At 42.8% G+C, this 72089-nt stretch overlaps 2 protein-coding genes across 2 annotated transcripts; one reads left to right on the forward strand and one right to left on the reverse strand.

Annotated features, from left to right (window-relative positions):
* Positions 1-19840: 19840 nt before the first annotated feature.
* lyrm7 (LYR motif containing 7) lies at positions 19841-27461 on the reverse strand. Its single transcript, XM_084326482.1, has 5 exons — positions 27421-27461; positions 26872-26944; positions 26046-26116; positions 23005-23086; positions 19841-20746 (listed from the first exon to the last, which is right to left on the reverse strand). The coding sequence occupies exons 1-5, from the start codon at positions 27436-27438 to the stop codon at positions 20637-20639; spliced, it is 354 nt and encodes a 117-aa protein (XP_084182608.1). The 5' UTR covers positions 27439-27461; the 3' UTR covers positions 19841-20636.
* Positions 27462-31540: 4079 nt separating this feature from the next.
* Positions 31541-52245, forward strand: hint1 (histidine triad nucleotide binding protein 1). Its single transcript, XM_084326280.1, has 3 exons — positions 31541-31672; positions 37565-37669; positions 51899-52245. The coding sequence occupies exons 1-3, from the start codon at positions 31559-31561 to the stop codon at positions 52061-52063; spliced, it is 384 nt and encodes a 127-aa protein (XP_084182406.1). The 5' UTR covers positions 31541-31558; the 3' UTR covers positions 52064-52245.
* The last annotated feature ends 19844 nt before the right edge of the window (positions 52246-72089 follow it).

Genomic DNA, 72089 nt, shown 5'->3' on the forward strand with positions numbered 1-72089 from the left:
GTGGTTTTTGTCGCACCATGTGACAAAGTCCACTACCAGTTCCCGGTATTCTCTCTCGTCACCGTCCTTTATACATCCCACTATCGCAGAGTCATCAGAAAACTTCTGAAGGTGGCAGGACTCTGACCGATAGTGGAAGTCGTTGGTGTAGACAGTGAAGAGGAAGGGAGAGAGGACTGTCCCCTGCGGGGCCCCGGTGTTGCTGACCAGTCTGTCTGACACACAGCTCCGTAGGCGCACGTACTGTGGTCTTCCCGACAGATAGTCCACAACCCAGGACACCAGGGGGGCCTCTACTTGCATCGCCTCCAACTTCTCACCCAGTAGCCCAGGCCTTATGGTATCGAAAGCACTGGAGAAGTCAAAGAACATGATTCTCACAGTGCTCCCCGGCTTGTCTAGGTGAGTGTAGGCTCGGTTCAGCAGGTAGATGACAGCATCCTCTACCCCCAGTCGGGGCTGGTAGGCGAACTGGAGTGGGTCTAGGTGGGGTTTGGTCACCGGGCGGAGTTGCTCCAGGACTAACCTCTCCATGGTCTTCATTGTATGAGAGGTTAGAGCCACCGGCCTGTAGTCCTTGGACGTGCTGGGACGCGGGCACTTGGGTACAGGGACCACACAGGAGGTTTTCCACAGTGTCGGGACTCTCTGCAGCCTCAGGCTCATATTGAATATGAACTGGAGCACATCACACAGCTGAGAGGCACAGGTTTTGAGTACCTTTGGGCTCACCCCATCAGGACCCGCAGCCTTGCCTGCGTGTAACTTGCTCAGCTGTGTACTCACCTGGTCTGCAGAGAGCCATACTGTGGGGGTTTCGGGTGTTGGGGGGGGGGGGGGAGGAGCGGGTCTTCAAGCCGCAGGGGGCAGACAGGCTGCACCAGAGGTGGGGGGGCGTGGGCAGTTGGGGGGATGGAGGGGGGGGGGGGGGTTGCTCGTGTTGAAGGGCTGAGAGGTGTGGGGGTGGGCAGGGCAACTGAAGTGTCGGGGGGGGGGGGGGGGGGGGGCAGACTCACCGGGGCCGCTGTGTCAAACCTGTTGTATTGCCTTGCTTTTCCCATATAGGGAATCTTATAGGTCGTTTTCCAGTCAAGAGTGCATTGTTATTGAATAAGGGAGTATGATTGTGCCATTTATGTGGGTTAGGATATTTTTTTTGTGTTTCACGCCATATCCGGATCGCATGAGTAATTATGGGGCCAAATTTCCGTTCGCAATGCTTGATTGATAGTTTAGTGTATGCTATGTCCTTCAGTCTATGTGGGGCTACTATGTTTTCTTCTAATTTTCTCCAGGATACTAATGCTTGGGGATCAAACCATGTTGTCAATGGTCTTAATGTGTACGCCTTAAAGTAGTGGAAAAAATCTGGAAATGCCATGCCACCGTCTGCTTTATTTCTCTGTGCGGTGGATCTTTTTATGCGTGGTGGTTTGTTATTCCAAATAAATTTGTATGTGGAGGAGTGTAATTTTTTCCAGTAACCCTCTGGAGGGGGTAACGGTAGCATTGAGCTGAAGAAGTTGATTCTAGGTAGTACGTCCATCTTAACTATTGATATCCGTGCCTGTACTGAGTTTTTAAGTTTTGCCCACCTATCAAGGTCGTCTTTGATTTTGTTTTGGATTTTTGTGTAATTGTGCTTCACCGTTTGTCTTATGGTGGGGAATATTTCCACTCCCAAACATCTAAAATGTTTTACCATAGGTATCTCTCCTGGGAGGGTTATATCTTTTTTTGCAGGGCGTTAAGTGGAAGGAAAGCCGACTTCGGCCAATTTATCTTGAATCCCGATAAATCTCCAAAGTTCTCAATCAACTTGAGCAGATGAGGCAGTGTGGTGTTGGGGTTTTGCATGAACAGTATTACGTCGTCCGCATATAAACAAATTGTATGTTGTGTGCCCTTGATTACGATTGGTTCTGTGAGGTTTTGCCCGCTGCTCACTACCTTTTCTCTGTTTCTTTAAGCCTATACTGTTTATTTCCCTTCTATACTGTTTATTTTCCCTTCTCACTCACTCTCTCTAGCCCCCACCCTCTCGTTCCTTACCCTTAGTGGCCACACCTGTTCGATATTCTATTATCTCTCGCACCTGTGGTGGCAGGCTAATTAGTCCCCCTGTGGGCTTTAAATACCAGGGCGCTTCCCCTCGTTTTGGCGTGGGGTCGTGTTGTATACTTGCCGAGTCATATTCTCTAAACATCTAGACTCTTTCGGGAGTTCCTCTGTCTGCCTATGCTGTTCCATTCTCCGGCGTCGAGATGTTTGCTCCAGCCTTCGCCAGCTGTCGCCGTTGCCTGTGGGGGAGACTGGTCTGCGCTCCCTGTACTTCCACGGGAGGCACCCCAGCGTTCCACTGCAGACCCCCGCGCAGCTGTTCGTCCTGACGCACATCCAGACCAGCGCAGACGCTCTCCAGTCCTCAGCGCGCAACGCGCATCTTCCAAGGACGCTCGAGCTTGGCACGCTCTCCAGACCAGCGCGCAACGCGCATCTTCCAAGAACCCTCGAGCTTGGCACGCTCTCCAGACCAGCGCGCAACGCGCATCTTCCAAGGACGCTCGAGCTTGGCGCGCTCTCCAGACCAGCGCGCAACGCGCATCTTCCAAGAACCCTCGAGCTTGGCACGCTCTCCAGACCAGCGCGCAACGCGCATCTTCCAAGGACACCTTCGCCACCGCCGCCTGTTCCAGCACCACTTCTGTCCTCGGCTCCGACAGTCGGCTACCCGGTGACGACACCTTCGCCACCGCCGCCTGTTCCAGCACCACTCTGTCCTCGGCTCGGACTGCCGGCTCCCCGGTGGCGATACCCTCGCCACCGCCATCGCCACCGCCGCCTGTTCCAGCACCACTCTGTCCTCGGCTCGGACTGCCAGCCACCCGGTGGCGATGCCCTCGCCCCGTTGCTGTCCCCTTACCATTACGCATACGCTGGGTGAGTTTGATTGTGATGTCACTCTCCCAGCGTATTGCCTCTGTTTTTGGTTCTCACTTAGAGTAGTATTTTTGGACTTTACATCTCCCCCTGTGTGTTTGTCACACGAAGATATTATTACTTTGTTCACCTTGTTATTTGGACTGTTCTGCACCTGCTCTGTTTTTTCCCCTTGTGCATTAACTATCTCCTCTGTCCTGCAGAGCGGCCCAGATGATTTCCACCAGTCCTCCCAGTTCCTCCCTGTTTCCCCAGCCCGCCTCCGCGGGCCTCAGTCCCCTCAGTCCCTAGTCCTCTTTCCCTAGTTCTCCTAGTCCCTAGTCCTCTATCCCTAGCTCTCCTAGTCCCTAGTCCTCTTTCCCTAGTTCTCCTAGTCCCTAGTCCTCTATCCCTAGCTCTCCTAGTCCCAAGTCCTCTCTCCCTAGTTCTCCTTGTCCCTTGTGTACCTAGTCTCTAGTTCCTCTGTCCCAAGGCGTTCCCTTAACCTTCCCTTAGTGTTCCCTTTTCTGCCCGCCTCTTAAAGGCACCCTTCCTTCCCCTCATATTATATTCCTGTATTTGTGATTCTCCCTTAAAGGGACAGTGCCCTTTTCCCTGTTTTTCCCTGTGTTTCAATAAATATCTGTTTCTTGGCAAACCACCATACCTGTCTTGTGTTGTGCGATTGGGGTCGGTTACAAACCATAACAGGTTCTATGGATTGGGATTGTCTTATATATTGTGCTAAAGGTTCTAATGATAGATCGAATAGTCCGGGACTAAGAGGGCAACCCTGTCTAGCTGAGCGTGATACCGGAAAGATTCCGGAGGTGATTAAACCTGTTGTAATCATGGCCGATGGGTCTTTGTATACTACTTTAATCATATCAATGAAACCTTTACCTAACCCCATCTTCTCTAATACTGCCCATAGATACGACCATTCCAGCCTGTCAAAAGCTTTCATTGCATCCAGGGACAGCATCGCCTTAGGTATGGTGTCGTCCTTGTCGGCATCTAGTACGTGCAGTATTCGTCTTATGTTATCAGTGATCAGGCGGCCTCTTATGAAGCCAGTTTGGTCCGGATGAACTAAAGACGTCATATGCTTTTGTAATCTGATGGCTAATACCTTAGAGTACAGTTTGATATCGGTTCCGAGGAGGCTTAAGGGTCTGTAACTACCGCACTCGGTGGGGTCTTTGTCTTTTTTGAGAAGGACTGTTATGAGTGCAATATTGTCGTTCTTATGGAAGTTCCCCTCCTTGACTGAGTATAAGATCATATTTAGTAATAAGGGTCCAATTATGTCCCAACAAGAGAGGTACATTTCTGGTGGGATACCGTCTCTTCCAGGAGCCTTACCACTTTGCATTTCGGATATGGCCTTCTTGAGTTCCTCTAGTGTGATCGGTGTTTCTAACTGTTTATCGTCATCCTCTGAAAGTTTAGGTAGAATAATTTGATTAAGATATGTGTCCATTTTGTTTTGATCGAAGGTCGTTTCTGATTTATATAAGTTGGAGTAGAATTCTTTGAATGTCACGTTTATTTTTTCAGGGTCTGTTTCAAGTACTTGTTGTGCTCTAATGGTAGTTATATCTGCAAATTTTGCATTCATTCTTAATCGCATGGCTAATAGGTGACTAGGTTTAGAACCTTGGGAGTACTGCTGTTGTCTTGTGCTACGTATTTGTATTTCCGATTGTTGTCTGTATGGCATTGATCTCTTTTTTTAGTACCTTAACTTGATTTTCTAGTCGAGTTGAGTTGTTGTATTGTAAAGAATTAAATAACGTTGAGTAAAGCATTTCCAGTTCAGCCAGTTTTGTGCATCGATTCTTGCGCATTTTGGAGGAAAAGCTATCAGTGAAATCCTTGATCATTCCCTTTACCGACATCCATATTATTCTGGGGTCTTGCACCGAGTTTGCATTCTCCCGTAGGAATACTGTAAGAGCTTCTTTGAGTTGTGTAATGAATTCCTTGTTATTAAGCAGCATCGAGTTAAATCGCCATCTTGGGGCTCGGGAAGATAGTATACCAAATGTTCCTTTTAGGAGTAAATAACAGTGATCTGATAGTGCATTGGGTATCATTTCCACTTCATAGTTATCAAATAGTCTCGGGGATGCAAAGACATAATCTATTCTGGATAATGTGTTATGTCTCGCAGATCGACAAGAGTACTTTCGGGTCATGGGATTAAGTGATCGCCATAAGTCATTTACACCTGTAATCTTCGACCAATCCTTTAATGCATTAGATTAATTCTTTTGTTTGCTGGAAAAGGCGAGGTAAGATTTGTCCATTCTTGGATTCCAAATGGCATTAAAATCCGCACCTATTATTAATGAGTAATCGGGAAGGTCTAACATTGCTTTGGTTAGTGTAGTGAAGAAACCCACTTCGTACAAATTTGGGGCGTATACCGCTACCAATGCTATTTTCCTATTCTTGTGTACAATCTTAGCTATAGTTATCCGACCATCTACATCAGACCATACTCCCTTTAATTCAATATTCAACTTACGTCTAACGACTATGGCTACACCCCGAGTTCTCGTACCAAAAGAAGAGTGACTAATATTATGATATGTGTTGTCCGCTAACGTATCTATGTCTTTCTCTAGAATGTGCGTTTCGCTTAGCAGAGCAACGTCCACCTGTTCTTTTTTCATCAGTGTGAGCACGCTTTTGCGTTTTTGTTGGTTATTTATTCCCCCAGTGTTCCAGATCATTATTTTCAAACTAGCCATAATCTATACATGTTGTTGTGTAGTTGTTGGTAATGCTTCTGGAGTGCGAGGCAACAATAGATATACATCCAACTAGTGAGGTCCCGTTGAGAGCCGAGCTTAAAAACATACATAATATACAAATAAAAATCCCCTTTCCCCCCCTCCCACCGAGAGTCGTACAGTATTGTGTCCCATAGACACATCCTACACGTATGACTCCCTCCCTTAGGCCACCGGATTACCCAAATTGAGCTTTGTAATCCTACTCTTCCTATGCTAATTGCCATAGGATCTAAAACTTTCATTCTAATTCAATAGAATGTCGCTTTTGGTCTTGCGCCTTCCCATTAATGTACTAACAATAGTGTGAAAAATGAAAAATATACCTTCATTCATATATTCATTTGAACCTTCTACTAACTTATGTAGGAAACATCAGAAAAAAGGAAAAGAGTGGAGATAAACACTAACACCGGTTCCTGACAGGCAGCGAGCGAGCGAACTGGAGATTAAATCGCGCGCGACACTGTCCTGATATGACGCAGCGCGTATCCGAGTCCGAGTGTGTCTGTGTGTGTGTTTACCTGGAAGCACACGGGGGGAAAGCAGCCTGCTATTCTTGACCAATAAAAAGTGTTTAGGGGCGGGACTCGGCCGCGTAATCGCTCAACTAGAGACACAGCGAGCGAATATTTGAGGGGGGGACGACATCGCCGCTCAGTTCGCTGTCGCTCGCGGCAGGTCAGGATAGCCTGATTGAAACAAATACATTTTAATCATTTTCGCAATCACGCTCGCTCGCGTCGCTGCCTGTCAGGAAGGGGTGTAACACCTTAAAATGAAAAAAAATAACAATGAAAGATAAAAAATTAAAAAAGGAGTGAGAACTAAAATAAAACTCATCAGAGAAAAACAGATAAAATAAAAGTGAGTAAAGAGAAAAAAGAGAAAAACAGAGACTTTTAGAGCTACATTGTGCAAATCTCTAAATCAGTGGAGTAATTATTTAAAATATTAGAATAACCTTGTCGTGCTTATACATTTAGATGTGGCTAACGTCTTTTTTTTTTTTTTTTTTTTTAGCCTTATTAAAGCCTAATTAAACTCCAGTCCTTGGATCCTATGCTTATTCACACCGGATGTTAGTGTTACATTTACAGGCCTTCGTTGAAGGGGTGCATTATATTCTAGAAGGTTGTAGAATACTAGTAAATATGTAAACACTGCTGTTATGTTCCAGAATGATCTTCCTACCCAGGGGTCATGACCTTCTAGTATTTTCCGGGATATTCCTTTGTGTCCCTGAGCAGTCGAGAGAGGAGCCCAGAATGTTCCAGAATGTTCATAATGTCAATGTTGGATTATTGTCTCCACAGAGACCAGAAGACTGTAAATATAATGCCTTACGAGCCATATTAAACATCTTGTGCCTTATTGTTGCTAGCGTGCATATCATCTGTTACTTTTGTTGAGCCGTGGTAAAGTCATTCTAATAAAATTACTAAAATACAAAGAGAAAGAGAGAGATGAATAGGCTTATCTGTTCTGAGCCAGTGTTGCGTCCTTCCCGGGGGGACCAGATCCATGTTGCTTCATGTAATCTTCGGCGGCTTTAGGCGTGCGTATTCCCTGCCTAATACCGTCTTTTCCCAAGATCGATAATAGTGCCAGGTAGTTAAGGATTGGCCTGAGACCAGTCTTAAACATTCTCTGCATCACATCCTTGTAGGGGAAACGCTGAGCGATGGCCTCCTTACATAGAGTAAGGGGTAACCTTCTATAGTGTTGTAGTTAAAGGGGAAGTCCACAATTTTGGACCCCTATAGCCTTATTTCCTACTTAGCTGACCAATGATGTTGTCAATTGGTAGAGGCTCAGCACATGTTGTTCTACATACTGGATACCTCTGGTATAAACACTGATCCATGTTGTTCTACATACTGGATACCTCTGGTATAAACACTGATCCATGTTCTACATACTGGATACCTCTGGTATAAACTCTCATCCATGTTGTTCTACATACTGGATACCTCTGGTATAAACACTCATCCATGTTGTTCTACATACTGGATACCTCTGGTATAAACACTGATCCATGTTGTTCTACATACTGGATACCTCTGGTATAAACACTGATCCATGTTCTACATACTGGATACCTCTGGTATAAACACTCATCCATGTTGTTCTACATACTGGATACCTCTGGTATAAACACTGATCCATGTTCTACATACTGGATACCTCTGGTATAAACACTGATCCATGTTCTACATACTGGATACCTCTGGTATAAACTGGATACCTCTGGTATAAACACTGAAAACCTTTGGTTGCACTGTGGACGTTTCAACGTTTGTTGTGTGGCCCTATGGACTTTGCTTTACTTTGTGACTAACTAGCAGGGGTGTAAAAAGTACCCAGAAATTATACTTAAGTGAAAGTATGGGTACTGTCTCAAAATCATACTCAAGTAAAAGTCAGAGTATCTGGCTAAAAACACACTTGAGTAAAAGTCAAGAAGTTTCTACTTTTAAATGTACTTAAGTACTATAAAGCTAAAGTAAAACTTTTTTTCTGGCTGTCTATTCTTCTGATAGCAGGTGTTTAATCAAAGATCCCCGCTTTCTAGTCTTGCACAAGGACCAATCAGCATGGGTATGGGCGGGTTCATTTTCCATTGATGGGGATTTGATTGGCTGTTTTTACATAAAGTGCGGCCGCAGGATTAATAACGTTAACGTTAGTCCGACCAGAGAAACAAATACACAAATTAAAATAGTTGGACCTGCAAGATTTGTACTTTGTACTTTGTAGCTCTGCATTTGAAATGTAAGGAGTCAAAAGTATGTTTTTTCTCTGAAATGTAATTGAGTAAGAGTACAAGTACATACAAACCTAATAATACTCGAGTAAAGTACAAATCCCCCAAAAGAGTACTTAAGTATTGTAACAAAGTACAACGTCAGAAGGATCCGCCCCTTCCTGACAAAAGAAGCCACCCAACTCCTCGTCCAATCAACAGTCATCTCCCGCCTCGACTACTGCAACGCACTGCTTGCTGGCCTCCCGGCCACTGCCACCAAGCCTCTTCAACTAATTCAGAACGCAGCAGCCCGCCTGATCTCAAACCTACCGAAGTCGGCCCATGTCACCCCACTTCTTAGGGACCTGCACTGGCTCACCATTGCTGCACGTATCCGCTTCAAGGCCCTCGACCTGGCATACCGTGCGGCAAAGGGAACCGCTCCCGCCTACCTCCGGTCAATGGTCTCTAACTACACACCCTCAAAACCCCTACGCTCTGCATCTTCTGGCCGCCTCAGACCTACTCCTATCCAAGCCCCGGGAGGGTCATCAAAGAGAAGTCGCCTATTCTCAGTCCTTGCCCCACAATGGTGGAATGAACTACCCACCCCAGTTAGGACAGCCGAAACCCGTCCAATCTTTCGCCGTCGACTAAAGACGCACTTCTTCAACCATTATCTGAAATAATAAAAGAAATTAAATAAAAAAAATCTAACCCTAACTAACCTTACTGTCATGCACTTGTCCTAATAAACTAACCTACACTGTAGCACTCAACACTTTGATGAACATTGTTACTCAGCTGATAGAGTTGTGCCCTTCCTGATGACTTGTCGTACAGAACTTGTAAGTCGCTTTGGATAAAAGCGTTCAGCTAAATGACTAAATGTAAATGTAAATGTAAGTACTTTACACCCCTGCTAACTAGCTGGGGCTACGGTTGTCCAGTACGAAGAACAGGATGGATTGTGAAGAGAGGACTAGGAGATAGGCGAAGGGTCCAAAATTCTGAACTTAAAGCTGAAGTAGGCAACTTTGGCAGGAATGAGTTTACCTGCTCAGCAGAAATAGAGCAAGCTCTGCGTCACTCTTCAAGGACCATGCAGCAACACAGGTTTTCCAGAGGCTTAAATAAATGAATAAATATAAATCCCAGCCTCTGATTCGCTCCGGGCTTGAGCGAGGTTAAGAGGTTAATACACATCACTGTGACCTTTACAAACTGGTCGACTGGCCCTGCCTCCACACCCGCCGACTCCAACATTGGTTCCATTCTATTTACAAGACAATCCTCTGGCAAGACCCCACCTTATCTGTTCTCCCTGCTCCACCTTATCTGTCCTCCCTGCTCCACCTTATCTGTCCTCCCTGCTCCACCTTATCTGTCCTCCCTGCTCCACCTTATCTGTCCTCCCTGCTCCACCTTATCTGTCCTCCCTGCTCCACCTTATCTGTCCTCCCTGCTCCACCTTTCTCACAGCACTTACGGCACAAGATCAAGCGAGCTCATCAAATTAAACATCTCAAGCTCCAAGACCACCTTCGGCCTCAACTCCTTTCACTTTGCAGCAGCTTATGACTGGAACGTTTTTCAAGACGCCCTTAAACTTACAGCTCTTACTTCACCGACTGCCTTCTAGAATAAACTCAACACGCTCTCAGTAGATCCCTCCTGCTCTTGCTGATACCTCAGTTTCACACTTGCATACACCCTCTCACACACAACATACAAGCACTCATTCATCTTCATACTCGCACCTAGACACGCATCTGTTTGCATACACATGCGTGCACACACACACACACTCCCCCCCCCCCCCCCCCCCCTACTCCTCCCGTTTATTTTTTTTTTACATATGCTGTGCATGTGTTTATTTGTTTATGTGTATGGTGTATTCCTGTTGGGGCCTCTTGGACCAGATCGACATTGTAAATAAGAAACCTGTTCTTGGGGCGCTCCAGTAGCACACCATGTACCGCGCTGCGTCGCGGATCGGCTGACCCGAGTTCGATTCCCGGACCCTCCGTCATTTGCCAAATGTCTTCCCCTGCTCTCTCTCCCGTTTCACCCTCACTGTATCTGTCGGTCATGTTTGACCAGGAAAAGCGATAAACGCTAAAAAAAAAAAGAAAAAAAAAAAAAGAAAAACTGTTCTTAATGTTTTATCTGGCAAAATAAAGGTAATAATATTTAGTTGATCACTAATTGATATAAACGGTAACACAATAGTTATTCCACCTATATACCCATTTCATGAATGATTTTACGTTTGCTGTTGTTGGCAGTGGCGTCTGGTAGGACATTCCCGGGAGAGTCTTCGGACACACAGGAAGTGGTATGTTTTATGTCACCAGCAGCAGTTTGTTTGAAATGAAGAGAAGACTAATGATGGATTCAGATAGATGGGTTGTCAGTAACGTCACTTTTAGGACGGCACAGGAAAGAGAAAAAAGAAGGCATGTTGCTATGGTGATGGTATTGTCAGGGGTGTAAAAAGTACCCAGAAATTATATACTTAAGTGAAAGTATGGGTAGGCCTACTGTCTCAAAATCTTACTCAAGTAAAAGTCAGAGTATCTGGCTAAAAACACACTTGAGTAAAAGTTAAAAAGTTTAAAAACTTTTTTTTTATTGCAAGGGATAGACCAGGGGTCTCAAACTCATTCCATCGTGGGCCAAGTTTTAATTGTAACTACACATTGCACCAGGTGTGTAACTGAGGGGTACAATTCCCTGACTGTATTGAATAAGTATGGTATCATTAAACCACTACTGTCTTATGTACATTACTACTGGCCATACAGTACACAGGTATATGAGATGAACACCTCCACAATGACACGGTTCCACAACAAATATGGGTTAGAATAATATTTATTAGCAGCACGAAGATTATCTTACATTACTTGAGAATTAGAGTCGCGCTTGTAAGGCGAAGAATGTGCATGAATAGGTCAAGAGCGTAAGTCCATTAGAATATTACGCAGGAGATAATGAATACCACCTGGATCATAGGAATTATATCTATGGTACACTAGTAGGGCAGCGGGAGATACTAGTAGGGTCCCTCCGGTTGTAGGCCAGCAGGGGGGAGGATTTGTCGGTAATGAAAGTCTGGGTCAACGAAGAATAGGGAGACTCCAGGTACAGGAGACAGTGCAATAATCTCTTGATCCGCAGACGAACAACAGCTATTCTCCGGTATGCAGTGCAGCATGGAGGAAAGCTAGCCAGCCTCAGGCGTCCTAGAGGCGGGCTCGACGATGCTCCTCACAGGGTAAATCCCACACAGTTGTGGGTGTAGACGATTCTCCGCTCCATCAGATACAGGACCAAAGCAAATATAATCCAGCCGAAAAGGGCTCTGTAGTCGTCGGGTAGGTTATCCAGTGTACATATCCACACGGTCCTCGTCTAGGGCTCCTCGGATGACGGCACCAGGTTAAGCCGCCCAGCCTGGATAAGCACACTAGCTAGGTACGAGGAAGCGTTGGTAATGCTGGTCACTGTAGAACGGTAGCCGCACGATACACTATACATAAATAGACTATTACTGAATAATAGAATAGGTCGAACTCGACGGTACAGCGTTAAACTCTGACAACTTCAGCTATCAATTCGCACGCGGTCTCAAGGCTCTATTTTGGGGCAAAACGGGCCCACTTCACAGCACGTTGTATCGTGGTGTGAGGCTTCAACTTATTGGGTAACAGTACTTCTGTATTCACCTGCGCCGTATTTATACGTTAGGTGAACAAACTAGTACCAGCCTTATTTCTGTCTCGTATTCTTGCGCAGAGCCGGTCATGTCCAGGCATGTCTTTGGCGGTGACTTTGAACTAGACCTTGGGGGTATGGCCGTGGCGCCTAGGGGATCGCTGTCCAATAGGAGAACGAAATATTATGGTCTGTACTAGGTAAAAGGGATATTCCGTGTATATGTACAAAGAATACACAAGGGATATCAGACGATATACAAATACTATGCAATATATATCAAGCAATAAATATATATATTCGGTTTAATCTGATCCTTCGTAACAAGGTGAGTTAGTTGAAGAGGTGAGCCAATTAGTGAAATCATCATCAGCTGGTGTTTAGGCAAGGCTGGAATGAAACCAAGCATGCACTCGGCAGACACAGAACAGAACAGACACTTTTTTTTGCATTAAAATGATTTAATGCGCCTCTCCATCGAATTTGAAAAAAAATATGTCAAGGTAAACTAACATTCACATCACAGCATCCAGTTGGCCAAACAACTACCCAGGTGGCCAGCATATTCGGGCCAAATCCGGCTATTGGTCGGCACACTCGGCTCAGTCCCGGCATGGCACGCCAAAGATGAGCCGGCTCTGGCCCGGTAATGGTTGCCGGGCCAGAGCCGACTCCGGCTCGCCAAAGGTGACACTGGCTTCGGGCAGCCGGAACTGGCCCAGTGTGTTTCGGCTGCATCTGGGCAGTCAGTCATTCCGTATCTGGGCCACATCTTCTGGCAACCGGAACTGGCCCAGTGTGTTTTGGCCGCATCCGGGCAGTCAGTCATTCTGGATCTGGGCCACTTACGGCAACCCACAATTGGGCCGATAAATTTCTTCCGGCCTGCCGGATACGGGCCATTATTGGGCTATAACTTTTTGGCCACCTATACAGCCTTGGAAAAAATTAAGGGTTTAGTTATTTTTTTTCTTTTTTGTATACGTGGGTTCGACGTTGCAGGATTAATAACATTAACGTTAATTCGGCCAGAGAAACAAATATACTAATTAAAATGGTTGGACACTTTCGATCTAAACGTCAGTCTGCTTTCACAGTCTTTTTGAGTGAGATATTGCGTCAGCATATCCCCGACGCTCTGGCCTGGGCCGATTCCATCACTTTCTCAGCTCCACTGCCAAGGGAAACTTGGAGGCAAGTTATTCATTTGAGGTCCTGGAACTCAATCAAATAATCAACCATAGACATAACATCTTCAAACACATTTCTTTAAATGCAACGTGACCTAATCGTTGGCTCTGGATGCTCGAGTGCTGATTTGGGGGGAAAGTCGATGTACATGGGAGAGAGAGAGGATGGGAAGGAAGGATGAGGTCAGCAGCAGAGAAGCAGAGAAGCAGGCTGACGGTTTGCCAAGAGATGTTAGACCAGAGTCTGTCTGAAGAGAAGTCTGTTCACTCTGCCGCCATCTTGGTAATGGGTACTTAACCCTTTCACTGCCACGTGACAAAGGGTTAACCATTTCACCGCCACACTACCAAAGGGTTAACCCTTTCACTACCACACTACAGAAGGTTAACCCTTTCACTGCAACAATACAGAAGGTTAACCCTTTCATTACCACGTGACAAAGGGTTAACCCTTTCACTGGGACAATACAGAAGGTTAACCCTTTCACTGCCACGTGACAAAGGGTTAACCCTTTCACTACCACACTACAGCAGGTTAACCTAACCTAATGACAAAACCGAGGAAAACAAAAATAAACCACGTGAACTTTGGAAATTACTCAACAATCAACTAGGCTGCAGTAAAAAACTCAAAACCAGGTTCTCAAACATAAACATAAAGACGGACAACACGCTCATCACAGACAAGCTGGATGTAGCCAATTACTTAAACACTTTCTTCACAAACATAGCCACAACACTGGTAAACAAACTACCCTCCCACTCAGGGCAGTATGGGGTAGAACACATAGTAGCATACTACATGAACCTAGGCGTCCACAAAGACGACTTCAAACTGGAAATAGTAACTACAGATGAGGTACTCAAAAAACTGAGCGCCCTCCAACCAAACAAGGCCACTGGCCATGACAACATCCCCTCCAAATTCCTCAGAGACTCAGCAGCAGCCATCACCCCAGTCATCACACACATAATAAACCTCTCCATAAAACAGGGACACGTCCCCAAGGACTTCAAAATTGCGAGAGTAACACCCCTGCACAAAAAGGGCAGCAAATTAGACCCGGGTAACTACCGCCCTGTTTCTATCCTTACATCCATCTCGAAAGTCATGGAAAAAATAGTATACGAACAGATCGAAAAGTACCTCGCGGAAAAAAATCTAATCTACGAATTCCAATCTGGCTTCAGAACATCCCACTCCACTGACACATGCCTTCTCTACTTGAACGACCACATCAAACAAGAGGTGGACGCGGGCAAATACTGCGGCATGGTCATGCTGGACCTACAAAAGGCCTTCGACAATGTCAATCACACCATTCTGATTGACAAGCTAAAAGCAATTGGTTTTGATAGTTTATCAGTGAGCTGGATACAATCCTACCTGGAGGGGAGGGAACAGATGGTGGAAGTAAACGGTACCCTATCCCCCCCCCTCACAGTGAGCTGTGGTGTTCCACAAGGAAGCATACTAGGACCGCTACTATTCCTAATTTATGCAAATGACATGTTGTCAGCTTGTGACTGCAACTTGTTCCTGTTTGCGGACGACTCAGCCCTGCTGGTCTCTGACAAGAACAAGTTACAGGTTGAAAAAGCCCTCAGCTCGGAACTAGGCAAAATCTGCATATGGCTCGCCGACAACAAACTATCATTACACATGGGCAAAACAGAGTCCATTCTCTTCGGTTCAAATAACAAACTCAGCAAGACCGACGGCTTCTCGGTTACAGTGGGTGACAATATTATCACAAGGAAAGATGAAATTACCTACCTGGGTTCCATCCTAGAGGCTAATCTTTCCTGTGACAAAATGGCATCCAATGTAATAAAAAAGGTCAACCAACGAACGCGATTCTTGTACCGGATCTCCTCTCTGGTAAACAAGAATACCCTGAAGACTCTAGCAGGAGCACTCATTCAAGGGTACTACGACTATGCTTGCACCTCATGGTACCAAAGCACCTCAAAGGCACTAAAAAACAAATTACAAACATCTCAAAACAAGCTAGTCAGACTACTACTTGACCTGACTCCTAGAACCCACCTCACCCCTGCCCACTTTGACAACCTAGGATGGCTTAGAGTAGACGACAGAGTACAGCAACTTGCAATGGGCCTGGTCTACAAGATACACTACGCGACCAAGGTACCCATGTACATGTCAAAATACTTCCCAAAGGTCAGTGAATACCACGATCACAACACCAGAGGGAGCTCCACAAATCATGTAAAACCCAGATTCGGCTCAAACAAGGGACTAAACACGTTTCGCAATTATGCCACATCAATGTGGAACGCCCTGCCTAAAGCTGTAAAGGAATGTGAATCACTACCCACCTTCAAAAACACTCTCAAAAAACACCTACGTGAGACTGCAATTCGAAACTGGCCCCTACAAATGTCCTAACCTAGTTGTACAGTAAATGACCAAGTAAGGCTTTGTCAATATTCCAATGTACAGTGTAAAATGTGTGTGTCCCCTACCCAACCCCCCCACCCCCCCACCTCCAATGTACAGCCCTCACCCAACCCCACCCCACCAACCTCCTCCAATGTACAGTTTCTACGCCAAATGTATATACACTCCTTTTCTGGACACTTTTGTATCACAAACAGTACTGTATTTGCAAATCTGATATGTCATAAATGTATAGATGTAGCAGTACTGTCTATCTGTATGTCATGTATGTCATATATGTTATGATTAATTGAAAATGGGGGACCCTGATGTAAACAAGACGAAAGTCTTTCTCTGGTCTGCATCCCCTTAACAATTGTATGTATTGAGATGTACTGTACTGTACCCATTCTGCAATCTGTTAATAAACTTTTCAATCAATTCAATCAATCAATCAAACCCTTTCACTGGGACAATACAGAAGGTTAACCCTTTCACTACCACACTACCAAAGGGTTAACCCTTTCACTGTGACAATACAGAAGGTTAACCCGTTCACTGCCACACTACAGAAGGTTAACCCTTTCACTGGGCCAATACAGAAGGTTAACCCTTTCATTACTATGTGACAAAGGGTTAACCCTTTCACTGGGACAATACAGAAGGTTAACCCTTTCACTGCCACGTGACAAAGGGTTAACCCTTTCACTACCACACTACAGAAGGTTAACCCTTTCACTGGGACAATACAGAAGGTTAACCCTTTCACTACCACACTACCAAAGGGTTAACCCTTTCACTGCGACAATACAGAAGGTTAACCCTTTCACTGCCAGACGACAAATGGTTAACCCGTTCACTACCACAATACAGAAGGTTAATCTTTCACTACCACACTACAGAAGGTTAACCCTTTCACTGTGGTAGTGAAAGGTTAACCTTCTGTAGTGTGGTAGTGAAAGGGTAGTGAAAGGTTAACCTTCTGTAGTGTGGTAGTGAAAGGGTTAACAATACCTGACCCCTATCTCTTTGAATGGAGCGTCATCTGTATCTAAGAATCATACTTATCAAGAGTTACATTACATATAATTTTTCGTTTTCCTTTCATATTTGAAATCACTGGTAAATGACTGACGACACAGAATGGTTAATTTGGTCAAAAAGGACCAATGAGAGGCCTTGCAAGTTGCATGGAATGTTTGTGTCGTTCTCTTTCTTCCAACATGGCTGCCTGTAACCATGGTAACCACTTTGAAAATAAAATACCAAATGTATGTGCAGTGTTAACCCTTTCACTGCCACACGACAGCCGGTTAACCCTTTCACTGTGACAATACAGAAGGTTAGCCCTTTACTATCACACAACCGACGGCGATGCTCCATCATTAGCATCATTAGCTCCGCATTGCGACGGCGATGCTCCATCATTAGCATCATTAGCATCGCGGGGCTAATGATGCTAGTGATGGAGCATCGCCGTCGGTTGTGTGATAGTAAAGGGTTAACCGGCTGTCGTGTGGCAGTGAACGTAGGTAAAAACACTGGAAAAGCATGGTATTACTGTTCTAATGCTTTGAGATACTATATGTAAGGCGCTAAATAAAATAATATGTATTATTACTGTGACTTGTTTACAAGATCCGGTAATAATAATAAGACACATTATTATGCTGTTGTTGCACATCCGCAACCGTCATCTCTTCCATTGCTGTGTACAAAACAATGGTTGCTATGTTACAAGCAGCCATATTGGAAGACTACACAAACATTCCATGCAAGGACTCTTATCAGTGATATGATTGTTTTTTCCCCCACTCCCCCGTCGAGACCAGCCTCTACGACGTGTGTGCCATACAGGGGAGTCCCTTGTTACCATGGTGACCACTCACCGCACGATTCCCAGCCTTTTGCGGCAAAGTTCGTTATTGATATTTAATAAAAACATCTTTGTTGTGGATTGTTGAGAAAATAGATTACATTTACACTGAATCGGATTGAGTGCTCAACAACAACAAAAAAACACTCATATTTCATCTCAAGATGCAGTAAATTATAATTTTACTCTGGTAATAATTTCACAAGATAAAATCACATCAGGAAGGGAGTCCATGCCCTTCAGCCTGTTTATGGAGACGAGGGCCTGGTGCCTCTAAGAACAGGACTGGAGTATCGAAGAGGACTGACTGGTTGTCTTGAGTATAGGTACAAATAGGACCGCTAGAGGAAAGGTCAGAGGGTAACCGGGATGGCTACCGGCCTGTGAACTGAGGGAAACAATTTAATTTCTGTCCCTGCTACTGACATCACTGCCAGTGACTGTGTAGTACGACTGACAGGTCAGGAGATGAATCTGCACAACTAATTGTATGGCAATAATACAGCCATTACTTTTCAAGATATTTTGTTCCGTTTGGCCTGATGGTGGCGCTAGAGGAAATGTCCTGGGGTGGCTTCTTCCTCTTGGAGTCATGAATGTGCACAGCATGTGAGATATGTCGCAGACAGACACCCAGACAGACACACACATAGGGGCGGGAACATAGTCTCTCCATTACTTGTTGAGACACGCAGACAGACAGGCACATAGGGGAGGGAACATAACCTCCATTACTTGTAGAGACATGTCGCAGACAGACAGGCTCAAAGGGGCGGGAACATAATCTCTATTACTTGTAGAGACACGCAGACAGACAGACACGCAGACAGACAGGCACATAGGGGCAGGAACATAATTTCCTTGGCGGAAGTAACTACACAGCGATCTGTCTCTGGTTAGAAAATGGGGGACCCTGATGTAAACGAGACGAAAGTCTTTCTCTGGTCTGCAAGCCCTTAACAATTGTGTGTATTGAGCCGTACTGTATTGTACCCATTCTGCAATCTGTTAATAAAATTTTCAATCAATCAATCAATCAAGAATAGAATGGAAAGTATCATACAATATCAAACCAATAATATAAAATGTTCAATTGACATTTGCATACATTTCAGAAATCACTGAGAAATATGCTTCTCAGTGCTACATACATACATGCTACATTAATGCTACATCATTAATGTAGACAATAAAAGTGTGCATCATGATTCACAATGTAAAAAAAATATCCACAATATGATAAACGGACATCTTTCTATTGTCTGGCCTAATGTTATAAATATACAAAGTCATAGTATAGGTATAGGCATGGACTGGGAAGGCCACCAGTCCACTTCCAATCAAGAGATAGTGTATGTTGTTCTAAAGCCCTGAGGAATGTGACTGCACCCTGTATCCATACATACACCCCAAAATACATTACGGTCATTCAAGAGATTCCAGCCTCCCGTTCGGGCCATGGGATCTAGACACACCCTTATTGCCTCTGCAGCGCACTATGACGCAGGGGTGTTACGTCATCCTGTTATGTCACCTGTGGGCTCGAAATATACTGCAAATATTGAATAAAGCTGGGTAATCGCGCAAAAGGTTAATTTATATAAATTGTGCCCTTGTCCCAAAAGGAGATGACAAGTGACCATGGAATTCTAAGAGGAAATCAATTAAAAAAAAATATTCATGGTTACGACTGAAGAAAAATGTGTAGCTGAACGCACGCGTCAGTTATCAATCGTGATCAAATCCTAACAATATCAATTGTCAATATGACACATTTAGACCACTACTGCCATACCGTCTTTACACCTGTACCACTGTACATATTATACTACAACTCTGTACATACACCTGATAGCACTACTTCAGTAGTACTAATTTATATATTTTATACCCAGTTTAATCACATGTACTGTACATTACTGTTGCACTTTACTGTTACATTTGCACTCTGGTTGGATGCCAAACGTTTTTGTTGTACTGTACTAGTGTTTAGTGACAATACATTTGATATACATCTAATCTAATTTAGCAAACAGACACTGATAACATTTCAGAGGAAGAACAATACTGCCACCTGGTGTCAGTAAGATGTACCAACAGTTATATTGTGTCGTCACAGTTGTATTGTGTCAGTGTCCTCTCTAGGGACCATCAGAAAACACAGGACTGCAGGAGCGGTTTTCAAATGAGACTTCATTCTGCAATAACATCTCAGACATACAGCACTGTGGGCTCGTACTCGTTCATTTGAGAGGAGGAAGTAAGACAGCAGACTATTCAATATGAGAACAATTCATTCAATGACACCTGCATTTCATCAAGGGGATCAATAAAGGAATATCTTTTCTTATCTTAATTCAACACGTATAGCAGCAGCAAAAACAACCATTCACACTAAAGTTTCCCTTACAAATTCATAGTGAAATCATGGGCTAGCATGCCAAGCAGATGTGGACAACTTGGCAACGTAGAGATTAGTGGAGAGGCAAATCATTGTTACGCTGCTGGCCAGTCTGACTACTACCATAGTGTCTTTATACCTGCATCACTGTACATATTTTATACTACAACTCTGTACATACATCTGATTAACACTATTATTCAGGAGTACTAATTTGTATATTTTATACTCAGTTGAATCACCTGTACATTGTATATTACTATTGCACTTTGCTGTTACATTTGCACTCTGGTTGGATGGCAAACTTATTTTCGTTGTACTGTACTCGTGCTGTATGATGACACTAAATTTGAATCGAATCTAATATCTCTACATTAAATAATAAGTATATGAAGATATGACTCTATTTGTGCCAGGAAACACTAGAATAAGAATGGTTGCAATCCTGAATGAAATACAGTATATCCGGGAATTAGTCCAAGTCGCGATGACCTTCTTCACGTCATCAGTGTCCATCGCGTGAAGGTTGCTTCGAGGTGAATCGTTTGCACTATAGATTCACGGATGAAGCCCCGGCTATTGGCAGGTCTGTGTTGGTTTGGCACGGGGCTGTTTCTGCGTCCTCTTCCTGGGTTCGTCACAATATGGTACGTTCTCCAACAGCAGGCTTTCTCTCGGTCGCAGTACTGTTAGAGAAACCAAAAGACCCACCGCCTGTTCGTTACTAGTTCATACGGTCTGTATAATGAGGAGACGAGAGTTCTTTAGTCAACACTAAAGATGGCGGCAACAGCGAAACTACTTGCTACAAAACAAACATTAAACTCTCACCTAACTTGCAGTGTGGCATCTGGGTACCTACTACCAACATCTTTAATGTCATTTTTACCATAATCAATAACTGTGTGACCACCAGAGCCAATCAAATGGAGTAAAAATGCACGGTAAAGAGGAGGTTGCTTGTGAACGCATCGTCTGATTTGCACCAAATGTGACAAATATGTCTGCCTTACAATACCAAGGAGGCCTGTGACATATTAAGTCATTGTACCAGATGGTGGTGCTATTCTCACAAAACGAAACACATGAACTACTCCTCAACGGTTTGCCCAATCGTGATATTGGAAATGTGTTGTTACTTTGTGATATTATTGTGAGATGTAAAAATATATGACCCCCTCCCCCAGACAGTTCGTAGGTCAACCCATTCGATCAGATTAGGGGCGTGGTCAAGAGGTGTCATTGAGGATCTGTTTCGGGGATATAGAGATGGCTAGTGTGATGTCACAAATTACTTCCGTGTGTGCACTAGCATGTTTAGTCTAATGCGGCCAATGTAAACAGCAATGGCTACAGCCCAAGAACAGGTCACCCTTTTTTTACTGTGACATCCTACTTCGCTGACTTCTCAAACTCAAACCAATTTTTTTTTAATAAACGGTCACGGAGGAAAGCGGTAGTAAGAGACTGTTTTGTTGATATCATTTCTTCTTTATTATCTTTTCCCCCCCTCCTTTTTTCCGATTTTTCTCCCATCCCACTGTTAGTCTTTATGCCAATTCCCAACCCCCTTCCTGGTTTGTTGCGCACCCACCCTAGTGTTGGTCCGGGAGGCCGGAGACTGTCACATGCTTTCCTCCGACACATGTGCAGCCAGCCGGCAGCCAGCCTGGCAGCGCAGACTCTCACTGGGAGAGTGTAACGTGTGGAAGGTCACACTACCTCCCTCCAGATCCTTCCCTTGCTGAGCAGGCGCCCCGACCGAACTGTAGGAGTCACTGTCCACAACGCCCAGGACCCACCCACCAGCTTTCCCACCCCTAACACTGCCAATTGTGTTAGTATGAGCGACCAGCCAAGTTGGTAGCAACGCCAAGAGCTGGGCTCGAACCCAGCGTCTCCAGCGTTGGTGGCGAGCGCCTTGCCCACTACACCACCTAGCCGCCCTGTTGACATCATTTCTATTGCTGCAACACGGGACACAGCACTGCACTATTTTACTGCCTTTGAATATCCCGTCTGGAAGCAACAGGACACGGAAGTGGTCGTTTTGGAATATGATGACGTAGCGCCTAGCCATCCCTATCCCCACAGTCGGCCACTGGGGGCAAAAGAAGTTGATACAACCACTAGGCTACAGTACTTCAATATAAATGGTACTGAATCAGAACACGAGTCAGACCTTATGATGTTCTGGACCTTTGTCTGAGGACATTTTCTCTGACTGGACCTCTTTGAAATGTATACATTTGCTAGATAAATGCTAGATTTGCATCTTATTCTATCTTTTAATTTGGTGTGTTACTACTAGTCAGGTTGTGGAAGTGCCGTTTTGTTTGTCTGTGCATTACGCACTTTGATTATATGCACTTTTACTGTAAATTGCTCCTATATGCATTATGCACTTTACTATGATAATGATATGCACTTTAGAGGATGTTGATCTTAATTCTTAACCTTAGCATTTGTCCTTTTTATACTGTCTGTGTGTTTTTCTTACTGTCCATGTTTTTTTTGTACTGTGACAAAGACGCCCATTATCATCTTTTTGTACCGTTTCTGCTCCGTTCCTGTATTGGTTTAGCTGTAGACACACAGTATTGCTCTGTTCCTGTCTTGGTTTAGCTGTAGACACACAGTATTGCTCTGTTCCTGTATTGGTTTAGCTGTAGACACACAGTATTGCTCTGTTCCTGTATTGGTTTAGCTGTAGACACACAGTATTGCTCTGTTCCTGTATTGGTTTAGCTGTAGACACACAGTATTGCTCTGTTCCTGTCTTGGTTTAGCTGTAGACACACAGTATTGCTCTGTACCTGTGTATTCCAATGTGGATTCGTCCATACATGGCAAATAAAACCTCTGATCTGATCTCTGATTTAATTGAAGAGCCCTGTCATAGTTCACAGCACCAGAAATGAAGGAGAGGAGGATGATGACGTACACAGTGTGTCTTCTCCTACGTGCTCGCCCTGTATCACAGCTTCTCTGAGGATGGCCTCAACAGACGAGCCCATTTTGATCATCTGAAAATAGAAAATAACAGGATAAGATCAAAAAATATATATAAAAAACAAATAAATAAATGCGTATACGTTTTGTATATAAAACTATGAAACTTTTGTAACCTTTCGTTTTTGCAAAATAATGTACTGAATTATGTTTTGTTACGTTTTTTGTGTGTAAATAATTAATGTAAAAAAGGGTAGGCAATTATAAGCCTCGGCTTCTGAGCCTACACCTTTTCGGTAATTTTCTTTCTTTTATAAATGTTCTACTACTGTACATTGCTTTGTAAAAGAAGACCGAAATAAAATCATTCATAAGACGCTTATCCCCCATGGGGAAGATTGTGTCATTGTCGACAGCATCACATGCCAATGATAGGGCAAGCAATAGAAAAGGGTGAATAGGATACAAAAAAAGATAAAACATAAATAATAAGCAATAGCACAACATTACATACATGTACAGAACCAAATCTAACGAGTCATCTACTACTATAGCTCCCTCAGAGCTCATTTTTAAAAGGCAGCTAAAAACCTATTTCTACATGCAGGCTTTTTAAACACTCACAGCCGTTTTCTCTCTGTTCATGTTTTTATTTTTGTTTGCGTTTTAGATCATTTTAGTGCCGTCAGGCGATTAAAAAAAATAATCTAATTACAGGATTTGTAATTAATTAATCTAATTAATCGCATAACCATTTTATGCCTGATATTCTATATTCTATAATATTATTTCAAATTGCATGTGTCCGGATGGCAGAATTCAGTACTGTATCTACAAAACCTTCTGTTTAATCATCTTCCATCTAGTAATTTGCTTCGATTTTTCAGGTCTGGTCAATTTGAGCATAGTGTTATTTACAGTCAAAGATAAACAAATTTATTGATATTCTCATTTGGTTCATTACAATTTACTCAAGCCTAGTAACAGACACAGTATTTCTGACACTGGGAATACATTACCTGACATCCATAGATGTCCCTAGAATCAGATACCAAGAACATGCAAATGGACCATATAAAAAAAGTCTGTAAATGTGAATTCTACATTCTTATGGAATGAAGAGATAAAAAAGAAATTTGTAATTAATTTTGAGTTAATTTTCATAACGCGATAATTTTCTGTGTAATTCATTAATCTAATTAACGCGATAAACTGACAGCATTTTCTTCTCTTCACAAGTTTTATTTCTTGTATTTGTACTGATGTTTTAAAATGCTGAGAAGGGAGCTATACAAATTTAGTTTTACTTACTTACTTACTTACTTACTTACTTACTTACTTACTTACTTACTTACTTACTTACTTACTTACTTACTTACTTAATACTGGTTTATTGAAGGTTCCCAACCACAGCCAAAATAAAATCGGTGACGCAGCCTTTGAGAATTATGGGAATTATATTAGGGAGGCTAGATCACTACATCTTTTCTACAGTAAGCTAAAAAAAACGACCTCTTCACCTTAGCTTTTTAATACACTCTGCTGCTTGGACTCATCCCACCCAGTGCTTGTTGTACTGTAGATGGGAACTATTTTATTGCACTGCACTATTGCACTATTTTATGCAAATCTGTGTAAATGAGAGCTATTTTATTGCACTATTTTTATTCTGTCTATTTCTATACTCATTCATGTCTGCAATCTTTTAATATATGTTAATGACAGAAATCTATTACTTTCGCCGGGGGTTTTAATATCAACTTTCTGCTCATTCTATGCCCAGTCTATAATTATGCCAATTCTATGCTAATTTTATGCCTGTCTAATTACTGCTGTGATGTAATTCTTGTATGAAAGGTGCTATACAAATAAAGTGTATTATTATTATTACTACTACTTACTTACTTACTTACTTACTTACTTACTTACTTACTTACTTACTTACTTACTTACTTACTACTACTACTACAGGTGACTACTGAAATTAACAGTAGCGTAGGAGATCATATTATTGATATCTATGTTCATATTATATTATACATATTATACAGAGTCCAGACAGACAGTGTATATATACTAGGGGTGGGAATCACCAGTTTCATCATGATACGATACGATATCGATTCTTTGGACAACGATACGATATTTGCCGATATCACAAAGTCGCTCACGATACAATACGATACGATTAGATTCAGGTGCCTGCGATCGATATGAGATGATATCATATGCCCATTTAACACAATCAGTAACATTTAGATCAACAAAAAAAAGGTAATGAAAATATCATTTGACATTTGTATTTTTGAGCTCTTCCAGACATTTAAAGGAAAATCAATCTATTGTTTTTAATACAAATAGACCTCCTGTTCACTGTAAAGTGCCACGTTTTTATATATTGAGCTTTAAACTTTAAGCTACATTTTTTGGAACTCAAAACTCACAACCTCCCTCTCCCAAACCGTTCCTACAACAATTTGTTGATGTTGCATGATCATAGGCCTACATTTATTATGTATTATATTGTTTATGTTTAAATAACATTTAAACATCAAACTCCTCTGACCTCATCTGGTCTTTCCAAAGACGCACGCACACACACACACACAGAAAGGGAGAATGCTATGCTGTAACATCTACACACACGGAGCTACTGCTGTTGTTCTTGGGCGGATATGAGACTCGCCACAGGATTTTCAAAATAAGAGTATCGATATGAATCGATCTTATTACATCGCATCGATCCGATTCGATTGTTGATAATTACATCGATGTATCGATCTGGATCGATGTATCGTCCCACCCCTAATATATACCAGACTATAATACAGGACAGGTTACTGCTATTGTTCCCAATCATACTACCAATATTCTATAAACATTATTTTTGTGTTAATTCTTCAGGATGGACTGCAGATCAATATATCATATCAATATAGCTTCTATAATTGGCAAATACATTTGCTATTGATTCATTTCCATGCAAACCAGAGCTGACCATTAGATCCCTCCAAATCCACGGAACGACTGTACCTTACTAATGTTTTCTTCCGATGCTTCATTCTTGTTTTTCCGGAACGCCTCGTTGATCTTTAACCTTGCAGCTGCGTTGAGATAAACAGAAGAAGAAGAAGAAGAAGAAGAAGAAGAAGAAGAAGAAGAAGAAGAAGAAGAAGAAGAAGAAGAAGAAGAAGAAGAAGAAGAAGAAGAAGAAGAAGAACAGATTCGATTCAGAGGTTAATGTAAAGATTGACAAGCTGCAGAAGCTCCAGGTGGCTTTTTGTTGACACCAGTTTGGCCATTATTATTATTATTATTATTATTATTATTATTATTATTATTATTATTATTATTATTATTATTATTATTATTATTATTATTCACAGTATTCCATCAACAGCAGACATCTTGGTCGGCAAACAGGTCAAGTCAAGTCAAGTCAAGAGTTTTAATTGTCACGGCATACAGGTATACAATGAAATGCGGCTGGTCTTGCCCGCGACGATGTGCAATACAGTGGTACAACATATAATAGAATCCAATAAAAATACAGTGGTACAACATATAATAGAATCCAATGAAAACAACAGTGCAATAAACAGGTAACATGGTGTGACATCTCGGTATCTGTACATAGTATTTACAGAGCATATAGGACATGCTAGGTAGCTTTAGTAGTGCAATACACTGTTCCTGTTGTTATACTAATTTAAAGTGGCCTTTCCTCTTGGCCATAAGTGTACGTGTGTGCGACAGGTGACTGCAATGAACTACTAGCGAGTGATTCTCATTAATAAATACATGACAACCGTGTCTATGAATAATCATGATCAGGGTCCTTTCTGCTGCCCCCACTTACCTGTCAGTGCTCTGTCGTCGTCTTGGAACACAGCCATCCTGGTTCTGTGCAGTGATTTAAACACGCCCAGAACCTGCAAAGAAATAGACAAAGTATTTTTTGTTTTGTTTTAAATCATTTCAGCATTAATAATAACAACCCACACTATTCCATGCCATTCCTGTCTATCTGTAAGTCATGTATGTCATATGTTATGATGAATTGAAAATGGGGGACCCTGATGTAAACAAGACAAACGTCTTTCTCTGGTCTGCATCCCCTTAACAATTGTGTGTATTGAGCCGTACTGTATTGTACCCATTCTGCAATCTGTTAAATAAAGTTTTCAATCAATCAATGCTTTGAAATGATTAGGCGAAACACTGCCAAGCACTTGTTCCTTATAGGTTTCGTTTGTCATCCAAATGAGAGCAAGCAGTTATTATTTCTCCATATTTTACGTTACTGTAATACTATTCAGCTATATTAACGTAACAACGTCCTCTCTGAATAACATTGCCATGTTTTGAAATATGAAGATTTTCTGGACGTCTCCCCAATCCTCCTCACCTTCAAACGGGTCCCCATGTTGACTTGTTTTGCTTCCGCTTCCGCTCTTCTTCCTGTGAGGGAGTGCGAGCCGAGCCAATCACAGAAGAGCCCGCCTTCTTCAATCTATACCAACCACTGTGCACTTGTAAGAAGACGTTCATTTCATCAACCAATGAATCTTCAGAATAATATATCCGAGGCAAACGCGTGGCCGTATAGGGTAAATCTGCAGTGCCGCCGGAACAGAGCGGGGCGCGTGTATATTTTACCTAACGGACTTTCACTTCCGCGTTCGGGTTCCGCGATCTGATTGGCCACTGACGTTTCTCTCAGCGCCAATCGCGTGACGCCTAGTTATGCCTCTAACAGCATGCAAACTAGTAACGCCTAGTTTATCACTGGTTAAGCTTAGGGCTTGGATCCACCTGCCGCATATTTCTGGGCGCAAGCGTCTTTTGTCAATTGTTCCCAATGAGGACAGAGCGTATGCGGCCGCATGCTGCCGTCTATAGGAAATGCGCTGCAGTCGGCTTCTTTTTTCAGCGCCTTTCAGTTTTTTTGTGCGGCAGCACCCAGCGTTTAAAGTTGAAACTTTCTGAACTTTTCAGAGCGATGCGCTGAGCGCATTTCAGACAACCAATCGCAGCCTATCATATCTACCACTCTGTTTGTAACCTGACACCGGAGTTGCCTGCCTGCCTGCCCACAAGAGACGGCACAAATACACTAATAACTACACGAATACACTAATAAAAAGGTAATAAAAAGCAAAGGGGCGAACTGTGGTGTCAGGCAATATATATAATTAATATACAATAAAGTGTATTAAAATATGCTATGTGCAAAACCGCTGCAGTAAAATACGATAAAAAGATGGCTGTCGCTAGATTTCTTTCTCTCTGTCATCTGCTACAAGATGCGCTTCATCCCAAAACTACCGGCGCACTGCCAGCGTTTTTCAGCTGGAAATGTGAGCTAGGTGGACGCATGCCCTTAGGCGACTCTTTCGAAGTTGGTTTTGATTGATTGATTGATTGATTGAAAACTTTATTAACAGATTGCAGAATGGGTACAATACAGTACAAGGTTAGAGTTTGGAATCAGGGCTGGTGTTCTATCACCCTGCTCTAAGACAAACTCTAACCTTAACCAACTTCGAAAGAGTCGCCAGGCTTAACCAGTGATAGAACTAGGCGTCACGCGATTGGCGCTGAGAGAAACGTCAGTGGCCAATCAGATCGCGGAACCCGAACGCGGAAGTGAAAGTCCGTTAGGGAAAATATACACACGCCCGGCGCCTGTACTGTGCGGTGCACTACTGCGCATGCGAGAAACAAAGTAACAATTTATAATATTCTCCACTTGGAAGTCCTACCGGAAGTGCCTACTTCACGTTGTGCAAGTGGTCAATAGGACACTAGAAACATAACATAACATAACATACCCAACCTCCTCCAATGTACAGTTTCTTCCCCCTCAAATGTATATACTCTCTTTTTAGACTAATTTTTGTCTCTTAAACAGTACTGTATATTTGTAGATCTGGTGAATGAATGAAAACTTTATTAACCGATTGCAGAATGGGTACAATACAGTACTGCTCAATACACACAATTGTTAAGGGGATGCAGACCAGAGAAAGACGTTTGTCTTGTTTACATCAGGGTCCCCCATTTTCAATTCATAGTGACAATTATGACATACACAACATACATGACATCATGATATTTATGGCATAGGGACATACATGACATACAGGTATATAGTACTGTTACATTTGTGACATATATGATATGCAAATATACAGTACTGTTACCCATAGATCCTGACAGAGAGTATATACATATGATGGGGAGGAGACTGTACATTAGGAGGGGGTGGGTGGGTGGGAGAGAAATATACATACGGTGGGGAGAGAATATATACATACGGTGAATGAATGAATGAATGAAAACTTTATTTAACAGATTGCAGAATGGGTACAATACAGTACGGCTCAATACACACAATTGTTAAGGGGATGCAGACCAGAGAAAGACTTTGTCTTGTTTACATCAGGGTCCCCCATTTTCAATTCATATTGACATTTATGACATACTCAACATACATGACATTTATGGCATAGGGACATACAGGTATTTAGTACTGTTACATTTGTGACATATCCGATATTCAAATATACAGTACTGTTACCCATAGATCCTGACAGAGAGTATATACATATGATGGGGAGGGGACTGTACATTAGGAGGGGGTGGGTGGGTGGGAGAGAAATATACATACGGCGGGGAGAGAATATATACATGCGGTGGGGAGGAGACTGTCTATTAGGAGGGGGTGGGGGTGGGGGGTTTGGACATTTACGGTGGCCAGTTTCGAATTGCAGCCTCCCGTAGGTGCTCTTTAAGAGCGGTTTTGAATGTGGGTAGGGATTCACATTCCTTTACAGCTTTGGGTAGGCCGTTCCACATTGATGTGGCATAATTGCGAAACGTGTTTAGTCCCTTGTTTGAGCCGAATCTGGGTTTAACATGATTTGTTGAGCTTCCTCTGGTGTTGTGGTCGTGGTATTCACTGACCTTTGGGAAGTATTTTGACATATAGTGGTCGTATAGTGTATCTTGTAGACCAGGCCCATTGCAAGTTGCTGTACTCTGTCGTCTACTCTAAGCCATCCTAGGTAGGTAGTCAAAGTGGGCAGGGGTGAGGTGGGTTCTAGGAGTAAGGTCAAGTGGTACATATGGTATGTCATAAATGTCTAGATGTAACAGTAGGCCTACTGTCTATCATTTGAGGGGGAAGAAACTGTACATTTGAGGAGGTTGGGTGGGGGGGGGGACTACATTGGAGGCAGGTGAGAGTATAAGAGTCAGTTTTTTTTCTAGCTCTGGTTTAATTAACCCATATAGTATTACTTAATTAACCTATATAGTATTACTTTAAGCATTCATTATTCTTCGTTGAAAAGGAACCAAAGATGTCTTTCAGTGAAAATGTAAGTACCTATTTCGCTATTTTGGACATTAGGTCCTATTTTCCGTATGTTACTTTATGTTTCTAGTGTCCTATATTATAATGTTACTTTGTTTCTCGCATGCGCAGTAGTGCACCGCACCGTACAAGGCCGGGCACCTGTAGCTGTTCCGCAACCGTTCCTACTTCCGGGTAGGCCTGATTGGCCCCGACAGGCACGTGACCCGCCGCGGCCACGCCCCGCGTCAGCCCCAGGAGCAAGCGCGCTACTGCTGGAGTTCGCTTCGCCTTTCACATCGCTGCCGTTGGCGAAAGCAGACAAATGAATGACTAATTCGGTCAGAAATAACGTAACTAATAATGTTAGTAAGCACTGCTTATATGCTTATTATGTCTGCAGGGTACAGTAAACGTTTCTCCCGGTACATTCTGAAGAGCACACCGCTGCCTGTATGTTGGAGAACCAGCGGTCTTCCTCACTCGAGTGAGACTAAAGCCATGCACTGCACAGTCTCTAACAGTGTAACAGTAAGAAGCATTTTGGATAAAAGTATTCTGTACTTCTGTATGACAACAATGTATGCCTTTCAAATGTTAAATGATTAAATGATACACAGCGAAATCTACGCTCTCGCCTCTCATCCTGCTTGCGAAGCGAACTCGCTTATGTCTGCGGGGTACAGTAAACGTTTCTCCCGGTACATTCTGAAGAGCACACCGCTGCCTGTATGTTGGAGAACCAGCGGTCTTCCTCACTCGAGTGAGACTAAAGCTGTGCACTGCACAGTCTCTAACAGTGTAACAGTAAGAAGCATTTTGGATAAAAATATTCTGTACTTCTGTATGACAACAATGTATGCCTTTCAAATGTTAAATGATTAAATGATACACAGCGAAATCTACGCTCTCGCCTCTCATCCTGCTCTCATCCTGCTTTCGCCAACGGCAGCGATGTGAAAGGCGAAGCGAACTCCAGCAGTAGCGCGCTTGCTCCTGGGGCTGCCGCGGGGCGTGGCCGCGGCGGGTCACGTGCCTGTCGGGGCCAATCAGGCCTACCCCGGAAGTAGGAACGGTTGCGGAACAGCTACAGGCGCCCCGGGCTGCGGCACTGCAGATTTACCCTACTCGTGGAGAGACCCCACCAGTCTCTCTCTCTCTCTCTCTCTCTCTCCAAACCACCACCATGGCTGACGATGAAACAGCAAGAGCGCAGACTGCCAAGCCGGGCGGAGATACCATTTTCGGCAAGATTATACGCAAGGAGATTCCTTCAAACATATTCTATGAAGATGATCAGGTATGGATTAGAAATATGCGCATTTTTATAAACGCAAGAAATTATGCTGCATGTTCAGCTGTTGTACTGTACTGGCTGCACCGCGTTGCTAACCCCGTGTCAGCTAACTAACTAAAGAACTCATCGGTGCAAAGTCTCTATCTCTACTGTCCCGAGAGTGATTTAGCATAAATCACAAACCAAACCCTTCAGGTAACTGTTGATTGAATTGCTACGGTCTGTTGCAGAATGACATGCACATGGGACTGCAGTGCTGAGCCAGCAGCTATAGCTGTCAAAAAGCTGAGGAGCACAAGGCCTGGCTGTGCTGCTTTGTTGTTGCCTTTATTAATGAGATATGCAATAATTAGACACGCAGAGCTAATGTGCACAGATCCAAAGAGGAATACCACCTGTCAAGTACTGTCCAACCAGGAGCTAAGAGACCAGAGAACCATGGACTCGAACTTACAATATCAATTGAAAATGGGGGACCCTGGTGTAAACAAGACTTTATGATGAATTGAAAATGGGGGACCCTGATGTAAACAAGACGAAAGTCTTTCTCTGGTCTGCATCCCCTTAACAATTGTATGTATTGAGCTGTACTGTACTGTACCCATTCTGCAATCTGTTAATAAACTTTTCAATCAATCAATCAATCAAAGTCTTTCTCTGGTCTGCATCCCCTTAACAATTGTGTGTATTGAGCTGTACTGTATTAATTTGTATTTTGTACCCATTCTGCAATCTGTTAATAAAGTTTTCAATCAATCATCAATCAATCAATCAATCAATACAGAAACAAGCATCTCATCATAAAGTATTCTGTATTTTGTTGTGACAAATAATAAACAAACTTGAAACTACACGTTTGAGCTGCTCTGCAGATAACGAATTTGGAAATAATGGTGAATGTGAGAACAACAGAGCTGTGGATTTTTGTGTGTGTGTGTTTTCTTTGCCTAATCAGCAAGGCCTCCCCACCAATAAGAACCAAATAAACCTACTCCACACAGTGCACCCAAAGTAGGTTTCAGTGTTTTTATTTCAGCTTGACTTTACATTCGTTGTAAATGTAAACGGTACATAATAGAAAGCAATATTCACAGTATATTCTCTCTCTTTTTTTTTTAAATCAGCTAAAACAGTTACAGGTACACTACATACATACATGGTGCCACTACATACATGGTGCCACTACATACATGGTGGCACTACTGCCAGTGAAACATTAACAGTCTCACCAGGACAAGACAAGATACAAGATTTCTTTATTGCCACACAACCAGGTTGATGGTATTCGTGATCGGTACAGAGTGTAATAAGCTCTACAGTACATAAAACTGGAACATAGATACATTTACCCCCCCCCCCCTTCCCTGAAATGGATACATAATACAGCACAACATGACACAATAAATACATAAATACAGCACAGCACGACACAGCACAACATAACACACGGTAGAGTCTAGTCCATCAGGTCAGGAGCTTGGATGTCCGCAACTTCAGTCTTGTCAACTATTCTATAGTTGTTACTGCTGAATAAACGATTATTTGGGCTCCATCTGCATTAAGCTGTGTAACGGGTGTTATTGGGCATCATGCATGAACACAGCATTGCCCATCATTTGATTGTAATCATCATCATCATCATCATTTATTTATTCGTACATGGAATTACCACAGTCCAACAGTACATATTCATATAATTCACCAAAAATACCATGGCCGAAAGGAACAGGAAGAAGAAAAAATCTTATATATACCTGCCCCTACACACACACAACACACCGATAGACATATTGTGTAAAACCAAACAGAATATACCCATTTTGCAAACAAAATTTAACATCAACACAACCAAATTAAATCAACATAAATAAACCCATTTTGTCTATCTATCAGTCAAACTACATATTTAGGTTCATTCATTTACACACGCACACACACACCCCCACACACACACTTATATAATGTATTATACTTCTATATACTATCTAATTTCTATTTTATTATAATATATCTAAATCATACTATTTATTCTACACCATATTGGTACAGTATTATACAATATTTTAATATATTATTATTCTATGTTACGCTGCTATATACTATATTACTATACTCATACTGGCCTACACTACAACTCTATGCTACGTCATCCTGACACGCTAAACTGCAATATTATACTAAACTCAAGTTTCAAGTTTCAAGTTTCTTTAATAGTTGTCATACAGAAGTACAGAATACTTTCATACAAAATGCTTCTTACTGTTACGCTCCAGAGACTGAGGTGCAGTTGCCTGCTCTCACCACCTGGGGTCTGCCAGTCAGGAAGTCCAAGACCCACTGGCAGAGGTCATAGTTCAAGCCCAGGTCCCTGAGCTTGGCTATGAGTATGGAGGGGACTATGGTATTGAATGCCGAGCTGTAGTCGATGAATAGCATTCTCACATAGTTCCCCTGCCTCTTGTCCAGGTGTGATGCTGCTGTGTGCAGCACATGGGCTATGGCGTCCTCCGTGGACCTGTTGGGGCGGTATGCAAATTGCAGGGGGTCCATGTTGATGGGGAGGGAGGAGCAGATGTAGCCCTTTACTAGCTTCTCAAAGCACTTCATGGCTATGGAGGTGAGAGCTACAGGGCGGTAGTCGTTGAGGCAAGCAGGCTTGGATTTTTTGGGTACAGGGATAATAGTGGACTTCTTCAGGCAGGTGGGGATGACAGCCTGTTCTAAGGACAGGTTAAATATGTCAGTGAATACTGGGGCCAGTTGGTCGGCACAGACTTTTAGGACGCGGCCGGGGATGCCGTCCGGACCTGCTGCCTTCCTGATATTCACTTTTTTAAAGGTCCGCCTCACCTCATGCTCTGTTACCCTGAACACTAAACTGTGCTATACTGTCTATGTATCTTTTCTTTGCACAACCTTTTGAAGTGAAATATATTATTGGAACTCTTTTCATCGTTCTGCAAAGAGTTCCATAGTTTGATACCTATAACTGAGGTGCACCTTTGTTTTAAGGTTGTTCGTGCAAATTGGTGTTTAAAATTTAATTTCCTTCTGCTGTCATCTGGACAGGGAACGAACAACCTCTGTATATTTGCTGGTAATACTCTGCATTTTGCTCTAAACAAAACTAATAAAGTCTGTATTTCAGCTAACTCTTTAAGTTTCAATAGTCTGGATTTAATAAATAATTCGTTGGTATGTTCTCTTGAATCTACATTGTGAACTATTCTTACTGCTCTCTTCTGTAATATAAATAATGGCTTTATGTTGCTTTCATACGTGTTACCCCACACTTCCACACAGTAACTCAAATATGGTAGGATGAGTGAACAATATAATATTCGCATAGAATTATAATCAAGCACATTCTTTGCCTTGTTCAAAACAAAAACACTCTTGGCTACCTTATTTTTTATGTACATTATATGTGGCTTCCATGTCAATTTCTCATCCAACATAACACCCAAAATTTTTAACTCAGATACTCTTTCAATATTAACTCTTTCTTAAGGTATTTTCCTGAACTGAAGAAATTTGTATCGTCAGCAAATAAAACAAATTGCAATATGTTTGACACTTCACATATATCATTAATATATAAAATAAAAAGTTTGGGCCCCAGGACCGAACCTTGAGGGACACCACATTCAATATTCATACATTCATATGTGTAACCAGAGAGTTGTACATATTGTTGTCTATTTTCAAGATAGCTACTTAACCAGTTCATCGCCACCCCTCTCACACCGTATGTTTGTAATTTAGAAATTAAAATGTGATGATCTATCGTATCAAATGCTTTTTTTAAGTCAATAAACACCCCTATTGTGTAATTCCTCTCATCTACTGCTGTGGTTATTTCTTCATATATATTCATTAAGGCTAAGGCTGTTGATCGATTTGCCCTGAATCCATACTGACTCTCACTCAGCAGGTTATTCTTTTCAATAAAACTAATTTATGAGCAAACACTTTTTCAAGAATCTTGGAAAATTGTGAAAGCAAAGACACTGGTCTGTAGTTGGTAAAGCTGTGTTTGTCCCCAGATTTAAATAGAGGAATAACCTTTGCTATTTTCATTCTGTCTGGAAAGGTGCCTGTTTGAAAGGAAAGATTAAAAATATGACACAGGGGGTTAATTATACAATCAATGGTCTTCTTCACAATTATCATGTCAATTCCATCATTTGTCTTTCACTCACATGTCCTAGAAACATAGACTGCAACACTTTACTTTCCCCTGTCCAGTCTTTATTTGCTTTCCCTTCATTATGACTTTGGATATTCTTAGCAAGGTTTGGGCCTACATTTACAAAAAATGAATTAAATTCATTTACCACTTCATTCACGCTTTTAATAACCGTATTGTTGTCATTAATGAAGTAATTGGGTAAATCTGCAGATACAGCTTTGCTTCCAATGACATTTCGTAAAATCTTCCAAGTTTCTTTGATATTATTTATATTTTCCTTTAAGACATTATTATAGTGTTCTTTCTTTGCATTTCTAATTATAGTAGTTAATTTATATTTGTAAGCTTTATATTGATTTTCAGCCTTTTTTGTTCTTAATTTGATAAAATCTATATAGAGTTTGTTTTTCTTTTTACTTGCATTTTGTAAGCCCTTTGTCATCCAGGGTTTTATTTTATAATTACATTTTTGCTTCCATACTACCATTGGACAGTGTTCTTCATACAGCGACAAGTAAATGTCCAAAAATGCCTCATATGCAGCATTTACTTCTTCCACATAAACCCCTTTCCACTCCTCATTAACCAGATCATTCCTGAACTTGGCTATTGTGTCATCAGTTCTTACCCTTGTGTATCTAAGGGAGTTTTCTTCCTTCTTTGTCTTAATTTGATATTGTCATATATTACAAATATAGGTAAGTGGTCACTAATAGCTGGCTCTCTTGCTCGTTCTCTCTCTCTCTCTCTCTCTCTCTCTCTCTCTCTCTCTCTCTCTCTCTCTCTCTCTCTCTCTCTCTCTCTCTCCTCTCTCCTCTCTCCTCTCTCTCTAAAGTGGATAGAAAACACAGTACTGTGTAAAAGTCTTAGGCACCCAAGAGTTTTTATATAAATTGTCTTAGATGTAAATACTTTTTGTGTGTCAGTAGACTACTCTTAGTACATTTTAATTTAATTATTTTTTAAAGCATCTTCATGTTTTAATAATGCAAACATATGTTGCAGGGACTTATTATAATCATCATACCACCACCAGTTCCCTGGTCTTCGCCACATTTAGCTGCAGGTGGTTTTCATCGCACCATGTGACGAAGTCCACTACCAGTTCCCGGTATTCCCTCTCGTCGTCACCGTCCTTTATATATCCCACTATCGCAGAGTCATCAGAAAACTTCTGAAGGTGGCAGGACTCTGACCGATAGTGGAAGTCGTTGGTGTAGACGGTGAAGAGGAAGGGAGAGAGGACTGTCCCCCGCGGGGGGCCCCGGTGTTGCTGACCAGTCTGTCTGACACACAGCTCCGTAGGCGCACATACTGTGGTCTGCCCATCAGATAGTCAACAACCCAGGACACCAGGGGGGCCTCTACCTGCATCTGTGTAGAACTCATTACAACTTCACTTACACCCATGAATTGAGTATTGACTTTACTGTCTTACTATATTAGAAAATTGCTGGCATGGCTCTTGTCACTGTAAAGTCAATCGTCCTACCGACGTGTGTTGTGGTATAGAAGCGATCACCACAATTATTCTCTGCCGGCTACTGCTAGTCATCCTAATCAATGCTGTGTTTCAGTGCATAGCCTGATCAATGCTTCTTCTCCTGGTGTTTCAGTGCATAGCCTGATCAATGCTTCTTCTCCTGGTGTTTCAGTGCAGAGTCTGATCAATGCTGCTTCTCCTGCTTCTGCTTGTGTTTCAGTGCATAGCCTTCCACGATGTTTCTCCACAAGCCCCCACGCACTTCCTGGTGGTTCCGAAGAAGCCCATCGTCCAACTATCAAAAGCGGAGGACTGTGATGCTGCAGTAAGTGTTTTTCTTCACCATAACGAGTGATTCACACCCGGCCGCCCGCACGCCAAGGCCACGCCCCCGGCTGAAGTTTGTGTTCAGATCAGTGTGTTTTCTCAGTTTATTTTTTCAAGTTTTGTTTTATTTGTCACATCAAATCAAATGTATTTGTAAAGCCCGACAACACACGTTAATGTCCCCATGGGCTGGACACGTCTTCTTTAAACAAGGCAAGAAGAAACATCACAATAAAACAACACATAAAATCCAAATATGCAACACTCCCAGACATTCCCCAGCGAAGGTAAGGAAAAACTCACTAAAAACCTAGCAATAGGAAAAAAGTAGGGATGCACCGAATGGAAAATTCTTGGCTGAAACTGATACCGAAAATAGAAAACAGTTGGCCGAAAACCGAAAGCCGAAAGGCCGAAAATGATTCATAGAATAGATTTTTTTTTACCAATGTTGTGGAACATTATGATCATGGAAAAATATATGATTATGGCAAAACTTAACTTGAATAATAAATAATCACTATTATGGGTCCATACAAATTTTATTCAGCACTTCTGAATGCATACAGTACATTAATTCCATCTTTTCTCTGGCTGCCGCAGCGGACATCTGTGCTCTACTGAGCACACCTTTCTAGTCCCCCGATGAATGTGCTCTCTTGACTTTGGCACAGTAGACGCGCGATAGACAGACAGCGTCAATGTGAGAAACACAATCCCCCCCCCCTCTCGCTCTGAATAATATGCATATTAGATCACTCAGTGATTAACCGTGACGGGCATATAGTAAATAAGGATATAAAAGCATGTTAAAGACGCATTTATTGGACGCGTTGCGCGCAGAGTTTACATAGAAACAGCGCGACTCCCGACAGCGCGACATCATCACAACAACACGAGTTAGGTTACAGGTTGTTTCTCAGGCGATGTGGACGAGAGAAACCTTAGAAGGGCCGTTCAAAGGGGGGATCCCCCAACTTAGATGTCCGTGATAATAGTGTTTCTATGGATGATCGATGGGTGGAGAATAAAACAGGCAAATAGTTGTTATGTATGTATATATACGTGTAATAAAACAAATGTACATGCAATAGAAACTGGGGTACATACAATTTTTTTTGAAAGATTTGAATAGAAGCTAAGAATAGGGTTGCCACCCGTCCCTTAAAATACGGAATCGTCCCGTAATTGGAAACTAAAAGACGCGTTTCGTATTGAACTGATACGGGACGCCCTTTGTCCCGTATTTTAAGGTTGCCAGTTTAGTGAGAGAAATGAGCCAGCCGAGCTACAAAAACAAGCAAAATTGTGTCAAAGTTGCGGGAAATAAACAGACATGGCAACTCTGGTATGGTGGGCGTGCGCTCAGCAGCTCACCGACCAATGAGAATTAGCGCTTTCACGTTGCTAAGAAGAGTTCTGTGCCGTTGTGCCAAGCCTATGTCTGTGCGCTGCGTGATTTCTTTTCGAAGACGCTTTGAAAATGTCTACAGCAGACACTGACTCCACCGCGTCCTAAAAAGACAAAACGCCTCCAGAAATACAGACCTGAGTGGGAAGAGGCAAACCCCTGGCTTGATAGCGTCAGTGGAGATGTTTACAAAGCAAACTGTAAAGTATGTAGGCGTGTGTTTTCTGTGGCGCATGGTGGACTGACTGATCTCAGACAGCATGCCTCAGGAGAACAACATGCCAGAAATATAAGAACGCAAAGGACCCAAGCACAGGTGTCACAGTTCTTCATGACTGAAACATCTCCTGAGATTGATTCAGTATGGGATATTACATCTTATTTATCTGGTTGTGTTTTTAACTAGATGTCAGTATTTCTATTTACCTTCCCTGGCAGCCAGGAGCCTACATATTGGCTGCTGATGTGGGCATAGTCTAGGCTATTTCAGTTGACTAATATGGTTGATTGTTCATTAATGTTGAGTTTTTAAAGTCTAATAAATAAACATGTATTTCATATATATTAATCAATATAATTAAATAGTGTGCCCATTTAAACTCTTATGATGTTATGCTAATCTGGAAAACGGAATTCTTCATAATGGATTAACAGTTAATAAATACATAAATAATATAATTCATAAATGCAAAAATACTTAAATAAATACTTAAACATAAATAAATAGTGTTCAGACAACAATATAAAAGTCAATGTCATACTGTTCAATTTCATTTCATTTAAATTTGATCATCCCACTCCTCCCCTCTAGGTTACTGCAGCTGAGGTGACACAGGTATACCACACGGTTAAACACAACCTCAGCTACAACAGTGCTGACTGTGCACACAAGCTCAATCAAAAGATTCTACATGATTCCAAAATAGTAAAGAAAATGACTTTAGGAAGAGCAGAGGCTCTGGTCAAAGACGTCCTTGCTCCAAAGGCAGTGGGTGATGTTCTCAAGGCCTTAACATCAGACAAACCCCTCCCATTCTCCATACAGACGGATGCATCAAATAAAGGGAACAGGAAGATGTTTCCCCTTGCTGTCCAATACTTCACTCCAGAGTGTGGGGTCACCAACAAAATGCTAGATTTCATTGAGAATCCAGATGAGTCAGCTGCCGGGATTGTAGCTCTCCTAGAACAATCCCTTGAGAAATTTGGCTTATCATTAAATCAAGTGACAGCATTTAGTGCAGACAACACAAATGTTAATTATGGAATTCACAACTCTGTCTTCACCAACCTGAAGAAGAAACAAAAAGATCTGCTGCAAGGAAACTGCCATGCCCACATATTGCACAACACAGTGAAGCACGCTCTTGACAAGCTCACCATAGATGTGGAAAATGTTGTGCTGAAGGTCTATGGCCACTTCTCTGTATCTGCCAAAGGAAGAGAATCACTCAAAGAATTTTGTGAGTTCTGTGATGTTGAGTTCCAAGAGATTCTACGACACGTCACAACCAGGTGGCTCTCTCTTAATCCAGCCATCCACAGACTAATGCAAACCTGGCCTGCATTGAAGTCTTACTTCATCAGCCTGGGGGACGAGTGTCCCAAACAGCTTCAAGAGTTGTTAAAGCTTAGTGAAGACTCAAATGAGGAAGATGGAGACATAGTGGAGGTTTACCTTCTCTTCTGCAATAATATCCTCTCCCTCTTTGAGGAAGTTGTAAAGAAGCTGGAGAGTAATGCAACCACCTGTGTTGAGTTATATTCCATCATGGATAACTTCAAGCAGAAACTCACACAGAGACGAGATGACCAGTTCTACGGCTACTTAACTAAAGTGAAGCTGCAGCGCCTCCTTCCACAGGAAGCAGATATGGCAAGGGCAGAGTTCACTGCATTTCTTAACACGGCAATCTCATATGTTGAGAAATGGTTAAACTTCTCAGAAGACAACTGGCTGTTCTCACTGCAACCTCTCTCTCTGCACCATGGCACCTTGACCTTTGATGACATTGAGAAGGTGGCTAGTAAGCTCAACCTCATCCATAAAGTCAAGATGGATGCACTTTATGATGAATGCACCACAGCCAATACCATTCTGAAGAGGCTCAGAGAAGATGCTGAGGATGAATGGAAGTCCAAAGGCGTGGCCGCCAGGTGGATGGCTGTTTTTAAAGTAGCTGACCTGCCTAACATGCTGTCTATCATCAGCCACATCTTGAGCATCCCAGCATCCACTGGATATGTGGAAAGGATTTTTTCCAGAATGACCAACAAGTGGAGTGACAGCAGGAACAGGTGCTCAGTGGAGCTCATGAGGAGTGAGCTCCTGATCACTCTCAACTTTGAGCAGTCCTGTTCAGAGTTTCACAGCACTGCTTTGAAAGACAAAGAGCTACTCAGTGCTGCAAGGAGTAACAAGAAGTACACTTGGAAAAAGAAGTAACACAGTGAGGAAGAGAGGGAAGGCTGTTGACTGTTTAACCCTGGTCTACACCAAAGAGGACATAAACACTTTCTGATGGACCCATGACTTTTTGGCTAAGAGGGTTGAGGGAAGGAGGATTTCTTTGCACTTTATTTTTTATTAATCTTTTAATTTGGGTCACACAAGTGTTTCATTGTATTATTGTCCTCTTTCAGTAAAAGTGTTCCCAGGCTTTGTTTTTACAGCACTTTATATGCATACAGTATTATGCTCAAGTTGAGGCTATAGTTCAGCCAATTTATTTAAACAATGTTAAATGCAAATAAAGCACTTTAAACTTTAAGTATGACTAAATGCTTTCTTGACTATATATAGTAACTGTTCCAAAATGCATAGATTTCTATGTATTTTAGGGGTTTGGGGGGCTAGCTCTTTTTAATATAAATGTCATAGATTGTTTTATATAGATTTCTATGCATTTCAGGAGTTTGGGGGGCTGGCTCCCCAAAATAATTAAATAACATAACCCTAACCCTAAAACCGAAATAAAGTAAAAAAAAAAAGAATAGTGACAAAATCCGCCCATTTTCGCCCCAAAAACGCCCACGCTACGTGCACGCTCGATGACGGGTGTCCCTTATTTCTATTAGTCAAAGGTGGCAACCCTAGCTAAGAACAACAACAACAAAAGAAAAAGCATAGGGAAACGAGCGCTAGTATGAAAATAAGTACGTAGAGAAGATCGCACCACCTTGGCCATCACCAAGGTACATATAAGGTACATTACAGTGAAACGCTTGGTTCTGTATGAGCCTCCTGAGATTGTGCTTCATACAGTAAAAAAAAAGAATAAAGACCAAACACTATACAAAATATACAAACTACAGTACAAAATGCAAACAAAATGCAAAAATGCATCTCCCAACTGTGTGGTAGGAATCACAAGTTCATTTCAAACCCTTATTTATATATTTAAAAGCAACCGAGGTTTCCCTCATTTACAGTTACGTCGAGTTTACATACAGAGATAAGCGATCATACGATAAGATTCCTTTATTGATCCCCTTGGGGAAATCCGGGCATCATAGCAGCATGGGGGAGGTACAGATATGGGCAGGGTAATAGTAGAAAGACATAAATATAGGCAATGGAATTATAGTAAATATAAAAATAAACAGTGTAAACAATATTAACTCTGACTATAAGAATATGAGAAAGTAAGCAGTGTAATCAAAGGTGCAGATGAGGGTCTGTATGCCCTATCAGTTATATTATACGTTACAATAAATATGGCCTTAAAATGAGGGCCAACCAACCCTCTCATAAAGGACACCGTGATGAGTGTCATATCTATCGCCAGTAATGAATCTGAGGGCAGAGTGATAGTCTAATGATTTAATCCCACATTAAGTAGGGTCGGGTAGAGCTGAAGTGAAGCTGAGGACAGTTGAGGATGAGCACGCTACCAAAGACCTTTAAATATAGGAAGAGGGCAATCAGTGGGAATAATTAATGAGATGCCGGTACCTGTGAAATGTGAATCGATACCGGTACCCAACGGTACCTTTTTTCGGTACTTTAGTCACTAAAAATATAATCTAACTACCTCAGTTGTAAAATATTTGTCCAAACGTCAAATTATTTATTATCATTATTATTTATTTAGAACAATTTGTTAATATATATATATATATATAATATTGTCTGCATCTAGCTTTGTAAAGTGAAACCACACCTGCAACGGTTTTCGGCTTGCCATTGCCCCGACTGCTTTGTTGTTGAATCAAGTCAAATCCTAGGTAAGCGTGTATTGTGTGCGTGAAAGTGCGGCACACTTCATAGGTTTTGTTTCGCGTAAACAAAACGTTGACGTCATCGGGCTTAAAAACAGTACCGAAATGTGGCACCGGTGGATCTCGCGTGAATCGGTACTCGGTAGTACCGACGTGATTCGGTCTGTACCCTTAAAAGTACCGGATTCGGTACCCATCCCTAAACACAGCGTCATTCACGACAATGTCATGTGTGCACCTACAATTGTCTGTGGGATGGCAATCAACTGCTTAAATATCAGGAATGTCAATTTCAATATTGTAAATAAAATATGTTCTCATTTTGATGTCAAACCTAGTCAAATCAGCCTAGCTGATTGCCGTTGTCTGTTACGTCATCAGAAAAGGTGAAATACGTCATCGATATGTACAGTACCCAAAATGGGTACCTGGCCGCCTCAGACCCACTCCTATCCGAGATCCGGGAGGGTCATCAAAGAGAAGTCGCCTATTCTCTGCCCTGGCTCCACCACGGTGGAACGAACTCCCCACCACAGTTAGGACAGCCGAAACACGACCAATCTCTCGCCGCCGACTAAAAACACACTTCTTCAATCAATATCTCAAAACTTAATGTCTTAATTGTTTATTATAATACCCCCCCCCCAGAGTTGGTGCTTTTATGCTAGACATTGCCACGCTTATGGTTTTTCCCCCCTCTGAAATTATGTAATTATGTCACTGACTGATCTCAAAAGTCTCCAATCATTGGAATTTGCATGCGGTGACATCATTTCAGAGGAGAAAAAAACACAAGCGTAGCAATGTATAGCATAAAAGCACCAACTCTGGGGGAAGAAAAAGGTATAATAATCATAATTTGAGTTCTCTTTAGGAAATAGTTTTCTTGTAATATCTTTGATCTCAAAAGTCTATAATCATTGGAATTTGCATGCAAAGATATTACAAGAAAACTATTTCCTAAAGAGTGGGTATGCTGACTAGTGACTACTGGTAATGGACTACAATAAAGTTATGCACACGCACACACACACACACGCACAGACACGCACAGACACACATACACACACACAGACACACACACACAGACACACACACACAGATACGCACACACACAGACACACACCACGCAAGCTTCTACGATTTTGGCCATGGGACCTTCTGTCAGTGACCAGTAGATGGAGCTCTTTGCTGCAGACTGAGCTGTCCTTGAAGTGCTTGATTTATAAAAAATAAAAGTCAAGGCCTGGAATTCCTTGAACAGCCAATTCTTTTAACACTTTGGCTGCCTAAGGTTAAATTCATGATATACCATAGATTGCCAGCGCTATTTGTCTATGGAGAAAGTCCCCTTCTTTGCAGGGCTATAACTTTTTAAATTCTATTGCTACATTGCCATTATTAGGGCCCATTCAAAGTCCTATATGTATTGTTCATTGTGTAGCAACGTTAAACTTTTTCATTCACATATTCATAGTAAAGTATGGTCTAATGTATAAGTATGTTTTCATCTCTTTCTGCAGCTTTCTCCAGAACGTGATATATAGCCCCAAATGCATTATATTGATGATGAAATACAGTTTGATGGCAATCAGCGCGATATAAAAAATTCCAACTAGACGTACTTTTAGAAGTTACTACACGTCATCTGATGTTGACCGGATGGGCGAGGGGGCGTTTATAATTCCGTGGGCAGCGTTATACCAATCATCTAATGTGGGTCAAATGTTGATAATAGCAGTTAGTATCGCAGACGGTAACGTTACACGCTGAAACTCACCCCAGTCTCCGCGCGCCGTTGGCCGATCGTCGTAGAATAGAAATCTTATCATTATGGGATATATTTTTACCCGGTCCATCTCCAGCTTGTATAATGGTATATACGTCCAAATCATGTTGTTTATCGAGTTATTGCCAATCGATCACCGTGTAGCGTGACGAGCCAGAGTCCCATGACCTATAGCGAGCGCCCGGAAGTACTACGGTCGTCTAGGACAACCTCTATTCAACATCCTGTTTGGCGATTGCGCCGATCGGCCACCAGATGGCGCTCCTGAACCGCCAGAGAGCTCAGTGGGTCCTGCTGGTGGATCTCAGGCCAGCGGAGGGGACATATGAATCCGATCGCAGATTTTTGAAATATTGATATAAGGACGACGTAACGCGTCCTCCGGCAACTTTAGCATGGCCAGCAAAGACGTCTAAAGACGGTTCCCGGCAGTCAAAGTGTTAACAAGGTGCTTAAAAAAAGTAATTGAAATTCAAATCAACCATTTGCATTGAAAGTTTTGTTCATCCATGATAAAATAGTTCTGAATCAAGATTCTTTTAAATTCTTTTTTTATGTGAAACTAATTGTCGGAAATTGGTTTTAAGCCATAAATATTGGATCAGATAATTTTTTCAATAAAAAAACTGCATTTAAAAGTGAATTGTATCCTTTTAAATAAAAAATATTTGCTTAGAAAAATACTTGAAAGTCCTTGAATTTCATTTTGCGATGTCTGTTAGAACGCTGACACTGATCAGCCTTTTTGCTGACAAATCGCAGATACCAAGTACCAAAATTAGGACTTTGCTTGACATTGACTATTTTTGTCAAGTTACTTTATTCGGTCAAGAATTGTGTTGGAAAACATTCTTTTATATTATTTTACATTAAAAAAATTTATCTGATAAAATGCCATCCTCCCCAATTTATTTTCCAAATGTCACTGATAACGATCATTTCATTATCATCAAAACCCATTGTGCTAGTACATACGTCCTTCGGATTAGACGCTAAACCGAGGTCCTGACTGAATTCGGTCGTTAAAGAACCGAGAGTAGGGGGTTCCCCGACGTTCCTGGCCAAATTCCCAATCAGGTCTCTGACATCAAGGCCACCTAATCATCCCCCTCCCCCTTAATTGGCTGATATCAGTCCCTGTCTCCTGAGCCGTTCAGCCATTGTGTAGTGTGATGTGTGCCTGGTGCCAGTCTATGGCAGCCATTGAGCCTGCATAGCCCAAGGTTGGGTGCTACCAGTGGTGGTGAAGGAGGCCATTTCCATCATTGTAAAGCGCTTTGAGTGTCTAGAAAAGCGCTATATAAATGCAAGTAATTATTATTATTATTATTAGTACTCCCTTCTTAGTATCTGATGGGCTTCCAGTGCCCCTCCACTGTCCTATAGAGTGAGATGGTGGAGAATGTCAGGATGTCTGTGTGCTGGAGCCTGCATTATGTACTTTTAGGTTTTTAAGTAATTTCCAGTCATTTTTCCAAAGCGACTTACACATTGTGTACAACAAGTCAGCAGGAAGGTACACCTCTGAACAACAAGTCAGCAGGAAGGTACACCTCTGAACAACAAGTCAGCAGGAAGGTACACCTCTGAACAACAAGTCAGCAGGAAGGTACAACAAGTCAGCAGGAAGGTACACCTCTGAACAACAAGTCAGCAGGAAGGTACACCTCTGAACAACAAGTCAGCAGGAAGGTACACCTCTGAACAACAAGTCAGCAGGAAGGTACACCTCTGAACAACAAGTCAGCAGGAAGGTACACCTCTGAACAACAAGTCAGCAGGAAGGTACACCTCTGAACAACAAGTCAGCAGGAAGGTACACCTCTGAACAACAAGTCAGCAGGAAGGTACACCTCTGAACAACAAGTCAGCAGGAAGGTACAACTCTGAACAACAAGTCAGCAGGAAGGTACACCTGAACAACAAGTCGGCAGGAAGGTACACCTCTGAACAACAAGTCATCAGGAAAGTACACCTCTGAACAACAAGTCAGCAGGAAGGTACACCTCTGAACAACAACCTCTGAACAACAAGTCAGCAGGAAGGTACAACTCTGAACAACAAGTCAGCAGGAAGGTACACCTCTGAACAACAACCTCTGAACAACAAGTCAGCAGGAAGGTACAACTCTGAACAACAAGTCAGCAGGAAGGTACACCTCTGAACAACAACCTCTGAACAACAAGTCAGCAGGAAGGTACAACTCTGTACAACAAGTCAGCAGGAGGGGTACACCTCTGGCGGCGAAGGGTTAAGTGGTATCGTTCATCTAGCAGTGTCGAACTTGAGTGCTTCATTCTGAGTGCATAGTAGTATAGACCTATTAACATAGGTAGTACTATAGGTATAGTAGATGGTAGTGGGGGGGGGGGGGGGAAATATCGATACAGTATAGTATCGCGATACATTGCTTGGCGATACTGTATCGATACAAGGACGGCAAGTATTGATATTTTATAAAGCAAATTTCTTTTAAATTGTCTTTTTCATAAAAAATTTATAATTTGTATAATGAAGTTGCAATGTTCATTTCAATACCTGTAATAGTACAGTAGTCCACGCACATGTGCATTCAGTTAAGTTGGAATATGACTGTAATACAAACAGTTCAGTTTGTCAGGTACATGCAACACAAATTACATCTGTCTGCTTGAGAAAATACCATTTGCTGCAATAAAAATGATTGAAGTGAGATGAACAGACTGAAAACTGCATTTTATTAGATAAAACATGTTGACAAAGTTTTACTTTGCACTTGAAAAAAGGTAATAAATCGCAATATATTGCAATATTAATATCGCAATACTCAGCATATATATTTTTTTCACAGGAAATGCCACCATTGTTATAGCATAGCAAACCAGAACCTACTGAGCTGGGACAATCTTGTCAAATTCAAAGATGCCTGCCTTACCTATAAAATCCTACATGGCTTGGCTCCTCCCCCCCTCTGTACTTTCATAAAACAGAAAGCATCTGCTGATAGATATACCAGGTCTGTAGTCAGAGGGGACTGTGTAGTCCCAAACAGGAGGTCTGCTTTTAGTCAGACAGCCTTTTCCGTGAGAGCAGCCCACACCTGGAACAGTCTGCCAACACGGCTCAGGGAGTATCAAAGTTACATCTCATTTAAAACTAACTTAAAATCATGGTTGAGAGATGGTCAAGTGTGCGACCATTTTAACTGAGGGGTTGTATTTTGGTGTATTTATTTGTATGTATTTTAGTGTATTGTAACCTATACTGATTCCTACTGTGTTTTAATTACTGTACTATGTTTTTTAACTGAGGGGTTGTATTTTAATGTATTTGTTTGTATGTATTTTAGTGTATTGTGGCCTATACTGATTCCTACTTATTGTTGTGCTCATGTCACCTGCCCCAGAGACTACAGTTGAAAATTAGCCAACTTGGCTAAACTGGCATATTTACAGTCAAATGTTCCTTAATATGCACTGTCTCTGTATTTTAAACCAATAAATACAAATACAAATTAGCCGACTGTCAGTGCGCGCATATATATATATGAATTATTCTACGTTAATAAAACATACCTGGTGATCAACTACAGTTTGCTGTAAACATTATGATATGTGTGTAGTGTTCTGATAACGACAGCTGCAGCGGGAGCTGGCTCATGCTGGATTTGCGAATAGCATGCAGCTGCAGAGCCGCAGAGCCAGGGGCGCTTTCAGGTCCGGTCACAGGCCCGCTCAACAGCGCCCCCCACACAACGGCTGAATTGCCAATGGCTGAATTGGAGTATTGCACTGTGCTGTTGAGCGGGCCTGTGACCGGACCTGAAAGCGCCCCTGGCTCTGCGGCTCTGCAGTTGCATAGTATTGGGATTCGTTGGGAACAGCAGCACGGAGTCTCGACTCGGGACTTATTTTATTTTATTTTATTTTAGCAGCAGTTATCAATATCGACCAGGAGGACAGCGCGATCTAAGGGACATGTTTCATTACTAGTCAAGTGTCATTACTTTAGTTATCAAAGGTGGAATCTCTGGACGCAATGACATTATATAATTTAAAGCTAAACTATGTTTTTCTTTCTTGTTAGGAGAGGGATAACTTATTCAGTTAGATTTGATTTGATCTTTATTTATCTCTAACATTTTCAACCATAAACACACACATTTGTAATAACAAAAAAAACTAAAACGAAATAAAATACAAATACATTTAAATATATTTTCCTATGGAAGGAATAATCAACATGGCTCCAATTGGTTGACTATAACAGCACTCTGACCAAATATCCCTATACTAGCACCTTGTTAAACACTTTTTTTTTTTTTTATATATATATATATATATATATATATTTATTTATTTATTTTTAATCATAATTATTCTTGTGAAATCTTTCCACCTGGGAGCCTTTTGACGAAATCAATTTATTCTCCCCTTCTCTGAATGGTGTTTCTTATGGCAATAACAACTATAGACGACAAAACCAAAGTAAAGAAACGACATTTGATTTTTGGGACGGTTACATTCACTTTGGGACGGTTAAAATTGTATTTCGGGACGGTTCTGGGACGGTGGTGAAAAAAGTTAGTCTGGAGCCCTGCTCTGGTGATTCCCACCCCTACTTCTGAGTGCATAGTAGTATAGACATATGAACATAGTAGATAGTACTATAGGTATAGTAGATAGTAGTATAGACATGAACATAGTAGGTGGTACTATAGGTATAGTAGATAGTAGTATAGACATGAACATAGTAGGTGGTACTATAGGTATAGTAGATAGTAGTTGTAACTGAGGGGTACAATTCCCTGACTGTATTACTAGATATGATACTTACTACCACTACCTTTGTACTTAATATTCGGCCACCCAGTACACGGCATAAATATATTATCATGAACACTCTCACGTAGATGAAACGGATCCAACACAAATGTACGAATTAGAAACAGGTCTTTATTGCCTACACAGCGATGGTGTGTAGACTAAGCACTTAATCACTTAATTACATTTATGAATTGAAATAGTATGCACTTTTATGGCAAGGAGTATTCGTCGGTATATCAATAGATAATGTCCAATCTCTGAAGGCGCAGGTGGTAAATATACGACCTGGAATAGTTAAGGAATAACAGCAATGATACTTTAATGATTATAGGCTGGATACACTAGAGGGGGTTAATCCGGTCGATTGTAAGCCGACAGGAGTAGGAGGGGGGGGGGGGGTAGAATCCAGCTGCCTCGTCCGGCCAAGGGTATCCCAGGAGAACCCACTGTAGTGCCGTTCAATGCGCCGGCGATCCTTGGACCACAGATGAAAGCAGGTGGACTCTTTGTGGGCCGGCTCTCTCCGGTCCACGGGGGAGAGATGTGGAGAGACCTCGTCTTGCAGAGCGTCTCCTCACCTTGCTTCCTCTCCAGGGGGGGGGGTTCCAACACACGGTAGTGTCGGGGGTCTTTATCCATAGAATAATCAAAGTATCCAAAGCATAATCCGTGCCTGGGAAGGCGGGCTGTCGTCGGTAGAATAATCCGGTATACAGGTCCACTCGCTCGTCGGCTCTGGGGCTCCTCGGGTGCAGCTTCACATAGGGTCAACCACCCTGGGTAAGCAGACAGTTCTCTGCCCGAAACGATGGGGTACTGACTACGGTAGTATTCTCACCGCACGAAGCACTATATATTAACAGACTATTATTAGCTTAATAGACTACGTCCAACTCGACGATATAGTGCCAAATATGACTATTCAAATATTAATATACACGATGTCTCAATACCGATGGTAGGCGAACTTGGCCTTACTCCCACACGTGGCATCGCGGGGAGGCTTTACGTCTGTGACTCTATTGGAGGGTAAGAAACTGGACTGAAAAGAAAGTCCTACTTTAGTAGCGCAGTATATATACGCACTATGAACAAATAGTCCCATTAGTGGTGCGGTAGCCAAATTCCTACGCGGAACTAGGACTTGTTCGTACATGTCGAGCGGTACGTTTGAACTGGGTCTGAGGGGTATGGCAGCCTGGCACCAAGGTCTCGACCAATAGTAGAATGGAGACTATTATGGGATGTTCAGTAGGCTAGAATGGATATTCAATGCATATTGTACAAGGAATATACAAGGGATATCAGGGAATATTAGAGAATATACAAATACAATTAAATATATATATATAAATAAATATATATATTCGGTTTAATCTGGCCCTTCACAACAGTAGTATATACATGAACATAGTAGGTAGTACTATAGGTATAGTATAGTAGTATATACATGAACATAGTAGGTAGTACTATAGGTATAGTAGTATATACATGAACATAGTAGGTAGTACTATAGGTATAGTAGATAGTAGTATATACATGAACATAGTAGGTAGTATTATAGGTATAGTAGATAGTAGTATAGACATGAACATAGTAGGTAGTACTATATGTATAGTAGTATATACATGAACATAGTAGGTAGTACTAGGTATAGTAGTATATACATGAACATAGTAGGTAGTACTATAGGTATAGTAGTAATATAGACATATGAACATAGTAGGTAGTACTATAGGTATAGTAGATAGTAGTATAGACATGAACATAGGTAGTACTATAGGTATAGTAGATAGTAGTATAGACATAGCAGCATCATACATAATAGTAAAAGACGGTAAGAGAAGGTTAATTTTTTTCAGTGGTGTCTCATTCTATCATTAATTCTCCCTCTCTCACCCCCCATCTTTCTCTCCCTCTCTCTCTCTCCTTCTATCTCTCTCTCTGCCTCTCCCTCTCCTCTCTCCCTCCCTCTCTCTCTCTCCCTCTCTCACCCCCCAGCTGCTTGGCCACTTGATGATCGTGGCTAAGAACTGTGCCCAGAAGGTGGGCCTCACCAAAGGCTACCGGGTGGTCATCAACGACGGCTCCGACGGCGGCCAGTCCGTCTACCACATCCACCTCCACGTCCTGGGCGGGCGCCAGATGGCCTGGCCCCCCGGCTAACGGTCCGTCACGCGACCACGCCGACGCAGACCACCACCACCACCACCGCCGCACATCCGTTGTCACTTTTTGTCCTCCGGTAATCAACCAGCCATAACTATAATGATGACCCGTCAGTTTATGTCACGTAATGGAGGGAAGTTATATCTGTGGTAAATAAAAAAGCACTTCGCAAACAAAAACTGTGTGACTGGTGTTTTCCTCTCTGTTCCTTTATCTCTGCCAGCCAGCCGTGTTGGAGTTACTACAGAAGGAGGCCACAGAATGTCTATGTATTTTTTCAATACAAAGAGAATTAGTACTGCAGTGGGTTTGCAAGCACAGCGACTTCCTTTGCCTTTTGTGCTTGGTGTGTGTGTGGGAGAGACGGAGAGAGAGAGAGTGAGGGAGAGTCTGCTGCTGTTACTGGGAGAGGAATAATTATCTGTGCGCTCGATCAGCGAGTTTATTTAGCGGTTTAATTATAGACTTTTCCGTGTCCATTGCTCTCTCTGGAAAAAGTTTGGACTCTGCCTTTATCGGCCCGGGCGCAAGAAATATTAAAGACCTTAACGGGATTTACAAGTAATCTGTCGTTGAGCCGTCCAGCCTGGTTGTGAAACATTAAGGACCCACAGAACACACCTCATCCCCATCTTACCTCATTATAACAAGTGTGGAAAACCTGAATGCAATTTCACCAGTGGTGGAAGAAGTACACAGTTCCTTTACTTCAGTAAAAGTAGAAAATAACCAGATACCATTGTCCCTGGACCCTAAGAAACCTACAGGGGCCTTACTATTTAAAACTGGCTGCCGATTTCATTGCGGAACCATTGACCTGTTTTTATAACTTAACCCTAACTACTAAGGAAATTCCCCAAATCTGGAAGATGGCTTGTGTTTTTCCCCTTCTAAAAGGTGGCGAGCCTTTTAAGTGTTAACAACTACAGGCATATCTCACATCTGTCCCCTTTAGTCCAAATTCTGGAGAGCCTGGTAAGTGACCAACTGAAAGAATACTTAAACAAAAATGCTATTTTGTCCTGTTATCAGTCCGGCTTTAGGAAGTCTCACAGCACCATTACTGCAGCTACAAAAGTACTAAGTGACATAATTGTAGCTTTGGATAGAAAAACAACACTGTGCATCTTTGTTTATCGATTTCTCAAAGCTTTCGATACGGTAGAGTAGACCATGACATTTTGAGGCATACTGTAGGTTAATTGGTGTAGGGTTGTCTGACTCCACTGTTGGCTGGTTCTGTAACTATCTCACAGGACTCAATCTGTTAAAGTTGATGGTTGTACCTCCAATGTCCTGTCTGTCCTCAAGGGGGTGCCACAGGGCTCTGTGTTGGGCTCCTTATTGTTCACAATCTATATAAATGACTTGGGTAAGGATGTACCCAATGCTAATTTTTATTACTACGCAGATGACACTAATCTATTTTTGTCCAGGAACTTTGTCTCAAGCTGCTGAGTATTTACAGACTGCTTTTAAACAAATAGAAACCCAACTTCTGTAGCTAAGACTAGTACTAAATGCTGGTAAAACAAAAATGATGGTCTTCTCAAAATCGAAAGCGAAACCCTATTATTCTGAATGACAACTTGTCTTTTAAGCCACATATTGAAAATCTGGTTAAGAAGCTGAAGGTAGGGTTGGGTTTCTATTTTAGAAACAAGGCTTGTTTCTCCTTTCATTCTAAAAAGAGGCTTGTCGCTGCTACTTTTTTACCGGTAGGGCCTACTCGATTATGGTGACGTGTTGTATATGGATGCCTGTTCTACCTCGTTGCTTATGCTGGATGTCACTTATCATGGTGCGCTAAGATGCATTACTGGCTGTAGATCTCTCACTCATCTCTGCATTTTGTACAAGAAGGTAGGTTGGCTGTCCCTGCCTGCTAGTAGGCTTCATCATTGGTACATCTTCCTCTATAAAGCATTACTTGGACTGTTGCCTCTATATCTCTGTATCTCTTAACGTTTCATCAAACTTCCTACAGCTTGCATTCTCAGGACTTTCTACCCACCTCAGTCCCACGAGTTTGCACTGAGTTTGGAAAGAGGGCTTTTGTGTACTCTGCTCCATTTACCTGGAATCGACTTCAAAAATCTCCAGGGCCCTCATTCATCAACGTGACGTAGAAAATGTTCTATTTCCACACGTAAGCACAGAATTTAGAATGTGTGTACGCACAGAAATATTGGGATTTATCAACCGTGCGTACACAGGTCCTATGCTCCTCCGTGTTGATAAATACCTCTTTGTTCTACCGTCAATGCTCGTGCATGATTATCCATATATGGTAATGAAACACCCCCCTTGGGATGTGAAATAATGGACTGACCCGAGCGGAACTCTGAGAAACTCCACAGGAGATTGTTCACTGAGGCGCTGCCGAACCAAGAAGACACAACGCGTGTTATGGGATAAATAAAAGGCGGACTTGTACACGGTGATGTCAGATATCAACGGCTCCCTAAGACCATTGCTGCAATTCTGCCTGGACAGCTCAAAACACTAATAAAGACCGTGCTGGAATATGACTGCCTTTTCCCGTTTTGTTTGATTAATACCCAGGGATTAAAGTTCTCCTCAATTTTATTCCAAATCGCGACGGATTTTCCGTACATTTTCTACCTGCTGCATATGATTTCTAGAGGCATACAATCTATTTTGATGTCAGTATTGGGTAGCCTATATAAACAATAATACGAGAGCATATACAAGAACAATGAATCTCACTGCCATGTATGATGTAGCCTATACGCCATGTGTAGCCTGCCTATATGTGATCAATACAAACTTGAACTTGAATTCCATCATGTCTGTGTGCGGGTCACTGCGGGAACTCACAAGGCTGTTGTCACAATGTAAATAAGAACGTGCACTGAAAAGTTACAGTATGTAGTTGGTTGATTATTTGTATGACAGTCAGTAAACCCTTGCAAAAAGTATCCGTTTTATTTAATGAATTGAAAACATTCAGCATCGCCTTCCTCCCGGCATCCAGCAACAACATGTATCAGGCAAATGCGCATCGCAACATTGACTGAGTGGAATCCCTTTCTATTCACATAATTGCATTTGTGATGGAGCTTTGACAGCTACAGTAACAGTCTATTGCTCGATCCATCTCCAATATCACGATGGACTGTGCCGGTGGCAAAGACCCGAGGGTGGAGAGGACTTGAATGAATTCCATCATCATATTTATATGTTGTGTCTGTCCACTATGTTTGTTATTGCAAGGGTTTTGTAATACACATACACCCTGGTGTCATTGCAATGCGTTTTTTATTCTTTCTTATACAGTAAAAAGGGGGAAGAACACTATATCGTGGGTGTTCATATGACTTGTATTCTGCTTACAGCTTCGAAATTCCACTTGTTTCGTTTAACGTAAAGCCTTTTAAATATAATCAAAACGTTCCCGTGTTTCTGCGGTCTGTGCGCAAAATAATAATGAGTTGAGCTACGCGGAGCGCAGTCAGTCAGTACACCCCGTATATTCCGATAACGCTATTAAACCATGCTGCATTCATTCTGAGAGAAAGATCTATTATTCCAAATGCTATTTATAGGGTTTTGACCATAATTACACCACTGTTGCTATTTTACAATGAACTATAATGAATTACGGTTCATACAGAACATGCCAGTGTTGAAACTAATGCACAGAAGCTCATTTCCTTGTTGTAATAATATATTCTACCAACGGGCGCCAGGTACGCATGGTCCGACTCCGAGCTGTGCGTAAATATAAGCACGAAGTCAAGTTCAAGTTGAAATTGATGAATCCCACACTCTGCTTAGAAATGGTCGTACGCACAGTTTAAGCACATATCTGCGCGTAAATCACGTTGATGAATGAGGGCCCTCTGGTACCTTGGAAATTGGAATGCTTTCAGAATCCACTGTTGGACTTCAGAAATACCTGGCTGTCGTTCCGTTTGACTTAATTCTTTGAAAAGTTGACTCCTTTTGGAGATAAGAGGTTTTCACTGGAGAGCAGTGATATTTGACACACTGATTAGTCACACGTACAGGTACAAGACGTCTATACTGTATGTCCTAAAGGATGAGAACGTTGTCGATCAGTCCTTTCTCAGAACAAACCATGCAGTTCTTCATACATTCTGTATGTAAGGATATATTAAACTAAGGCCTTGTATATAATTTACTGCTCACTTATACTTCCTTACATTATCACTGTGTGGAAGTATTGACATTTAAGGGTTGACATTTAAAAATACTGTAAATCCAATAGTCTTACTGCAAAAGCGGCCATTCGGAGCATTTATAAGGCTGATTACAATGAGCACACAAGTTCACTGTTTATAAAGTCTCATGTTATGAAATGTAATGATTTGTTGTATTATAAAATAATGCAAATAATGTAGAGCTAAAGCAAAGTTACTCCTGGACTGTGTGCAACGTTGCTTTTCAATACAGGAGAGCAAATATGATTTGAGATGTTTATAAGTTTACTGTTCAAAAAGCTAAGAATGGGATTAAAAGGAGATTTCTATTGTTGAGGTTATGTTATGGAACAATAAGTTATTCACTTCTGGTTTTCAAAAAAGTCCACCCCTTGACGACATCGGTTGGCAGGAAACCAAGGGTTCGGAACTTAACTCCATAACTATAAAATATATATGATATTATCAATAAAATATATTTTATATTCTATTCTATTACAATTATAAAGATAATCTTCTCTCATAGTGTTCATATCCTCTGCCCTTCCCCCTGACTCTGCCCCCTCTAACCCTAGTTCTCCCTAGCATTTAATCTCCCCTACCCATAACCACCCTCCTCCAACCTGTTGCCCCCCTTTTCCCCTCCCCTCTCTGCCTCCCCTCCCCTACTGGCTCCTGTATTTTTGTCATCTGTTACTGTGGCTCTACGCAGGGACGTGCACAGGACTTTAGAGGGGCAGGTGCTCAAAGGCTGAAAAGGGCACTACACTTGTGTGTATATATTAACGGAGCGCGCGTAGCACTCAAGCCCGATTTTTAAGGGCCCTTTTCGGGCGGGGGGCCCCCTTTTTATGCTTTTTGGGGGGTTTTGGTGATCAAATATTGAATATTGAACTATAATAATCAGTGCAGGAGCTCACTTATCCTTGAAAGACACTTTTATCACTGACTTAAAAGGCCCATACATCTCCATAAATGTTCAGGGGGGAGGGAATAAGTGCTTACCCTACAGACCCCAAGAAGTGCTGTATATTCTGTATTGTTTAATATAAATGCATTTTTTATTCCAATTCCGATTTGTATTTGAGATTCCCAAATCCCATCGGACTTGACTTCTTCGTGTCCCTCAATGAGTGTAATACCAGCATTCAACTGTATGCGCCACAGCGGTTTCTATCATCATCATCATCACCACCCACGCTATGCATAAAATAGGTCCGCGGAGAAGCACGGTGAGGAGGCCGTGCAAACTGCAATGGAATATGGGGCATCTCTCTCTCTTTACCTAATATTTTGATTCTATCCTGACATTTTTCAGTTGGAAGGGCAGTCTATATGCGTAACGGTAAAAAAAAGAAAAAAAAATATTTAAATTTTTCTTTCAAAAAGGGCACTTTTTTGATGAGGCTCAAAAAGGCAGGTGCTCAAGCACCCCTTGGCCTCTATGTGTGCACGTGCCTGGCTCTACGTTCCTGTGCATTCATATTGTTCCTTGTGGTTCTATGTTTCTTTGTTTCTGTGTTTTTCTTTTTGCCTACTGTCAGCGACTTCGGGTTATTGAGAAGCGCTTTATAAAATAAATGAATTATTATTATTATTATTCATAGTATTCTCCCCACGCATCACGCCGCTCGTTAGCCATGGTTGTTTTGTGGTTCGCCTACCAAGATGTTTGTCGGTCATGTGATGGAATACTATGGTTTGCCAGTATCTTCTGTATTTAGGTGAAACTGAAAGTACCGCGTAGTTAAATCATTTCAGTTGTTTTTATCAAACATAGTATAATTGTCAAGTACAATGTATGGCACATAGAACATGTATCATTTAAACTCACACTGCTCTAACAGTGGAAAGAGAAATGAGACATTTCCACTCAGAAACAAACAAGTAAAAATTCCGGATTTTGAAAGAAAGAAAAAAATAATGGCATATTTGTGCTTCCATCAATACATAATGTCTGGACCTCAGAACTCTCCTTCTCTCCTTCTCTCCTTCTCTCCAGACTCTCCTTCTCTCCAGACTGTTCTTCTCTCCTTCTCTCCAGACTCTCCTTCTCTCCAGACTGTTCTTCTCTCCTTCTCTCCTTCTCTCCAGACTCTCCTTCTCTCCAGACTGTTCTTCTCTCCTTCTCTCCAGACTCTCCTTCTCTCCAGACTGTTCTTCTCTCCTTCTCTCCTTCTCTCCAGACTCTCCTTCTCTCCAGACTCTCCTTCTCTCCAAACTGTTCTTCTCTCCTTCTCTCCAGACTCTCCTTCTCTCCTTCTCTCCAGACTCTCCTTCTCTCCTTCTCTCCAGACTCTCCTTCTCTCCAGACTGTTCTTCTCTCCTTCTCTCCTTCTCTCCAGACTCTCCTTCTCTCCTTCTCTCCAGACTGTTCTTCTCTCCTTCTCTCCAGACTCTCCTTCTCTCCAGACTGTTCTTCTCTCCTTCTCTCCAGACTCTCCTTCTCTCCAGACTCTCCTTCTCTCCTTCTCTCCAGACTCTCCTTCTCTCCAGACTGTTCTTCTCTCCTTCTCTCCTTCTCTCCAGACACTCCTTCTCTCCTTCTCTCCAGACTGTTTTTCTCTCCTTCTCTCCAGACTCTCCTTCTCTCCAGACTGTTCTTCTCTCCTTCTCTCCAGACTCTCCTTCTCTCCAGACTGTTCTTCTCTCCTTCTCTCCAGACTGTTCTTCTCTCCTTCTCTCCAGACTCTCCTTCTCTCCAGACTGTTCTTCTCTCCAGACTCTCCTTCTCTCCTTGGACTCTCCTTCTCTCCAGACTGTTCTTCTCTCCTTCTCTCCTTCTCTCCAGACTCTCCTTCTCTCCTTCTCTCCAGACTGTTCTTCTCTCCTTCTCTCCAGACTCTCCTTCTCTCCAGACTGTTCTTCTCTCCTTCTCTCCTTCTCTCCTTCTCTCCTTCTCTCCAGACTCTCCTTCTCTCCTTCTCTCCAGACTCTCCTTCTCTCCAAACTCTTCTTCTCTCCTTCTCTCCTTCTCTCCTTCTCTCCAGACTCTCCTTCTCTCCTTCTCTCCAGACTCTCCTTCTCTCCAGACTCTCCTTCTCTCCAGACTGTTCTTCTCTCCTTCTCTCCTTCTCTCCAGACTCTCCTTCTCTCCTTCTCTCCAGACTGTTCTTCTCTCCTTCTCTCCTTCTCTCCAGACTCTCCTTCTCTCCTTCTCTCCAGACTCTCCTTCTCTCCAGACTCTCCTTCTCTCCAGACTGTTCTTCTCTCCTTCTCTCCTTCTCTCCAGACTCTCCTTCTCTCCAGACTCTCCTTCTCTCCAGACTCTCCTTCTCTCCAGACTGTCCTTATCAGATAAAAGAGAGCGACACACAACGTTCCTCCGTTCAGAGCAGAAGGCACCTGTGTTTTATCTCCGTCTATTCTCCCTTCTTCATCCTTTCATCAGGAAGAGAGTCCGCAGACCATCGCTGTGCATCTACAGTTAATTAAACTAGAATGGAAAAATAAATCATTGTGTCATCCAGCTTCTCATGGAAGGCAGACGCTTCCCGTTTGTTTCTGCTCACAGTTGACTTGAGGGAGTCTGGATCTCGGACCAGTTCCGGAGGCCGATGGTAACAGTTGTTCCCGTATTGTGGCAGCTCCCAGGTCAGTTCCGGAGGCCGATGGTAACAGTTGTTCCCGTATTGTGGCAGCTCCCAGGTCAGTTCCGGAGGCCGATGGTAACAGTTGTTCCCGTATTGTGGCAGCTCCCAGGTCAGTTCCGGAGGCCGATGGTAACAGTTGTTCCCGTATTGTGGCAGCTCCCAGGTCAGTTCCGGAGGCCGATGGTAACAGTTGTTCCCGTATTGTGGCAGCTCCCAGGTCAGTTCCGGAGGCCGATGGTAACGGTTGTTCCCGTATCGTGGCAGCTCCCAGGTCAGTTCCGGTGGCCGATGGTAACAGTTGTTCCCGTATTGTGGCAGCCCCCAGGTCAGTTCCGGAGGCCGATGGTAACGGTTGTTCCTGTATCGTGGCAGCTCCCAGGTCAGTTCCAGAGGCCAATGGTAACGGTTGTTCCCGTATCGTGGCAGCAGCTCCCAGGTCAGTTCCGAAGGCGGATGGTAACGGTTGTTCCCGTATCGTGGCAGCTCCCAGGTCAGTTCCGGTGGCCGATGGTAACAGTTGTTCCCGTATTGTGGCAGCCCCCAGGTCAGTTCCAGAGGCCGATGGTAACGGTTGTTCCCGTATCGTGGCAGCTCCCAGGTCAGTTCCGGAGGCAGATGGTATCGTGGCAGCTCCCAGGTCAGTTCCCTGAGGCGGATGGTAACGGTTGTTCCCGTATCGTGGCAGCTCCCAGGTCAGCTCCAGAGGCAGATGCTGCTCATGGCCTGGCAGGTGGAGCTGTCCTCGGCGGGGGACAGGTAAAGCCTCCCGCTGGGACAGACGCACACCTCGTAGACGGCCTGGGTTCTGGAGGCCTGGGTTCTGGAGGCCTGGGTTCTGGAGGCCTGGGTTCTGGGGGCCTGGGTTCTGGAGGCCTGGGTTCTGGAGGCCTGGGTTCTGGAGGCCTGGGTTCTGGAGGCCTGGGTTCCGGAGGCCTGGGTTCTGGAGGCCTGGGTTCTGGAGGCCTGGGTTCTGGAGGCCTGGGTTCTGGAGGCCTGGGTTCCGGAAGCCTGGGCAGCGGACGCCGTGTGGACGCCCAGTGGGAGGCTCCCTACGCGGACAGTGCCGGCGTCCAACAGGATCTGACAGGGAACATGGGGGACATGATCAGCACAATGTAGACCAGCACACACTGTAGTTCAGCACACTGTAGATCAAGACACTGTAGTTCAGCACACTGTAGATCAAGACACTATAGTTCAACACACTGTAGTTCAGCACACTGTAGATCAAGACACTGTAGTTCAACACACTGTAGTTCAGCACACTGTAGTTCAGCACACTGTAGATCAAGACACTGTAGTTCAACACACTGTAGTTCAGCACACTGTAGATCAAGACACTGTAGTTCAACACACTGTAGTTCAGCACACTGTAGTTCAACACACTGTAGTTCAACACACTGTAGTTCAACACACTGTAGTTCAGCACACTGTAGATCAAGACACTGTAGTTCAACACACTGTAGTTCAGCACACTGTAGTTCAACACACTGTAGTTCAACACACTGTAGTTCAACACACTGTAGTTCAACACACTGTAGTTCAGCACACTGTAGATCAAGACACTGTAGTTCAACACACTGTAGTTCAGCACACTGTAGTTCAACACACTGTAGTTCAACACACTGTAGTTCAACACACTGTAGATCAAGACACTGTAGTTCAACACACTGTAGTTCAACACACTGTAGTTCAACACACTGTAGTTCAGCACACTGTAGTTCAGCACACTGTAGATCAAGACACTGTAGTTCAACACACTGTAGATTTACATTTTCATTTTGTCATTCCGCTGAACGCTTTTATCCAAAGTGACTTACAGGTTCTGTACGACAGGTCATCAGGAAGGAAGGGTACAACTCTTATCAGCTGAGTAACAATGTTCATCAAACCGTGCTGAAACTTGGGTGCTGCAGTGATGAGTGCATAGTAGTAAATACATATTAGTATAGTAGGAAGAGTGCATGATAGTGTAAGACGGTAAGAATGTTATTTTTATTTTTTTATCCACTTTTTTCCCCCTCCTTTTTCTATTTTTCTCCCATCCCAATTCCACTGTGCCAATTTTTCCCTCCCCTGTCTTGAACGTTGCTCGCATATGCCCCCCACTGGCTGGTTGTAGGGAGGATAGAAGCCTTGCATCACATGTCCCCTCCGATACATGTGGAGGCAGCCTGTCACATCTTTTCACCTGCCAGCGCGGACTCTCATTGGTGAGGTGTAACGTGTGGGAGGCTCACACTACCCCCGCTATTTCCTGTCTCTGCTGTGCAGGCGTCCCCCAACCGACCTGTAGGAGTCGCTGTCCACAACGTCCAGATTACCACCCATCGACTTCCACCCGTTGACTCTATCAATTGAGCCAGTATGACGGCCGGCCCAAGCCGGAGGCAACGCCGACAGCCGGATTCGAACCCGGTGTCTCTTGCATTGGTGACGAGCACAATGTCCGCTGCGCCACCCAGCCTCCCTTAACACTTTGAGTGCCAACAACGAGAATTCTCGTTATTTCATGCCAACCGTTCAGTGCCAACGATGAGAAATCTCGTTATTAATCCTTATTTTTTTTATTAGCGATTTCCATACATTTTTCATCAATCTAGCCTCACTGGGACTCTCTCTGAGCTCGAACAGGGAAAATACCGCCCCCTATAGTCTCCCGGATGGTAATGCACCCTTTGGATTGGACTGAATGAAAACACATGGGGAAAAGAAAATCCGGAATCCACATTTTACTTGTCAGGCATGTAATCCGAGCCGATTGCAGTCTTTGTGGTCCCTCAGAACAGCGTGGAATATGTGTTTCAAGCACCCAGCATTGGATCAATAAACGCGATCGATATTTGGAATGGCGATCTGGAATTGGAATAATCTTTTTGGAGAACATCTGATCTGAGGTAAGGAATCTATTTTACCAGTCTTGGGGTAATCAGAGCTTTTTTCACAGATATATCAACGTGTCCTGTTGAGATCAGAGGTTCTGTGTAGGATTGTTAGTAACTGTCTAACTGTACATATGGCTGTTTACACTAGTAACTGTTTACCTGCATATATAACTGTCTCCACCAGTGACTGTCTAGTTGCATATATATCTGTTCCCACTAGAGGGCGCTCTAGGCGGAGCCACCCAGGTACACCACCTTGTGGCGAGTATAAAAGCAAAGGTATACTCCCACTTCGTTCTCTCCCCCAATGTCTCTCAGTGAGAGAAGACCATGTATGTTACTGCTGCTCTTTCCATGTGAATAAAAAGGAACAACGCCAGTTAAGGCTCAAGATAGAAACCATGCCTCTTTACCACATTATTGTCAGTCTATAGTTGAATTCTGTTAACAGGTTATGGGCCCAGATAACGCCGGGGCGAAAATAGTGGAGGTACTGTAGCAAGCTTAGCTGAAGTATAGGCTAGGATAGCGCCGGGAGCACCGCGTGGCTAGACGCTAGGCCAACAAGAGCGAAAGCTAAGCATACCATTAATGAAGAGGATGGAAAACAAGAGAAGAGGCAAATGGCAGACATTCAATGGAGAAGCAGAGAACTATGAGCTCTGGGAAGAGCGCATGCTGTGCTACATGCACAGGGCAGGGCTGAAGGAGACGATCCTGGGGGCCCCCACGGGATAACTGACAGCGGAAGAGCAAGCCCTGGACGACCAGCGGAACGCAAGCGCGTACTGTGAGTTAGACAGAGGCCGAGAAAGCCTGGCGGTATTGAGAGAGCATTTCATCGGGCGAGGAAGACCCAGAGTCGTGGCCCTCTACATAGCACTAACGGGCCTGAGGAAGGGGACCACCGAGACCGTGACCGAATACGTCATCAGAGCTGAGCAGATCACAACGCCATTGAGGAGTGCCGGAGAAGCACCAAGCGATGGGCTAATGATGGCGATGATAATGAGAGGACTACCGGAGCTGTACAAACCGTTCACACTCCTGGTAACACACGGTTCAACGGACATGACGTTGGGAAAGTTCAAGGCCAAGTTACGAAATTTCGAGCCCTCAGAAGATATCCACCCAGCCGCTGCGGAGGCGGGAGAGAGGGTGCTGAAGGCCTGAGTGACGCCGAGGGAGAAGACCAGGCCCACGACGGAGCTGGCGTGTTGGCGATGCGGAGAAAAAGGCCATCGGAAAGGTAACTGTCTGGTGTAGCTTCTGCAAATCCACGGGGCACACAGACAGAGCGTGCATGAAGAAACGCGACCAGAGCGTGCGGTATGCGCATGGACAAGATGGCGGCAGTGGACAAGATGGCGGCAACGGTGGACGTGAGACGAATCGAGACGACGCCCGGAGAGTAGCGGGACAAGAAGACTTCATCTTCGGGGCGCAGACAGCGTACGTCACCAGGCCAACGCAGCTGCAGCAGGCCCAAAGGAAGGGACTGATCGTGGACACAGGTGCGTCGTCCCACGTCATCAACGACAGGAGTCGGTTCAAGAACTTTGACAACACTTTCCACCCGGAGAGACACAGCATGGAGCTGGCAGACGGGAAGCGCACCTACGGGTTGGCGCAAGAGAGAGGAGACGCACAGGTATGCCTCATAGACAGTGAGGGGCGCCGGTGTACAGTGACGTTAAAGAACGCTCTCTACATATCCTCGTTCCCACAAGAACTATTCTCTGTAATAGCTGCTACTGCGAACGGTGCCAAAGTATTCCTCAATGAAGGTAAAAATGTTCTTGTAGAGCCTGACGGTATGCGATTTAACATAAAGGTGTACAAGATAATGTATTATCTACAAACAGAGTGTAATGACAACGACAAGTGTAATAATAATGATATGTGTAACGTGACTGTCAGTCACGATATTCAGACATGGCATGAGATTATGGGTCATTGTAATTACGAGGATTTACTGAAACTGCAAGCAGTGACGGAAGGCATGCACATTGAAGGTGAAAAGCGTAGACCTGACAGAGAATGTGTAGTGTGCATAATGGGGAAGTTTACTCAATCGAGAAACAGAAATCCCACAGAAAAAGTAAAGGTACCACTTGCGCTAGTTAACACAGATCTAGCCGGTCCAGGAAGAAACGAGTTCATAGGAGGCTTTAGATATGTACAGTCTTTTACAGATGTGTGTACAGGGGCAGTGTTTGTTTACTTTCTCAAAGCAAAGAGTGACACTCTCCAGGCCACGGAGAAATTCCTTGCAGATGTAGCCCCTTATAGTAACATAAGATGCTTGAGGTCCGACAACGGAACCGAGTTCACAAATAGAGAGTTCCAATCACTGTTGAGAAGGAACAAGATAAGACACGAGACGTCATGTCCATATTCCCCACACCAGAACATAGTGGCAGAGAGGGAATGGCGCACTCTTTTCGAAATGGCTAGGTGTAAGCTAGTAGACAGTAACTTACCTAAGAGTCTATGGCATTATGCGGTGCAAGAAGCCGCTTACACCAGAAACAGGTGCTTTAATAAGCACAGGGGCACCACCCCGTACACAGCACTAACAGGAAAGAAGTGTAATCTAGCTAGGATGCACCAATTTGGATCAGTGTGTTATGCTTACCTGCAGGACAGAGGAAAGCTCGAGTCCAGATGTGAAAAAGGACTCTTTGTAGGGCACGACAAAGGGAGCCCCGCTTTCCTAGTTTATTATCCCGGTAAAGGGAGAGTGCAGAAACACAGGCTAGTCAAGTTTGTCACAAAGACAACATGTGAGAATGAGACACAGACAGTGGAGCCAGAGCTGGACTCCAGAGTAAGGTGTGAAGAAACAGACACCTCAGCCCAGTGTACTTAGCACGGTCGTGCAGACAGACAGTCAGCAACCCCCAGAGGGCAATGACAAGGAGCACCCGAGGGTGACGTCACGTTCCCCAAGCAGTGGGAGGTATCCCTCAAGGGAACACAAACCCCCAAAGTATCTGACAGACTATGCCCGGAGAGAAAGTGACGAGGATGACAGTACACTTACCACCATTGATTACTGCTACAGAGTAGTCAGTGGGGTACCTCAGACCTTTAAAGAGGCCATAGTGTCGCCTGAATCAAGTAAATGGGAGAGAGCAATGGATGAGGAGATGAGGTCCCTAGAGGACAACCACACCTTTACTCTAACCAAGTTACCAGAGGGCAGACAGACAGTGGGAGGGAAATGGGTGCACTCAATCAAGGAGGGTATTGAAGGCCACGACAAGTACAAAGCGAGATTTGTAGCTAAAGGTTACAGTCAGAGGGAGGGGATAGACTACAGTGAAACATTCTCCCCCACAGCCAATCTGACCAGTGTAAGGGTAGTGATGCAGAAAGCAGCTGAGGACAATTTGATTTTACATCAGATGGATGTGAAGACAGCCCATAGATAGGGAGATATATATGGAACAACCTGAAGGTTACGAAAAGAAAGGAGAGAAGCTAGTGTCCAAAAATCCATTTACGGCCTGAAACAGTCTGGGCGAAATTGGAACGAGATGCTTCATACATGTCTCATTGAAGATCACTTCCTACAGAACCCAGTAGACCCCTGTGTTTACTCAAGGGAGTCAAAAGAATCAGGAAAAGTGATAATCGTCATTTGGGTGGATGATTTGATCATCGCAGCAGACAACACTAGAAACCTAGAACAGGTGAAAGGTATGCTCTCCACCAGATTCAAAATGAAAGACCTTGGAAGGTTAAAACATTTTCTAGGCATGGACTTTGAACAGTCTGCCAATTGTGTAAAAATATCCCAGAAGAGATATGTGGAAAAGATCCTGAAACGTTTTGACATGCAAGAATGTAGATCAAGGGAAACACCATGTGATCAAAAACTAGACTACCAGGAGGATGCTCAGAAGCTGACAGATGTAAAAATGTACAGAGAAGCTGTGGGTAGCCTCATTTATTTGACAACATGTACTCGCCCTGACCTATGTTTTGTAGTGAGCAAATTGTCACAGCATTTTGCTGACCCCACAGAGGAGCACTGGATTACAGCAAAACATGTTTTTTGTTATCTCAAAGGTACAGCAGATAAACAGCTGTGTTTCAGAAAGAGCAGCGAGGGCTTAGGGCTTAAAGCCTACAGTGATGCAGACTGGGCAGCTGACACCACAGATAGAAGAAGTACCACAGGATATTGTGTGAGTCTGAACTCAAACAGCTCACTGGTTTCATGGAAAACAAAGAAGCAGCCCACAGTGGCACTATCAACTTGTGAAGCCGAATATATGGCTCTAGCTATGACAATACAGGAATGTATTTATCTAGAACAACTGCTCGAAGGAATGGATACCTATGTATATAAGAAGACTGTTGTTTATGAGGACAACCAGGGAACCATTGCGATTGCTAGAAACCCTGTGTGCCGACAGAGATGTAAACATGTCGATATAAAATATCATTTCATCAGATCTGTCTTCAGAGAAGAAAGAATGACACTGATTTATTGTCCAACAGACGACATGGTAGCAGACGCTATGACGAAACCTGCTTCCAAACTGAAATTGAAAAGATTTGCAGAGGTCATGTTTGGTGTGTAAATATTGCCTGTTATGTAGTATTGACTGCCATATTCTTTTTGATGATTCTGAACTGTATTATTTTCTTTGAAAATTGTTTTTGGAGAAGTTGTACAGTGTACTAGACAACCATAAGTGGGAGTGTTAAAGTTAGAGGTTATATATGATTGCTAGTAACTGTCTAACTATGCATAACTGTTTCCACTAGAGGGCGCTATAGGCGGAGCCGCTAATGTTACTGCCAGGTAGAGAGTATTTAAGGAGATGTCTCCTCCCCCTCTATCTCTTCCCACCTACCTCTCACAGAGAGGAGATCTCATGTGCTGCTGTGTACCAATGTAAATAATAAACCACGCCGATTAAAGGCTGAAGGGAGGAACCATGTCTCATGAACATATTATTGTCGCCCCATAGCCAGACTCTGTCAACAAAATGTATTGTCATCATGCAGCACAAGTACAGTACAACGACAATAAGTTTGGCATCCAACCAGAGTGCAAATGTAACAGTAAAGTACACTAGTAATGTACAGGTGATTAAACTGGGTATAATATATATAAATTAGTACTACTGAGTAATAGTGCTAATCAGATGTATTAGGTAGGTAAGGGATATATACAGATATAGTAACTAGTAAGAGTAGGTAAGGGATATGTACAGATACAGATATAGTAACTAGTAAGAGTAGGTAAGGGATATATACAGATATAGATATAGTAACTAGTAAGAGTAGGTAAGGGATATGTACAGATATGGATATAGTAACTAGTAAGAGTAGGTAAGGATATGTACAGATATAGTAACTAGTAAGAGTAGGTAAGGGATATGTACAGATATAGATATAGTAACTAGTAAGAGTAGGTAAGGATATATACAGATATAGATATAGTAACTACTAACAGTAGGTAAGGGATATGTACAGATCTAGATATAGTAACTAGTAAGAGTAGGTAAGGGATATGTACAGATATAGATATAGTAACTAGTAAGAGTAGGTAAGAGATATGTACAGATCTAGATATAGTAACTAGTAAGAGTAGGTAAGGATATGTACAGATATAGATATAGTAACTAGTAAGAGTAGGTAAGGGATATGTACAGATATGGATATAGTAACTAGTAAGAGTAGGTAAGGATATGTACAGATATAGTAACTAGTAAGAGTAGGTAAGGGATATGTACAGATATAGATATAGTAACTAGTAAGAGTAGGTAAGGATATGTACAGATATAGATATAGTAACTAGTAAGAGTAGGTAAGGGATATGTACAGATATAGATATAGTAACTAGTAAGAGTAGGTAAATGATATGTACAGATATAGATATAGTAACTAGTAAGAGTAGGTAAGGGATATGTACAGATATAGATATAATAACTAGTAAGAGTAGGTAAGAGATATGTACAGATATAGATATAGTAACTAGTAAGAGTAGGTAAGGGATATGTACAGATATAGATATAGTAACTAGTAAGAGTAGGTAAAGGATACGTATAGATATAGATATAGTAACTAGTAAGAGTAGGTACGGATATGTACAGATATAGATATAGTAACTAGTAAGAGTAGGTAAAGGATACGTATAGATATAGATATAGTAACTAGTAAGAGTAGGTACGGATATGTACAGATATAGATATAGTAACTAGTAAGAGTAGGTAAGGGATATGTACAGTTATAGATATAGTAACTATTAAGAGTAGGTAAGCGATATGTACAGATATAGATATAGTAACTAGTAAGAGTAGGTAAGGGATATGTACAGATATATAGTAACTAGTAAGAGTAGGTAAGGGATATGTACAGATATATAGTAACTAGTAAGAGTAGGTAAGGGATATGTACAGATATATAGTAACTAGTAAGAGTAGGTAAGGGATATGTACAGATATAGATGTAGTAACTAGTAAGAGTAGGTAAGGATATGTACAGATATAGATATAGTAACTACTAACTAGTAAGAGTAGGTAAGGATATATACAGATTGATTGATTGATTGTTGATTGATTGATTGAAAACTTTATTAACAGATTGCAGAATGGGTACAATACAGTACAGCTCAATACACACAATTGTTAAGGGGATGCAGACCAGAGAAATACTTTCGTCTTGTTTACATCAGGGTCCCCCATTTTCAATTCATCAGGACATACAGATAGACAGTACTGCTACATCTATACATTTATGACATACCAGATTTGCAAATACAGTACTGTTTGTGATACAAAAAGAGTCCAGAAAAGGGAGTATATACATTTGACGTAAAAACTGTACATTGGAGGAGGTTGGGTGGGTGGGGGGGGGGGGGGGGGGGGGGGGGACACTGTACAACTGTACAAGCAATACTGTACATTGGAATATTGACAACCATACTAGGTAATTTACTGTACATTGGAGGGGGTTGGGGGGGGGGGGAACACTGTACAAACAAGCAAAACTGTACATTGGAATATTGACAACCATATTAGGTAAAGATATTAGATATAGATATAGTAACTAGTAAGAGTAGGTAAGGGATATGTACAGATATATAGTAACTAGTAAGAGTAGGTAAGGGATATGTACTACAGATATATAGTAACTAGTAAGAGTAGGTAAGGGATATGTACAGATATAGATATATAAATATATAAACTATGCAGGCAGTACATATACGGTCTTACATTTAAACGTATAATGAATCAATAGGGTGATTGAGGTTCAGCTGAGTAGCAGCTTGTTGTGGACAGGGTCCTCACCTCTCCCTCCGTGGACTGGAGCAGGAGATCCTTCCGACCGCCGGCCTTCAGCTCCCCCCTGGCCGCGCTCACCTCCACCCCCCGGGGGGCCTGCATGGTCAGGGTCCGGGTGGGGGACTCCAGCCTGAGAGCACAGGGAGCAGCATCAGCACCAGAGCTGCTCTTATCTTTTCTTTTTTTCTTTTATTACGGATCCCCATTAGTCATCACCGCAGCAACAACTAGTCTCCCTGGGGTCCACACACAACAAAACAGTACATACATACATAACATTATAGTAGCATACATTTAAAAATATATTCCAATATTCCTACATATAAAAATAATTCCAAATAGCATTACAGTACACAGAGTATCAGATCACAGAAAATACAATAAAATGGATTAAACTCTCAGACAGTCGTATCTTTACAGTGTAAACTACAGTATCTGTGTTTTTCTTTAATGTAAACTAATTTCTTTTTCTCTCAATGCTCTTTTCAAATTATTTTTAAAACTTATCTTTTTTCAGCTTTTCTCCACTTTTTCTCCTCCTTTTTCTATTTTTCTCCCATCCCAATTTCGCTGTGCCAATTCTCCCCTCCCCTGTCTTGAACGTTGCTCGCATATGCCCCCCACTGGCCCATTGTAGGGAGGATAGAAGCCTTGCATCACGTGTCCCCTCCGATACACGAGGAGGCAGCCTGTCACATCTTTTCACCTGCCAGCGCGGACTCTCATTGGCAAGGTGTAACGTGTGGGAGGCTCACACTACCCCCGCCATTTCTTGTCTCTGCTGTGCAGGCGTCCCCAACCAACCTGTAGGAGTCGCTGTCCACAACCTCCAGATTACCACCCATCGACTTCCACCCGCTAACTCTGCCAATTGAGTTAGTATGACGGCCGGCCCAAGCCGGAAGCAACGCCGACAGCCGGATTCGAACCCGGTGTCTCATGCGTTGGTGACGAGCGCAATGTCCGCTGCGCCACCCAGCCGCCTTATTTTAAAACGTATCTTACTGGTTATCTGAGTAAGATGTACTGGCAGTTTATTCCAATATGACATGGCTCTATATAACACAGTTTTCTTTGCTGCATTGGTTTTTGGTAGTAGCAGTGTGAACGTTTCCCTACAGGCGTGCCTAGTACCATACTTGTGTCGACCATGTGTACATGTTAGCTGTGAATACAAACAGATAGGTTCTCTTGAGATATATATATTCCTCATGAACAAGACCAGGCTGCAATCCAGTCTGTCTTCCACCTTCAAGCACGACAGCTTGGTATGCATCCCCTCCACACTGTTTCTTATTGAGCAGTTCAGGGCCAGACAGGCCGCTCTGTTCTGAGTGAGCTGGATCTTATTGAGCTCTTGTCTTGAGGCATTAGACCAGACAGCTGGACAGTAATCAAGGTGAGAAAGAACTAGAATCTGGTCTCAGTCATCTGGTCTCATCAGCACCAGAGCTGGTCTCATCTGGTCTCATCTGGTCTCATCTGGTCTCTTCAGCACCAGAGTTGGTCTCATCTGGTCTCATCTGGTCTCATCTGGTCTCATCTGGTCTCATCTGGTCTCTTCAGCACCAGAGCTGGTCTCATCTGCTCTCATCTGGTCTCATCTGGTCTCTTCAGCACCAGAGTTGGTCTCATCTGGTCTCATCTGGTCTCATCTGGTCTCATCTGGTCTCATCTGGTCTCTTCAGCACCAGAGCTGGTCTCATCTGCTCTCATCTGGTCTCATCAGGTCTCGTCTGGTCTCATCTGGTCTCATCAGCACCAGAGCTGCTCTCGTCTAGTCTCATCTGGTCTCATCTGGTCTCGTCTGGTCTCATCTGGTCTCATCTGGTCTCATCTAGATGAACTCGTTAGCTCCTTCATTAGCACGTAACCAAGACCAAACTATATTCAATATTATATATAAATATATATATATATATATTTAAATGTTTTCTTTTCATCTTCAAACCCAGTAATGGGCCCATGCAGGCTTAGGATAGGCTTACAGCACATCATCATCATCATCATATGCAATTATGATTATAATTTGATGCTACATTTAAAAGTGT

This window comes from Notolepis coatsorum, assembly GCF_963971535.1.
Source record: "Notolepis coatsorum genome assembly, chromosome: 12".
In the NCBI taxonomy this organism is placed as follows: Eukaryota; Metazoa; Chordata; class Actinopteri; order Aulopiformes; family Paralepididae; genus Notolepis; species Notolepis coatsorum.

Excerpts from the sequence above, each read along its gene's own strand:
- lyrm7 (XM_084326482.1), bottom strand. Across the intron at positions 23,087-26,045 it reads CGGAAGAAAACATTAGTAAG|ATGATCAAAATGGGCTCGTC; the intron begins GTACAGTCGTTC and ends TTCTATTTTCAG. Across the intron at positions 20,747-23,004 it reads CGTAGGAGAAGACACACTGT|TACTGCGACCGAGAGAAAGC; the intron begins GTACGTCATCAT and ends TTTCTCTAACAG.
- hint1 (XM_084326280.1), top strand. The coding sequence starts at position 31,559 with ATGGCTGACGATGAAACAGCAAGAGCGCAGACTGCCAAGCCGGGCGGA. Across the intron at positions 31,673-37,564 it reads TATTCTATGAAGATGATCAG|TGCATAGCCTTCCACGATGT; the intron begins GTATGGATTAGA and ends CTTGTGTTTCAG. Across the intron at positions 37,670-51,898 it reads CGGAGGACTGTGATGCTGCA|CTGCTTGGCCACTTGATGAT; the intron begins GTAAGTGTTTTT and ends CTCACCCCCCAG.